The following is a 72089-nucleotide window of genomic DNA, read 5'->3' as shown; positions in this document are numbered from 1 at the left end:
ATGAATGAGGACTAATATTTAAATACCTCCATGAGGGATATTCTTAGAATGTTAGGATTTTAGAACCAGTAACTAATAAATGAGTTGAACCGACTTATTCCTTCGCTCAATCGAGTCTTGGCCAAGTTCGTAACCGGTCACGCTACACATTGATCTTTGAAAAAAGTTAAATGGTCAAGTGTAGGCCAAGTTACACATTTTAGAAGTTAAGTATTTTCTTGTTTTGGTTTTCAGTTGCCTTATTCAAACCAAAACTTCAAATGGCTATAACTTTGGGCTCAAATCACCATTGAGACTGAGCTAGGGTGCATTAGAAAGGTATTGAGGTTGGATAAATGTTTTGATTTTACAATAAGTTCAAGATAAGCCATAGGTCCATGCAATTCGTGATGGAAAATTATTGGTCTAGAAATGAATAGTATGCCTTATGGGCGACCTAGCATAAGTTGTAGGTCGAGCCATGAGTACTATTTGTTATCAATAGAAATCTAACTAAACAATCTTTCCAACGGTAGCTCACTTGTACGAAATAGTTGAGTGAGTCAAAATATATGAATTTATGAAGTCACACCTATCTTTAGTTCGCTCTAGGATTGAAGTTGATGTACTTGCATCATGTTGTCGGGCTGCATAGACCACTTTAGCCATCAAATAGAGACTCGGGATCAGTTCCATCCAAACGGGTTGTGTCTTAGATTTACAAATGAGAAATGATTGGGGGAGGAAATTTGGAAGAAGGAATTTTGAAGGAAATGACGTGGCGCAATCGGACTGGCCGAAAAAATAACAAAATTCCTCTTTCTTCTCTCTCTCCTCACCTTTTATCTTTTTTCCAACTAGTGATATAGTGACACATCATCCCTCCCCAATTCCCTCTCCCCAAATTCACTCCCCCTATCACTCCTCTTTCCAAACATATATAGAAATACAATTTTGAGGCATTATGACTCAAGTTATGAATTTCCAACCGTAAGCATGTCTAGTTTGATCATGTTCTGATCGTATTGTCTTGTATCGCCGATTTCTTGGGGTTAAGTGCTTAAAATCTAATTATAATTCAAACGGGTCTTATAGAAGACTCTTCAATCTTTCCAAAACATCTAAGATCATTGAAAACCATCGAGTATAACAATTTGAGTGAATTTTTGAAGTTGAAGATCCTTGTTGGTCTTCCTCTAGCCAATCAATGCCAAAATCAAGGCATTTGGGCATTTTTGAAATGAGGCATGCACATGACATCAACATGATGTCACTCGATCATTTGAAAAGTCTTGAATGCGTTGAAGCTCCTGTGTTAACTTTCGTTGATTTGGTCTTGACTCAACTAGTTTACTCGGTTTTGACTCTTTTGCCTTTTTGAAAGCCTTATGCACAAAATTACAAACAATAATATTATACTCAAAATTTATAATTTTTCAAACTAGTTAATTTGAACGTATCAAGTCTTTCAAACTCAAACTTTTTATGAAAAATGGCATTTATGGTGCAAAAAGGTCTACAAGTAGGTGTCCTATACATTTTGCCCCATAACAATATTATACTTAAAGTTCAAGATTTTCTAAATCGGTCTATCTGAAGGTGTTGAAACATCCGAAGTTTAAGTATTTTTGACAACAGGCGTTTGGACCACTCTTCAAGAGTCATTTTAAGCAATTTCTGAAAAGTGTTTCTGAGTTTTGTTCTCTCGGTTCAATAATCAAATATGATCATCATACTAGATTGGGTAGATTCATTTTAATTTTGAGTTGTAAAAATAAGGTGTCTACATGGGCTTTTGTAAAAAAAAAACGATTATTCTTAGGGAACATTTTTAATGAAAGAAAAGGGACATAACTTTTGAAATGCCCTTAGTATATAAAAAAGAAATGATTTCGAAAATCTTGATAATATTTGATTTAGTCAATATCCTTTATGGGAATTGGAATAAACCTTAATCCTTTTAACCAATCATAGTTTTTTGGATTAAAAACATTTTCAAAATTTTGTTTCGAATACTATATTCATGATATTTTTGGATTGTCTCATAAGGAAGCCATATTTTTTTCCTCAAATTTGTAGGATATCAATTATAAACTCGATCTCGTGTATGGAAGATTATCCAGAATTTTAACTCTTGAAGAGGTGGTCAAAGCATTAAGACATTGGCGATATTGACATGTTTTTGTTGTCTTGCTTCAAGCCATGTTTCTTAAAAGTTTACCATATCTATTTTTTTAAAGAGTGTTTAAGACCTCCGTGCTTTGATGAACCCTTCTTCTTTTTTTCCTTGTTTTTGGTTGACACTATGTATATCTGATAGAATCGGTACATTTACGCTATTGTCGTAGCAATCAACATTATAGTATAAATGAGCAAGAATTGATGATTTCAATATCTCAACCAACATGGAAGCATTTTTTTTCGTTTTGTTTTGTTTATTCATTTTCTTGTTTTTGTTATTTTTGTTTTATGATTTTTTTTAAGTTGAGTTTTTAAATCTCTCTTTTATTTTGCTTTGTAAGAAACATGGTATTCTTTCTCAAGTTGTGCTTTTAGCTTGGTTTTCTGGTTTATTTAATTTCTTTTTTCAATTTTTTTAGAGTTACTATTCTTTATAATTTGTGTAATACGAAAAGGGCTTATAATCGATATTCTTTTATCGGATTTTAATGAAATTGTTGAATTCCTTTTGAGACGATCACTTTTGTTAAAAATAATGATCTCAACTTGACTCTTACTTGTTTCCTAAAATCTTCATTACCAGTTTATAGAAGGAATTAATGTTTTATTTTTTTCTTAAAAGTTTTTATTGAAGAGAGGTTGGAATTTTTGAATTTTTTAAGACCTGACCTACAAAAATGTAGGCTACTTACGTATCTTCTTTTCATTTTATTTTTTTTAGAAAAATCAGGTCTTTCGTAGTTTAGGTAAGAACATGTAGATTAGTGATAATTCAAAGGATGTCTCCGAATCATGATTCAAATTTTGTTGAAATAAGCCTCTTTTAAGGTTTTGTTTAATTCCCTATTTGTTATTGGGTGATATTATACAAAATATTTATTGAGCGCGTCGAGGTTGCACGGGGCAACAATTTCCTCTCCTTCTATTGTTGCTATGCGGATAATTCTTCTAGAGAGAATTTTCTTGACCATAAAGGAGCTTTCCATTGTGGTTATAATTTGCCCCTTAAATCCAAGAGTTCACGGGTGTTTGAGGACTATGTCACTTTATTTGAAGTTTCTTGGTTTTACCTTTTGTTTAAGGTATTTGATATTCGTTTTAATTAGGCTTGGGTTTTATGCCCCTTAAATTTTTCATGCCAATCATTGTATGTGCTAGTCATCTTTTTTATGATTATAATCACATTTTTGTTTGTCGCTTATATTGCTCTGTTTGTTAATGCTTTGTATGGCGATGAGTTGTGATGTTTGATTTTGAATTCTTCGAGTACTTGTAATACTTCTCCTTTAAAGTGTCGTCCGTTGTTTGAAATCAAGATACCATATCTAGAAATGATATTGGCCCGGATGAATTTTACCACGTGAGATGGACTTTAGAATTTTATAGGAGGCTACTTTTACCCATTTTGTGAAGTATGCGATAACCACTAATATAAACTCATGTTTGTAAGAGGCATGGGGATAGATTTTCCTGATTACATCAATGTGCTAAGTCGAAAAGGGCCAGGGTGATGTCATGTTGTAGAACATTGATGCTAGTGTATAATTTAAGTTAGCATATATTTGACAATAATAATATTTCTTAATGTAATTTATACATTCTTGTTCTAGGTTCTGCAAGTAAAATCCGAGTCAAAATATTTTCTTACCTAGAGTCATTTCATTCATGTGTGGGACGCATACTCGTGTGTACTTAATGTATGATCTTTTTTGATATAATCATTTACACGTAGTATATCTGGTTGTCGAATGATCGTCTGTATAATTTATTGGCTATCCAAGCATAATTAGTGTAATATTTACGCAACGATCGTCAATTATTTATTCGAAAGTGTGGCAAATATTCCCCATATTCTATGTACTTTTAGAGTGTTTCATACTAGAGTTTAGTGGAGGTTTCACAAGAAGCTATCGTTTCCTTTTCATGTTGTTCGTCAAAGTCAATACATGTCATAGATCCATGCATTTCTTGATAGAACGTCATTAGTCTCAAATTAGACGAGTTTAATTATGGGTGTGCTAGCATGGGTTGTAGTTCGAGCCATGGGTGTTGCTTGATATGAATTAAAAGATAACTAGAAGACGTCTCCAACGATAGCTCACTTGCTCCGAATGGTTCAGTAGAACAAAAGTTATGAATTTGGATGTGGAACCTATTGTCAATTTTCTTTATGACATAAGCTAGTGCACTTGCATTGTCTTGTGAAGGCATAAAAGGTTCCTTACACATCGAATGCCGACATGAGATTAGTGCCATTTGACCAGGAAATTTCTCATCTTTCAACACGTGGGTAGAAAACCCTTTTTGAAACATTATGGCTCAAATTATGGATTTAATACCGAGGGTATATCAATTTCGATCCGATTTTGGATACTTTGCCTTGATTTGAAGCTGCATTGAGTTCAAGACCTTCAAGATAAAATTGGACTAAGAGGTTTTGTAGAGCACTCTTTTAGTTTTATAAAACATCTAAAATCATCCAAATTTATCAAGAATCGAGTTCTGTACAATTTTTAGAAGTTTGTTGTAATTGTTTGTCTTTTTCCAACCAAAAGTTACCAAATGAAGAACATCAAGCGATTTTCTTCATGTTTTAGCCTATGTAGACGAAATGATGACATCACTCTACTTCATTGACCATTCAAAGCGTTTTTGTTCGGCAAAGTTAAGAAATGTCGTAAATTCATACATTTCTTGATGGAACATTATTGGCCTCGAATTGGACAAGTTAGATTATGGGTGAGCTAGCATGGGATTTAGTTTGATCTATGAGTGTTGTTTGATATAAATCAAAAGATAACTAGAAGACTTATTCAACAGTAGCTCACTTGCTCTAAATGGTTGAGTAGAATAAAAGTTATGAATTTTTGATGTGGCACCTAACGTCAATTTTCTCTACGAGCTAAGCTAGTGCACTTGCATTCTCTTTTGAAGACATAGAAGTTCCCTTGCACATCGAATTCCGAAATGAGAACGATATCATTTGATTAGGCCATTTCTCATCTTTCCACACGTGGGTAGAAATCCCTTTTTGAAATATAATGGCTTAAGTTATGGATTCAAAACCGAGGGTATGTCAATTTCAATCCGATTTTGGATACTTTGCATTGCTTTGAAGTTGCGTCGAGTTCAAGAGCTTCAAGCCAAAATCGGACTAAGAGGTTTTGTAGAGCACTCTTTTAGTTTTTCGAAAACATCTAAAATCATCCAAATTCATCATGAATCGAGGTTTGGACAATTTTTAGAAGTTTGATGTAATTGTTGGTCTTCTTCCAACCAAAATTTACCAAATGAAGAACATTAATCGATTTTTTCCCATGTTTTAGCCTATGTAGACGAAATGATGACATCACTCTACTTCATTGACCAATCAAAGCGTTTTTGTTCGTCAAAGTTAAGAAATGTCGTAAATCCATACATTTCTTGATGGAACGTTATTGGTCTCGAATTGGACAAGTTAGATTATGGGTGAGCTAACATGGGATTTAGCTCGATCTATGAGTGTTGTTTGATATGAATCAAAAGATAATAAGAATACCTCTTCAACAGTAGTTCATTTGCTCAAAATGGTTGAGATGTGTCACCTAACGTCAATTTTCTCTATGAGCTAAGCTAGTGCACTTGCATTGTCTTGTGAAGGCGAAAAAAGGTCCTTTACACATCGAATGCTGAAATGAGATTGGTGTCATTCGATTAGGACATTTATAATCTTTCCATACGTGGGTAGAAATCCCTTTTTGAAACATTGTGGCTCAAGTTATGGATTTAAAACCGAGGGTATGTCAATTTTGATCCAATTTTGGACATTTTGCCTTGCTTTGAAGCTGCGTCGAGTTCAAGAGCTTCAAGCTAAAATCGAACTAAGTAGTTTTGTAGAGCTTCTAATTATGGGGTATAAATATATAGTGTCTACAACCTCCATACATGGGAAAGGATCAACTCAATTGTGAATTTTTCCTTATTTCCATAATGCATATGTCCTATTGGACGACTCATTGCCAAAGAGAATGATCGATCTCTTGTATTATAGGTCAAACCACTCGCATCATCACTCAGTTTATAACAAGTTGGTGTTCCTCATCAAAAAACTTTTCATTTAATTTAAAGAAGCATGGATTACATCTTATGATCTGTTTCGTATACTTCTAAAGATAATAGAGTTATGTTCCTTTTATACTTATCTTGGTCATTTATTAGGATGAAGCCAATGCATCATTTGAACGATATACCTTTCTGATGAGTCTAATATCGAAGATTAAAATGTGATAATATATTTTATTTGATAGCCAGGATTTTGTTTTTCACGTTAAACAATGTAAATTCTCCAATAGAGTTGTCAAAAGAGTTGTAATCACCCCGAAAAATGTGGCATTGACCCGTGGGGTCGGTTGTTATTTTAAAAATATTTTGGATAATTAATTATGAAAATAATCAATTTCATATTGGACATTAAAATTTATAAATTAGTTATTTATAAGTCATTTTCTATTTTTTTGGATTTTTTTAAAACAGTTTAGAGGTTCAAATATTGAAAAATATTAAAATCAAAAGGAATTAAGCTAACAAGCCTTAAAATGTGTTGGACCAGGTGCCAAGTGGACCGACGATTTGAGGAATGTGGTTTGGTAGCAGCCTCATTTAGTTTAGGAAAGTTTTGGACTGGGGTTAAAGAGGCCCAATGCATGTCGAGGCGCACGTGAGTTGAACAGGTGAGGCGCAAATTGACTCATGCACTAGAGGTTGGGTTTAGGTTGAGTCATGGGTCGTCTTCAACCTCTAGCAAGACCTTTGTGCAAGTTTTGGGATATTGATTAAAGGGATTTAACCGTGATTCTAAACATACGAAGAGCTTCGTCTTCCCGTTTATAACTCATCCACCATCCTCCTGACGTGTTATTCAATCGGGAAGGAGGTTGAAGGAGCTTCGAAAGAAGATGTGTTTTTAATGGGAAAATATCATTTCTTGATTCAAGTTCTTAGCTTGGATTTTGAGCTTACCAAAAGCTTTACTAGGTTTATTTGAATCGAAATAAACCTTTAAATCATTACTCAATATACATTATAACCATTTCAAAGATGAAAATAAAAGCTTTATTTGAAACTTTTGATTTTAGACAAATTTGTATCGTTTAAAATGTTTAAAATCTTTTGGGTCTAAAAATGTTTTTAACATCATTTAAAATGTATTATGAACCTTTTAAGGTTGTTGTTTTTGAGTTAAAGCTCAAGAAAAGAAAATCCGATTTAAAAAAAAAAGTCAAAGTTGGGTTTTGTATTTAGTTTGATTCGTTCAATTTTACTTCCACAAATAGTTTATAAATGATCTCAAGATAAATTCCAAATCAAGAAATCAAATAATTATACCATATTAAAGAAAACTCGAAACGAAATGTAAAAATTTCAAGTTTTTGTTCATAACATTAATTACTTCACGATTGTAAGCTTACAACGAGTTGGAGAACATTCTTAGACTCTTTTCAAAGCTTTTGGATAAAGCAGAATTCTTAAAAATTATATACAAGATTTTAAAAAAAATGATTAAAAGTTTTGTTAGATTCGACTTCAACAATAAAAGGGGGGTTGAATATTGTTGAGCTAATTTTAACTTGATAGGATCGGTTTTATCGATAGAGACGGGGTCTGACTATTGATGAAGGTTTATGAAAACGGGTTGAAAGAAATCTTGTTAAGGATTTAATTCGCTTTCTATTCTACGCAAACTTTTGTAAACACTTGAAACGGATTCAAGGCGGAATTGTTTACTTGGGTTTGAAGCTCAAGATGAAGAATGAAAAGATGACAGAAATGAAAGAACACGGTAGTTTGTTTATGGATGTTCGGAGAAACTCTCCTACGTCACCCCTTCTTTCAACCACCGGAAGAATTCACTATAATACAATTAGAATCAAATATAGTTTGCACACACTTAGCTCACTATTGAACAGAACACACTCTGTTCAATTTACAAGATGAAGAATATCACTCAGCTAAAGGTGTTTTTGATTCTAGCTCTCTCTTGATTCACACACAGTACAATCAGGAAAGCAACTTCACAATATGAGTATTCAAAAGCTTGATTTCTCAGAAGTTCTTATTAGATAGTATTTCTCTCAGTTGATCGAATAGCTGGTTGTTTGTCCGTTGTCCTTAGGATTTGATAAATACTGGGTAGAGACTAACGGTCGAATCTTTTATAATGATATGTGGCACTCTTTTATTGGAAAGCCTCCATTGTACACAATAGATTCTGAGCACAAGGATCGTGGTCGTACAACAACTGGTAGATAAAGAAAGGAGCCGATAGTTCCTCTATAGGTAGTGATGTCAACATTCTGGCAAGCTTCTTCCTTATCTAGCTTGCTTGATGAGTTCATGGGTGTTGAGGTCGCTGAAAAATTCTCCATACTAAACTTGTTGGGTCAAATTATTTTGACTAAGTGTTGAAATAGTTTGACTATTGGGATTTTGATGATGAAATGATTTATGCGTTTTGATGCAAGTGTATCGAAATCAGATTTCATAATACTTGGTTCTAATGAGGTTCATTAGACCAATTTGATATTAGATTAATGAAATTAGACGTGCAGTCTAACTCGTGGAGTTAGACGTGCAGTTTAATGAATTCGGAATTAGACGTGCAGTCTAACTCGTGGAGTTAGACGTGCAGTCTAACTCAGTGGAGTTAAACGTACAGTCTAATGTATTTGGAATTAGACGTGCAAGTCTAATGGATTGTGAAAGTTAGACGTGGAGTCTAACTCCTTCAGATTAGTCTGAAGTGGAACGGAATTAGACGTGCAGTCTAACTCGTGGAGTTAGACGTGTAGTCTAGCTCGTGGAGTTAGACGTGCAGTCTAATGGTTTGTGAAAGTTAGATGTGAAGTCTAATTGGTGAAAGTTAGGCGTGTAGTCTAACTCCTTCAGATTAGTCTAAAGTGATTGTAATTAGACGTAAGTCTAATCCCATTAGACCAGGTGGTCTAATGGATTCTGCTCTTAGACGGGGACGTTTGATTTAATTAGACGAGGTCGTCTAACTGAAATACGTCTAATGCTATGCTTAAGTAGTCTTCTTGAAGCTAGCACCCGCCTACCCATGTGTTATAGCTGTACGCTACTCCTGCTCCACTTTCTAGTGAAGATCAGTACGATAGCTAGACACAACCATTCAACGAATGCCACGTAAGAGAATATCCTTCACACTACTTGTTTTGCAAGTACATCCTTGAAGAATATTCGGCACACTATTAGTTGAGTATGGCCACGATCCTTGTACTCAGAACCTGTTGTGTACTATGGAGGCTTTCCAATGGAAGAGTGTCACGTATCATTCTGAAGATTCGACCGTTAGTCTCTGCCCAGTATTTATCAAATCTCAAGGACAACGAACGAACGACCAACCATTTTTTCGATCAACTAAGAAATACTATCTGAGAAGAACTATTGTGTAATCAATCCTTTGAATATTCAAGCCGTAAGCTGCTTTCCTAATTGTATTGTGTGTGAATCAAGAGAGAGCTAGAATCAAAAACACATTTAGCTGAGTGATATTATTCATCTTGTAAATTGAACAGAGTATGTTCTGTTCAATAGTGAGCTATGTGTGTGCAAACTGTATTTTGATTCAAATCATATTATAGTGAATCCTTCCGGTGGTTGAAAGAAAGGGTGACGTAGGAGAGTTTGCTCCGAACATTCATAAACAAACTACTGTGTCTTTTCATTTATGTCATCTTCACATTCTTTATCTTGAGCTTCAAACCTAAGTAAACAATTCCGCCTTGATTCTGTTTCAAGTGTTTGCAAGGGTTTGCGTAGAATAGAAAGCAAATTAAATCCCTAACAAGATTTCTTTCAAACCGTTTTTCATAAGCCTTCATCAATAGCCAGACCCCCGTCTCTATTGATAAAGCCGATCCTATCAAAATTTCTTCAGCAGTTCCTTGGTATACTTTGCTTGATTGATGAAGATGTTAGCTTCAAATTGACGAACTTGAAGACCAAGGAAGAACGTCAGCTCACCCATCATACTCATCTCAAACTTAACTTGCATTAGCTTGGAAAACTTCTCACATAATTTGGGGTTAGTTGATCCAAATATGATATCATCCACACAAATTTGAACAAGTAAATATGTGAATTTTTAACAAATCTGAAAAATGTGCCTATAATAAAATCATGCTCAAATAAGAATTTAGTCAAGGTGTCATACCATGCTCTAAGGGCTTTCTTAAGACCATATAAAACTTTATCTAGTTTAAAAACATGCTTAGGAAAAGAATGATTTTGAAAACTAGGCGGTTGTTCAACATAAACATTGTTAGGAACGAGATCGTCGAAGGAGACTGGGTCTCGCAACGTTGACCGCTTACACACACACCGTTCGATAATAACCCTATTAGATGTTGATTATCTTGTTTCTATTCTACACAAGCCATCACAAACTCTTGAACAAAGTTCAAGTGCGGAAGTGTTTGTTTTGACTTGAAGCAATAAATAAATGGTTGGAAGATTCAGAAAAAAATAACACAAGACACAAGAGTTGTTTATGGATGTCCGGAGTAAACTCTCATACGTCACCCCTTCTTCTCAACCTCTAGAAGGATATTCTTCTCATCCTTGGGAAGAATATTCACTAGAAGACTTTGGTTTGAATACAATGCTTATACAAACCTAGTCGGACAACCAGGACTTAGATATTGCCTGTTTCTGAACTCCTAGTACACAACACTTATTGAATAGATACTATCTATTCAACTTACAAATAATAACACAAATGTAAGGATTAGTACAATGCTTAGTAAGAAATGTCTCTCATAGAAAAATGATAAGGAAAAGGCTTGAATATATATATTTATAAAGAGTTTTTTTTAATTAGCAAGAGTGCCCAGATCTCCACACACCTTCTATTTTTCTTTGATCTTCTTATATCTCCAAAGCATAGCAACGGTTATATCTGCTTCACCAACAGACATGTTAACTTCAAATGACAATAGTCTTCTTTTGATTGGCTGAGATTCAGAATGGTACAGCAGAGAATATCTTCTTTGATCTTGTCTGTTCTTGATGAGAGAAAGACAAAATTCATTTAATGTAGCTTGTTGTACTAGTAACGTTCATTTAAGAGGATTCGAAAAATTTTGGTATATGACAGTCTTCTTTAAGACTATCTATACTGCTATGTCAGACTGCCCATCCCAAATTGGTAAAACTCTGCTTTGCTAGACTGCTCATAGTGAATGCTTAATATAGAGTTAAGATTGATTAGGTAGCAGAAATCATTTATTTAGATGCCACATTTGAGCAATTACCGGACGCCTCATTTAATATCAGACTTGCATTTAATGTCGAAGTCCTTTAATAACGGACAACTTTTAAATGACAAAATCTAGGAAGTCGATCGGTGGGAAACCGGACGCGCCCTTGCAAACTACTGATCTCGCCTACGTGGCAATTTCGGTTTTTGCTCAGCTTCCCTGAAATAATAAAACTTTAATAATTATTCACGCTTGGTGAGATTTGAACCTTGGTTACCCGAGTGACAAGTGGGAGTACTAACCACTATACTACAACACCTTGTTATTATCTATAAAATTATTAATATACTTGATATGACTTAACAATTATATATACTTTCACTTATATGTATAATTGAATTTAATTTTATTCATTTATTATCAAAATCATTTCATATCTAACAATTTCTTCCTTCTTAATTATTTAAACTAAATATTCAAAACTTGGTAATTTTATAATTATTGGCTAATTCTCCTAAGTTAATTAGCAAATTTAATCTTACAATTTCTCCATTTTTGATTATTTAAAATAAATATTCAAAACATGGTACTTTTATAATTGTTGGCTAATTATCTTAAGTTGATTAGCAAATTTAATCTATCAGTTTTTCTTCTTTGATTATTTAGAATAAATTATCAAAATATGTTGTCTATTTTTACCAATTTCTCCCTTTTTGATTTTTTATCTTAAAACTATCAAAACCAACCAAGTTTATAATTAAATCAATTTATGCATTATTGTAATCTAACAATACTAAAATATTTTTAAGGAAATAAAAACTTAGACCCGGGAAGTGGCTTCATGAGGATGTTAGTCACTTCATGCTTGTTGTCTTCATATGTTATGTTCGTCAGCAACCGGTTGTCCATATGTCATGCATAATCTTCCACGCTGCAGTCTTGCTTTATCTGCATTCATAGAAAAAAACAAATTCGGTACCCATTTTTTTTTGGATTTCTGATGGATTAGTCCCTTGGGAATCCATACTTTGATTATTTTGATGGATTTCCCGTTATGTGTGTATATTGTATTTAGCAGATTTCTCTATGTGTGCTGATGATTCTTTAGCTTCAAAGGATGATTTTTGGTAAACATTTCTTGACTTAATGTCAAGTTTTTCCTTACCATACCAACTGACTGTCCTTCTCTCAGGTTTCAGCGAGCTTTAGGTTGGTTTTATATGAATCATCTCATCTTTTGAAGTAAAATCATCACAACTTCAATTAGTTCCTTTATCAATTAAACTACACCTGAAAAAACTTATTGTCTTAAGTTTATCTTTTGTCGGGTTTAACTTCTTAGATGACTGGTCTAGGATAGAATTGTCAAATCTTAAACCGTATTTGCATTCGACAGGCCTCATCATACTTATTTGTTGTCTAACTGCATCTCCAGACTTCGTCCAGGAAGTGACCACATATGTCAAACGTTGGTTTTAAAAAACAGAGTTTGAACATTTTCCTTCCTTGAGCTTCTCATTCATAGATGAGAGCTCAACCATTTTGTTTTCAAAAACTTTTGGTTTAGAGAATTGTGATGAAGAAGAGTTGACAGTTTCATATTTTAATTTCATTTCATTGAAATAGTCTGACAACTTCTTATACTTAATGAATATGTTATTAAGTGCAATAGTTAAGTCGTCTCTTGTAGATTCTTAAGAGGAGAAATCAAATACCTCATATTCTTTCTCAGTCGTGAAGTAGGTATCAACTTTATCATCACGGTCGCTGGATGATGAGTTGTCTGAATCACTATTGGCCTATTTTCCCTTGGTTTCAGCAGCCATCAAAGCCTTCTTCTCTTTTTAGTTCTACTTTTTTGGCCGTTGCCCTCACACAGTTGGATTAGCTTTTCCCAAATTTCTTTAGCAGAGGAGCATGACTTGATCTTACTGAACATATTCTTGTCCAGCGACTTGAACATAATATTTTTGAAAACATTATCCAGGTTATTCATCTTCTTATCTTCAGTCGTCCATTTGCATCTTGGCTTCTCAATTTTTATCGGGCCATCGGTGATAACATATCACATGTCGTCGTCTTATGAGGCCAGATGCACCTCCATGCGAATCTTCCAATCAACATATTCTTCAATGCAGAACATGGGGGGCTCGTTGATGAAAGGCATGATGATATTCGAATTCTTGAGAATAGAAACAACTTGATTTGATACCACTTGTTAGGAACGGGATCGTTGAAGGAGACTGGGTCTCGCAACGTTGACCGCTTACACACACACCGTTCGATAATAACCCTGTTAGAGGTTGATTATATGGTTTCTATTCTACACAAGCCGTCACAAACTCTTGAACAAAGTTCAAGTGCGGAAGTGTTTGTTTTGATTTGAAGCAACAAATAAATGGTTGGAATATTTAGAAAGTAAAGAACACAAGACACAAGAGTTGTTTATGGATGTTCGGAGTAAACTCTCCTACATCACCCCTTCTTCTCGACCTCGAGAAGGATATTCTTCTCAACCTTGGGAAGAATATTCACTAGAAGACTTTGGTTTGAATACAATGCTTATACAAACCCAATCGGACAACTAGGACTTAGATATTGCATGTTTCCAAACTCCTAGTACACAACACTTATTGAATAGTTACTATCTATTCAACTTAAAAACAATCACACAGATGTAAGGATTAATACAATGCTTTGTATGAAATGTCTCTCATAGAAAAATGCTAAGGCAAAGGCTTGAATATATATTTGTAGAGAGTTTTATTTAATTAGCAAGAGTGCCCAGATCTCCACACACTCCTTCTGTTTTCCTTTGATCTTCTTATATCTCTAAAGCATAGCAACAGTCCTATATGCTTTACCAACAAATATGTTGACTTCAAATGATACTAGTCCTCTTTTGATTGGCTGAGCTTCAAAATGGTACAATAGAGAAGATCTTCTTTGATCTTGTCTGTTCTTGATGAGAGAAAACCAAAATATATATATATATAATGATGCTTAAATTTTAAAGTGTTCGGATTGTCGGGTCAAGAGCTGTAGTTAATTTGGATGTATATATGTGAGAGTAAATGGATATTTGGGTTGGATTGTGGGTTGACCCGCCCATAAACTTAAAATAGTTAAAAATAAAATTAAAAAAACTATAATTATGGATCAAACTTGCAACTTAACAAATCAAGTAAAACCCTTTAACCAACTAGGCTAATAACACTTTATATTTTAAATTAACAATAAATTTGATAAACGCTGAACATTTTAACAATATAAATTCAACTTTTTAACTAACTAATCTATATATATATAATGATGCTTAATTTTTAAAGTGTCTGGATTGTCGGGTCGAGAACTTTGGTTAATTTTGATATATATGTGAGAGTAAATGGATACTTGGGTCGGATTGTAGGTTGACCGCCCATAAACTTAAAACGGTTAAAAATAAAATTAAAAATATTATCACATTTTTACCGTAATATTTTTTCACGGTTTTTTATATCATTACTCGTGCAAATGCACGGAATACAGGCTAGTTCATTTAATGTAGCTTGTTGTACTAGAAACGTTCATTTAGAGGATTTGAATAATTTTGGTATATGACAGTCTTCTTTAGGACTGTCTCCGATGTTGTGTCAGATAGCCCATCCCAAATTGCGTTTCACTAAGATTGATTAGAAACCATACGCGCCCTTACAAACTACCTATCTTGCATAGTGGCAATTTCGGTATTTTCTCAGCTTCCCTAAAGGGTGACAGGCGGGAGTACTAACCACTATATTACAACACCTTGTTGTTATCTTTAAAATTATTAATATACTTGATATGACTTAAAAATTATATATAATTTCACTTATATATATAATTGAATTTAGTTTTTATTCATTCATTATCAAAACTATTTCATATTTAACAATTTCTCCCTTTTTGATTATTTAAACTAAATATTCAAAACTTGGTAATTTTATAATTATTGGCTAATTCTCCTAAGTTAATTAGCAAATTTAATCTTACAAACATCTTCATTAAGTATACCATTTAACTACACTTTTAACATTCATTTTATATACTTTAAATTTTTTGAAAGCAGCATAGGCTAGAAAAATTCTAATAGCTTCTAGTATAGCTACAGGGACGAATGACTCATCAAAGTCAATTTCTTCTTCATGTATATATCATTGAGCTACTAGTTTAGCTTTGTTTCTCATAACTAAATCATCTTCATTAAGTTTATTTCTAAAAACCCATTGAGTTCCAATAACAGATTGATCGCCTAGTCTTGAAATTAGATGGCAAACTTTGTTTCTTTCAAAATGATTTAATTCTTCTTGCATACCATTGATTCATTCTGGATTAAGCAATGCTTGATCAATTTTCTTAGGTTCAATTTGAGAAATAAAAGCAGAGTTTGCAAATTCATCCATTAGTTGATTTTTTTGTTCTAAGAGGTGCATTAAGATTACTTATTATTAGTTCAGGTGGGTAGTTTCTGTTCCATCTAAAGTTTGGTCCTAGAGGGTCAATTGTCTGATCAGTTGTCTCAGCAACATCCGAACTATCAGCAGCCTATTGACTTTCAGTCTGGCTCTCTGGTTGAATTTTAACTGGATTAGCTGGCTGATCAGACGTGTTGTTTCTGTTGACCTGAACTTCATCATCACTATCAGATTGGAGATTAGTAGCTTCCAACATGTAGCCACTTCGATGATTTTTTTTGAATTACTTTCAACAAATTAATCAAAAACATTATGGGTAGATTCTTCAATAGTTAGAGTTTGTTTATTACAGACTCTATAAAATTTGTTAATTGATGAATAACCTAACATTATGTCAGCATCTGGTTTGGCATCAAAATCAGTCAAATGAGTTTTTCCATTGTTATGAATAAAACATTTACAGCCAAAGATTCTAAAATATGAAATTTTAGAAACTTTTCCATAGAAAATATTGTAGGGTGTTTTATTAAAACGTTTATTAATCATTGATCTGTTTTGAGTATGCATATTGTGTTAATAACTTATGCCCATAGCTTTTGAGACACACCGGAATCAACTAGCATTGACCTAGTAGCTTTTTTCAGTTTATGTTCCTTCTTTCAGCAACATCATTCTGCTGTGGAGTTCTGGCACTAGACAACTCGTGTCTATTACCAGATTTCTCAAGAAAGCAAGATATATTTTGTTTGTAAATTATATTACTCTATCACTTCTAATCTTTATAACACTTAAAGATTTTTCATTTTGTAGTCTTTTAATGATCTTAATTAAATTTCCAACAGATTGATCCTTAGATGCTAAAAATATTACCCAAGTAAATCTAGAATAATCATCAATTATTACAAGGATATATTTCATTCCCTCTAAATTTGTTACTAGAATCGGACCAAAAAGATCCATGTGCAATAATTCCAAACACCTGTTGGATTGGATATTACCTTTGTTTTTAAAAGTTGAGCTGACCTGTTTTCCCATTTCATAAGCAGGGCAGACCTTATCTTTAAAAAAAACTTTAGTTTAGGTATTCCAGTTAAAAGATCTTTTGAAAATATGTTGTTAATTGTTTTAAAATTAAGATGATTTAGTCTTTTATGCCATAGCTGGTTTTTGATAATTTTTAGCTATCATGCATACAGGTTCAGACGTCTTATTTTTCCAGTTCATCTTATATGAGTTTCCTACTTTACTTCCTGTCAGTAGGATATTTCCTTGTTGATCTTTAACTTGACATGCATGCTTTTGAAAATCTACAGTGTAGCCATTATCACCCATTTGACTAATGTTAATGAAATTATAACACTGATTTTCTACTAACAACACGTTATTAATAGTAAGATTACAGTGGACAATCTTACCCTTACTCAAGGTTTTAACTTTGATGTTATCACCAAAAGTGATCTTTGGTCAAGTGCACTTTGTTATGTCAGTCAAAAGTCGGCTATTGCCTATCATGTGTCTGGAGCATTCGCTATCCAGATACCAAACAGACTCATCTAGACCGTTGTCTTGAGTTACCTACACATATACATATTTACAACTTTGGTACCCATCTTTACTTAGGTCCATGGTTGATTAGTCCCTTGGGATCCATATTTGCGTTATTTTATAGATCTTCCACTTTGGGTTGTTGATAATGCGTAAGATTTAGACTTGGAAGATGTTTTCCTGCCAGCTGATGATCCCTTAGCCTTAGAAGATGATTTTTTATGAGAACTTTTTGACATTCTGTCAAAGTTTTGTTTGCCAGACTAGTTGGCTGCCCACTTCTCAGGCTTGAGCCAGCTAGAAGTTGGTTTAATATATTTAATGTCATCTTTTAAAGTTAAGCCATCACACTTGTGATTAATTTCAAATTCAGTTAAATTAACCTTGACAAAGCTTATGGGTTTAAGTTTGCCTTTTATTGGGTTCAACTTTTTGTTGGACTCATCTGGAGAGTTATTATCAAATCCTAGATTGGATTTACATCCGGCAGGACTTTGCTCAATAATCAGATGTTTGACGACTTTTTCAGATTTTGTCCAAGATTTGATCACATAGTTTAATCTTTGGTTTTCAGCAAATAGAGTTTTGATTGTTTTTTTGAGCTTCTCATTCTCAGATGAGAGCTCATTTATTTCATTATTCAAAACTTCTGGTTTAGGGTTTTGAGATGAAAATCTTGTAATATCAGTTTTGTTTTTCAAATTTATTTCATTAAAAGAGTCTGACAATTTCTTGTACTTAATGACCATGTCATTAAGTGCATTGGTTAGGTCATCTCTTGTGAATTCGTTAAAAGAGAAGTCAAATACCTCAGTGTAGTCAGCCATGAAGCATTTGACGTCTTCACCTTCACTTTCGCTTGATGAGTTGTCATTTGAGTCACTATCAGCCCACTTGGTCTTCCTTTCCTCAACTAATAGAGCTTTTTGTTCTTTTATGTTTCTTCTATCAAACGGCTTCTTGTCATCCCTCTTGGGCTTTCTGCAGTCAGCCTTGGATTGACCTAGTTTATCACAATTAAAGAATTTAAAGTTAGCTTTGGATTCATCTTTATTATTAAATTTATTAGAATTAGAGTTAGAATGAGTTTTCTTCATGAATTTGTCAAACTTTTTGACGAAGAGTGACATTGCATCGCTGCTAATCTTCTTAGCAGACTTCGCATCTGTCGCGACATGTGGCTCTTCAGCAGTCACCAGCGCTTTTGTTGTGACAAGTGAGGATGGCTCTTCTTCATTCCTTGAGTTTATTTCAAACTCATAGGCTTTCATATCGGCGAACAAGTCGTGCCGCTCAAGCTTGTTGAGATCTTTAGATTCTCTCATCGCCATTGTCTTGATGTCTCATTCTCTAGGTAAGGCTCTCATCACTTTGATAGCAATCTCTATATTATTGTAAGTCTTTCCCAAAGTCGAGAGCTCAATGACTATGTTGTTGAATCGTTCATCAAATTTAGTCATTATCTCTCAAAGACGCGTCTTAATGCTATCAAACTTATGTGTGGCATATACCATTAGTTTGTTTTTTTTGGTTTGATCGTTGCCTTCACAGAGTTGAGTCAGCTTCTCTAAACTTTCTTTGGCAGTAGAGCATGACTTGATCTTGTTGAACATATTTTTGTCCAGCGTCTTATAGAGGATATCTTTGGCCGCATTGTCGAGGTTGATCTTCCTCTTTTCTTCAGCAGTCCACTCATATCTTGGCGTCTTCTTCATCTCAGGAGCACCAATAGTTGAGGTTGTGGTTGTGCTAATCGTCTGGATCTTCATCGGTCCAACGGTGATGACATACCACATATCATCATCTTGAGCTGCCAAATGAGCTTGCATATTGTTCTTCCAGTCATCATAGTCCTCCTTCGAGAACATTGGGATTTTGTTTAGAAGAGACATGATTCAGATATCTGTTTTGCTTTAGAATAGAAAACATGCTCTAATACCACTTTTTAGGATCGACTTTAATAATAGAAGGGGGTTGATATTATTGAGCTAATTTTAACTTTCAGTGCGATTTTAATCCTGTTAGAGATTAAAATTTGTTTATATTCTTCGACAAATCATCGCAATCTCTTGAACTGATTAAAGTGCGGAAATGCTTGATAGATTTGAAGCGACAGATTGCAGACTAAGAGATGCAGTAAGGAAATAACACCAGAGTTTTATGGATTTCGAAGATAAAACACATATGTCACCCCTTCTTATGTTTCCAAAAAGATTTCACTAGAAGGTTTTGGTTTTTATAGCGTCTACACAATTTAGGACTTAATAGTGGCCTGTTCTGAACTCCCAGCTATCACTCTATTGAACAGACAACGTTCTGTTCAACTTACAACACTGAGTTTACTCTTAGATAATACAATGAATTAACTTTCAGTTTAGCGTTACAGAATGCACTTGTGAAAGATGAGTGAGAGTAAATTGATTATGAGTTCAAAGGCTTGTTCTAAAAACTATTGTAACTAGTTTGAAGAAGATCAGTTCACCGCTGTACTTTGAAGCTCTTTTATATTGAAGCGTAGCAACGGTCGAGTCTAATATTTGGATACGTGAATTGACCGGGAGGATTCTCCGTACCGAGAATCCAAATATTCAGGAATCCACCGTTCAGAATCCAAGGATCCGCCGTTCAGAAATCTAGGGATTCGACGTTGTACTTTGATGTCCTTTTATATTAAAATGAAGCAACGGTCGAATCCCGTTCGTAGATACTGTCGACTTTCTAGTGGTTGTATGCCATGTGGCAGTCTACTTGTTATCATAACAATGATGTTGGCTTTTTAGGCTGCTGCTGAAGCAAGGTTGTTGTTAGTGCTTTTTCAGGCTGCTACTGAAATAAGGCGTATATTCACGCTTCTTCATACTGTTGTTGAAACAAGGCGTCTGCTCGTGCTTCTTCAAACTACTGTTGAAGCAAGGCGTCTGTTCGCGCTTCTTCAACTCTACTGTTTGAAGCAAGGCATCTGCTCGCGCTTCTTCAACTCTTTTGTTTACGCAAGCCTGCTGCTAATACTTTTTCAGCTCTTTTGTTGACGCAAGCCTGCTGCTAGCGCTTCTTCAACTCTGTTGTTGAAGTAAGGTGTCTGCTCTCGCTTCTTCAACTGTGTTGTTGGCAACAACCCTACTGTCAACGCGCCTTCAACTTTGCTTACGCCAGCTCTACTGCTCGCGCTACCTGCAAATAACACATTTGCATAACTTAGTTTTATTCAATTATCAGCGCATCATCAAAACTACATCGTATTGATTTTAATTATCCTAAATTATTTTAATCTATTAAATCATTTTTCTTAATTCAACTTAATTAATGAATTCCTATTTAACTTTTTTCTTTATTTAACTTAATCTAACAAGCTTGAAAATTTTAATGTCGAATTTGTAAAGAGCTTGATTGATGATGTGGGGTTGGATCCTTGTCCCTCTTCATGGTCAAGGGAATCTATTTATAGTCACCTTAGTCAGTTGGTTGTTCAAGTGGATTAAATTCAGGTCGTTTGGTGATTCGATGAGACGTGGAAGTGTCTGGTATGCTGGCGTATGTTGGATGATGGTCGATTATTCATCCAACAATCGTCTAACATGCTGCCGTTTTTTTCTAAGTTATATATCATATTCTACATTTCCCTTTTTAATTATTATTATTACTTTTAAATATGAAGCATTTTTATATTATTAATATCTATTAATAATTATAATTCATTTATACTCATTATCTTCTTAATCAATTATTCAAATGAGATTACTAATAATAATAAACTTATCAAAAAAAGGAAATTCTCTTATGCATAGAGATGGAATTAGGTTTTAGAGTTATCTTAAATAATATATATATATATATATATATTATTTCTTTATTAATCAATCGCATAATTTAATTATCGAGGTTAATAAATATAATATACCTTGTAATTTTAACCAAGTTATAAATGTTTCGTTTACATGATTTTGTTTGAAATTGTTACTTATACATTTATTTTTGTTTAAAATTATTTCTTAAACATCTATTTTGTTTAAAATTAATATGTTATATAAAGTGGTACAAAATGATGAGTATAGCTACAAATATGATTAATTCTTATTTTATGGTCAAAATTTGAACTCTTTTAATAACTAATTTAAAATGATTGACCGTCTAAGGTTTCAATTAAGTTGTGTTTCTCATATTTGGATTAGATTTTATTTTCGCTAATAAATTAATTTCGTTTTAAAATCAAATTACATTCGTTCTCACTAAGAAGATAACTATCTTTCGGTGTAAGTTATGTTTAGCTAGTCCATTCATGCATATTACAAATTTTGTATTATGATATCATATTTTATATTTCATAATATTTATTGTATTATTTATATTTTAACTATTAAACATATTTCTCTCATTCAAAACCAATATTATTTATTACTTAGATATAATTTTTGGAGCACAAAACAAACAAATAATATACGAATGAGTAACAATTTTAATTTGTCGTCGCCTCAGTCTGCAACATCGTTGTCTTGAAATAAAACCGAGTAGATGCGTCGTCGTTTGAAAATGAAGTTGAAAAAATAATCTTAAGAAGAAGGTGAAAGTTTTGCCCGCAATAACCTTTTTTTTTAGAACGTTGGGCTCCGATTCTCCTTTGGAGTGTGACTAATCCCCGTGGGTTAAGCAAATAGCTTGCAAACACACTTAACCGACATACTCAAATTCAGGACCGCGGGCTGGGATATTCACCTCCACTAGACTAGAAGACTAGAAGAGGGAATTAGGACTTAGAAAATTAAAAAAAAAAATTGAATGTCCCGTGTATAAGAGAAATTTGTGTCTATTTTCAACCAAAATTAACAGTTTTATAATATTTTAAATGATTTTATATATTTATAATGTAAATTCAAACAAAATTAAATGTATAAATAACCATTTCAAACTACAAGATCATGTATAAAAAAAATATTTTTAACTTAATTAAATGTATACAAAACATTATACAAATTCCTACCATTACTAACTAACATCTAAAATATTTTTTATTTTATTTTAAGATGATTTTTTATTATAAAAAAACTGACTCTTACACAATTTTATCCAACAAAATATATTTAAATTATATAATCCTTCTAACAGTAATCAATAATTTGAAATTTTATAGTTAAATAATATTAATTAGTAGAATGTCATAGCTTTTTAGGGCTGCGGTGCCAACACCTGTCCCCCAAGTGGGGGGAGTCCATTCAATAATAATTTTAGAATAATAATTTCTATTAACTTATAATAAAACTTGGATTTTGGTTCTGTAATAAGGACCACTAGGCGTGCCATCCAATCCTTTTCATTTGCCAATTTCGGGTCTAGGAATCCGACGGTCTCTATTCATCCTGGACCACTACCCTTTTATTATAAAAACAAAAATATTATTATATCCTATGAATTAAGATTTTAGAGTCAAATTCAAACATAACCTTCAAAAGAACCAAACCTTGCATCCTAAGTTTGAATAACATTGAATTTCACCAATAATATGTCCGAAACTGTTTTATTATTATTATTTTTTTATTTTTGAATTAAGAAGAACTATCATTACACTCAATGATTGTGACTCTCACTTCCATTTAAAGTGTTTTCAGTTGAAATTGAAATCGAAATCGAAATCGTGAGATTTTGATCTTTTAAGTCGACTCTTATCATTAAACTATTTTAATGAAATAAGATTGCTTCATTATTATAGATGAATTGAACAACATAGGACCCAACCTTAACTGCACTTAAAGTCCCCAATTGGGACACAGAGAATTAATGTTAGCAAGTCAAAATTGGCCATGTATTTTTTGAAAAGGAAATCAATGACTTATTACAATTGTCTTGTTGTCCAAACTCCTAAAGCATGATAAAACCAATTGATTCAATCTAAAAAAAGCTTCACAATCAGAACATTTTCTTTTGAAGGAAAAAACATAGCATCATAAAAAAAACAGATTTATAATTGATAAACAATATCTATTTAATTTAAGACCTTATTCTGCAATTAATAATAAATAAATATAGTCAAAGAAGTTCACCTTCTAACACCTCTAGTAGTTTCTTACAACACTGTTAGATTTCTATTAATCTTGATATTATAAGAGACTCAGATGAATCAAGAAACTAAACTTAAGCAATAGTTTTTAAATAAATTTCATTGAATTTGATCACATGCTTTTATTTATATTGTCTATTTTCGAAAATTAGATTGATCTCTTTTAATCTTTGTCATTTTCAAATGGGATCTATTGGGCTAGGCTATTTTGTTTTCTTTGCTGGGCCTTGTGAAATGGCTTTATATAACATTTAAAATTTAAAAAAAAAAAAATTAACATGACTCCCTATCCCAACAAACAGGGCCGGCCCGAAATCTGAGGCTTATGCCAAAAAAAACATTTGTTCTTATTTTTTATTTTATTTGGTTACATTGTTGTTGAAAACTTAAAACTTATAAATTTGTATTATATTAAAAATTAAATATTATAATAATTTTCATGAAATCTTAGGTTCAAACCTTGATATGTTTTTTTACTCATAATTTTTTAAGGACCCTAAAACTTGTAAGAGTGATGTAACGTTTACTCTAATTTAAAGTGTTATAAAGGAGAAAAAAATTGTTAATAATTTAAAATAAATTATAATTTTTTTATCAAATTTTATGAAAAAAGTGAGTATGATCAACAAATTAAGAGAATCTTAAGGATAATAGATTTTAATTTCTTAAACAACTCTCTATTTTATTGCAAAATATGAAAGGTTAACTTTTACAAAATTATAGCAATAAAATAGAAAGAGATTTTCAAATTTAAATGTAAGAAGTTTGTATAAAGAATTAACTTGGATAATAAATCTAAATCCAATTCATATATATCTAATCAACAAAATAAATAATATGAATACCCTATGAGTTGAAAGCAAAACATTAATTTATGTTGTATCAATGATTGCTAGAAGCATATAAGTTTTCATATTTGTGCGGGACAAAAATGTGTCGCTAAATTTATAAATTTGGGCTTTCGAATGTTTAGCATTTTGCATTCTACTCAATTATTTAAACTGTGAGGGAATTAATTTTACTGTTATCAAAAATTTAAGTAAAAAATGAGCTTTTAGATATCTTCATAACTTATTATCTCACATCGAATCTAGTAGAGATTGAGATTTTAATAAAAGTCATCATATTTTTTAAACGGGGAAAGGTTTTGACATATGAACGCCGATTAAAATATTCTTTTCGAATTCGACGTTTAATTACTTATGGAAATAAGTATTTTAAAAACAAGTTGTGTTCCACAACTCCCTGAGGGTTACTACTAATCAATCTGGGCCATTTTTTAAAATACTTACGCTTTAAACATTTTTTCTATCCTAACCTAGGATCAAATAAATCGCAAAGTTACATCATTTCAAAAATCAACAAAAATCCAAACATAAAATAAATAAAATCAAAATCCATGCATAAAATAAAAAAGGAAAAAAGACAACCCTTGTGCGACCAATGAAGATCAATCGCTTGAAGAATTCTCGGTCGTGGATTAAGTTATCGTTCGGTCACGGGCTTGGATTGACGTCTTTTCTCGGTCGTTGTCGAAGCGTGCTGGAATCCTCGGTCGCTAGCTTATTTTTGGTCGGGAAGAAACATTATCCAGTCATGTGCAATGTCCATCCTCGGTCGAACGTGCAACAACAACAACAAGTCCTTCAGCTTCTTGGTCACAACCACGGTCAGGTGTAACTTCATCAACAACATCGACTTCAATTCTTTGGTCGGGTGTAGAATCCTCGGTCGTAGCATCGGTCGGTAGCAGCGTCTTCATTCCTCGGTCGGGTGCATGATCTTTCCTCGGTCGGGCAGCATCAACAACAATACATTCTCGATCATAGCGGATGCCCTCCATTGCTCATCAATATCGGTCTGTAGCAGCATCTTCATTCCTCGGTCGGTGCAGCGTCTTTCTTTGGTCGGGTAGCAACAACGGACTTAAGTTTCTCAGTCACAGCGGATGTCCTCCCTCACTCACCAACAAAATAGCACCAACGACTTCAGTTATTTGGTCGCAGCCACGGTTAGATCCCATGCTATTTCTCGGTCGTGCGCACAGCAGCAACAAAGGGGTTGGCTCTCGGTCGAGTGGAGAAAACGTGGTCAAAAACTATGTCACCTCTCGATCGGACGCATAGTAGCTGCAACAACAACATGCCAGCAAGAAGCTCACAATCGGGTGCGTCAGGGACAAGCCAAATGGTCATGTTTCTCGGTCGGGTGGAAGTTAGTATCAGTGTCAATTCAATAAAATGCACCCTCAGTCACAAGCGTCGCCAAACCTAGTCAGGCGCAGAGTCTAGCTCTTTTCTTTGGTCGGGTGCGCGCGTAGTAGGAACGCGGAACAAGCATCAATAGAGTGTTGGGAAATCCTCGGTCGCCCATTTACATGTATGTTCGCTCTGTTGGTGCATTTTCTAGGTCGTAAGTGCCGCTGTAGAAGAATATACTTGTTGTTCTTTGTTTTTCGACATAGACCCTATTTTCCTAACTAACTGGTAGTCATAAATGACTCCAAATCCACATATTCTTGCACATAAGGGTTAGTTATACATAATATAACATAAAATCAATATCTTTACCGAATTAAAATCAATAAAACAAAAGAACAAGACATAATTATTTTATATTTTTTTGTTCTTGGGTCAATTGCTATTATTTCGTTATTAAATATAGATCATTTTAAGCTTAAATGTTCAAAACACTGAGAAAGATCCAAATTCAAACCGGAATTTGGTGCTTTAGACCGGTCATCATCAAATGGTCAATTCATTGATCGATTTTGCGTTTTTTAAAACAGTTTTCGGTCAAGTGACTTCAATTTTATTTAGTTTAATTATTTTTCATTATATTTACATAACATACCTATTTTACATTATTTACATGATTAAAAGAAGAAATTTTAAATCAAAGCAATAAGGTAATGATCATGCAAACAATTATGAATGGAAAAGATAAAGTATGCATTTATTAGATTGAAATAGACAATGCAACAAAGGGGTATCAAGAACTTACACGAAATTGAGATTTTTTATCCTTAAATAGTTGACCGAAATACCTTAAGCAAGAATTTTTATGAGGTTGGTGTTCTTGCTTAGGTGTAGAGAAGAGAATGCAAATGGGAAGACTAATGGCATGAGAATGCAAAATCAAGTCTTTGGGCAGTCTAGGGGCGTCAAGTTGTGAAAATTGAGTCGTCATGTAAAATTGCACTAAAGTTGGCTTTTATTGAGAAAATATAAGAGAAACCTTAAGGCTCAAGGCCCACTAAAACTAACTACACCAAGTCATGTGGGGGAACCAACTTTCCTAGTCTTGAGGGAATTAAAATGTCATGGGAATTTTGAATTTCAAAATCCCTCGAGTCCTTTTTGATGTAATGACCATGAGGTGGACACCTTCTCCTTTTAACATGTATTAAATGAAATGACATGTCAAGTTCCGGTTAATAGAATTAAAACACCTCATGGTTTTAATGTCAAGGTTTCATGATCTTAATTCACAGCTCATTAACTTAGTTTATACCTCATGAACTTAGATTTTGAATTTCAAAATTCAAGCTTCCCTTCCTTTTCTTCATGACTCACGGCTAGAAGGTTCTAGAAGATTCCACATGTTTCTTCATGGAACTTGGGTCGGTTGTTGGGTCAGCTATTGGGTCAGATCACCAGTTGGGCTCTTTCGATTGAGCTCACTCCTTGACTTGACTTGACTTGACTTGACTTGACTTTTACCTGATCTTAACCATGATCTTGAAATTGACATGGGGCCTTCATAATTTCGAAATTAATTAGGGCTTACCTTTGATAGATTTTGGCCTTATTTTGTGTTATTGACTCTTTTGTGTGGATTTTGGCCCATTCTTGGAGAATCTTCATGGACCCTAGCTTGTTCTTGATGGATCTAATTAAACAAAACATAATTAGTTAATATATAAAAAAATGTTTTTATGTTTTTTATTTTATTATCTAAGATGCTTAATTAATTAAACCCTTAAATATATTAAGTTTGATAAAAGTCTCAATTGTTACAAATTATCTCCTTAACTTATTAGAAATCCGAGATCAATTATTCTTGAAAAAAATTATTATTTCAAAATTAGTTGTTTATAACTATAAAAATTGGGGTGAAAAAATGAGCGTCTACAATATTACTTTTATTTTTAATGTGTTTCGACCAATTTAATGAAACTTTGATTTTCAACTTATTGGATTGTTCTTGATATATTGTCCATTTTGTTTCAAATTGATGGTTTTTTTATTCTATTAGATGCTTCAAAGCTTTCTGTAAAGCTTAATTGTTGTCATTTTTCTTAAATTAAACACGACCAAATTTTATAAGATTTTTGAATTTGGGGAAAACATGTTTTTTGACTCGTGTTTAAGGATCGACGTTCAAAACACTCCCAATATAATTTAGAATGTGTTCAAGATCTTTTCAAGTCTTTAAATCGAATTTTAAAAGTATTTTGAATTCTTCTAAAAAAAATCTTGAGCAAGGATTTTATTGATGGAATTCGTGATATTGGATAATGATTCTGAATTTAAGAAGTAGAAACAAGTTTTTATGTTTATGTGGATTGATTTCGAAGACTTGTTATCTAGTTTTCGTTGAAAAATCCAAATTTCATTATGTCACTTGTTTGGTCTTGTGTTATTCTTGGGCAAAACCATATTGGTTGGTGTATTGCCTGAGTGACTAGTCCATGAAGCTATGATCGAAGTGAGGAAGGTCACGATCGAGGCCCTTCGTGCGCGCTTGCCTACCTCCATGTCTACATCATCTAGAAGACCCTGTCACGGCCCATTAGGGTCACAACCCATTCTAGGCAATGTCAAAGCTTATTAAAGTCTTGGCCCCATAGTGCGCTAATCTCCCTAGTCCAAGGGGAGATCCAACCGCCTAAAGAGGACCAATGAATATTCTAATTAAGGAAGATATTATAAGAGATATTCTAATTAAGGAAGAGATTAGAAGAGATATTCTAATTTAGGAAGGGATATTCTAATTAAGGAAGAGATATCCTAAATTAATGTAATTAAATTGTAATTGGAAGACAATTCCTAATTTAATACGTCATTAGTCCTATATATACCTTAGAGGTATTACATTGTAATTACCAAGTATTCAATATACAATTCTTATTCTCAAGTTCTTTCTCTCTCTAAGTTCTTTTTGCATTGTGTAAAAGGGCTTACTAGCTAGAATCTGCGTCGATCTAGCCTAGTGCCACATGGATCTAATTTCATCCTGTGATAAGTGGTATTAGAGCTAAGTTGTGCTTCCATATTCAAGCTGCAAGAGATGGATTCAGGTACTATTGTCATTAAGGTTCCGACCAGCCAACATAAGGACAAGGGATCCAAGAGGGATAAGTCCGTCGATAGAGGTACTGCCATGGAAGCGCGTGTGACCCGACTTGAAGAAGGCATGAGAGAGCACCAAGAATCTCTCGAAGTATTTATCATGATGGCCGATAGAGTGACGATGTTGGATGAGAAAGGTGAAAAGATGGAGAATGAGGTTATGGGGATCAATAACAATTTGAATCGTAGCATTCGTGACGAAGTGCTGGGATCGGTTCGAGGGGAGATTAATGATATCCGATAGGAAATACTTGAGACAATCCGAGGAGAAACTCATGCGATGATTGACGCTCTCCGAAGGGAAACAATGAGGAGGCTTAATGCGATAAAAGGTCAGATTAGGTGGAATGGAGGAGAGCATAGAGGTGTGACACCTCATCGGATGGATGTTCCCAAGCCAACTCCATTCAAAGGCTCGAGAAGTACAAGGGAAGTGGAGGACTTCCTTTGGAATATGGAGAGGTACTTTCGGGCATCAAGCATATTCGATGATCGTACCAAGTTGGAAACAACACCATTCTTTATTATAGAGATGGAACTACTACGGTGGAGGAGGTGGGAAGCAGATATTGAACGAGGTACGCTGAAGATGGAAACTTGGGAAGATTTCAAGACCGAGTTCAAGCGCCAATTCTTCCCAGAGAACGTCGATTTTAAAGCTATGAAGCAGTTAAGTCAGCTTGTGCACAACAGGACCATTAAGGAGTATGTGAAGGAGTTCTATGAGTTGATACTCTAGTTACCTAGTTTAACAGAACAGGAGACTTTGTTCGCGTTTGTTCATGGCCTAAAGACTTGGGCACAGTTGGAGCTACAAAGAGCCAAGGTGCAGAACGTCTCCGAGGCAATTACAGTTGTAGAAAGACTTATCGAGCTTAAAACGTTTCTGGGAAGGCTAAAGGTCCTCAAGGATGATGAGGAGGAAGGTGGGGGAGACCACCCACATGATAAGGAGAAATGTGGGAGAGACCGCCCACCCAAGAAGTGGCAGCCAAACAACAACTCAGGGAGGCAAGCCGACGAATCAGGTAAGCCAAGAGTTTGTTATATTTGTGGTGCTCATAATCACATAATGTTTATGTGCTCGTTTAAGGGGGGAAAGGTTGCAACGGTTAAAGGAACTGAGTCCTCTAATGAGGAAAAGGGGACTAAAATAGGATCTTTAAGACTGCTCAATGTTTTGAAGGCTAGTGTTGTGGAACCAATCAAGGGAACAAATAGGGGCTCGATGTTCGTGGATGACTTGATCGGGAGAAGGCACATCAAAGAACTAGTGAATACTAGAGCTACCCACAACTTCATGCTTGAAGGAGTGGTTAAGGCGTTGGGTCTTTGCATCAACCCAACGAGAGGGATAGTCAATTTTGTGAATACAACAGCCAAGTCGGTGGTCGGGGAGGCTAAGGGAGTACACACCAGGATCGGAGATTGGAAGGGAACAGTCTTGTTTAAGTTAGTCCCTATGGATGACTACGATGTAGTATTGGGATTACAATTGTTCGATCAGGTACGTGCTTGTATAATGCTTTATTTTGATTCCTTAATCATTTTGGATCACAGGAAGACTAGTGTGATACCAACAAGAAGATAATCAGAGGGAATGGGCATGTTCTTGACAATGCGATTCAGTCGAGGTCGCAAACGTGGTAAAGAGACATTTGTCACTTTTGCCAAGATTGATGATGGGGACGGGTCCAAGGGAAAAGAAGAAGTACCCAAGGAAGTCAAGATAGCGTGTGTCGAAGCCTTCGAGAGGCTCAAGGCCAAAGACACTACACAACCATCAACTACACAAAGTTTGACCACAGGTTACGTTGGTCAAAGTCAGTCCACCTTCACTGTCGCAAAATCCATAGGAGAGAAAGCAGATCTTGCTCGGGCATCTTTGGATGAAGACACCAAGAAGATGAAGAAATTGACAGATTTGAAGGCATGCAATCGGGTTCAAGGAGGGGGCGAGGAATAGAGAATTTACTCATGAATCAATGTAAGTCTCTACAATCTTTGCTCAAGTGGCTTGTGCACATATACGAGGGACCGTTTAAAATCGAGCGGCGTGGGGGAAAGGTCTACCTGGTGTCGAGAATTGCTGGGAAAGAGATGATCTCTTGTGGAATTCAAGCAGAAGATTGAAGAGTACTGGTCCAAGGTTGAGCCGATGATGGCCATGACTTAGGTGGGGGAGAATGTCTCGGCCCATTAGGGTCATGACACATTCCAGGCGATGTCGAGGCTTATTAAAGTCTTGGCCTCACAGTGTGCTAATCTCCCTAGTCCAAGGGGAGACCCAACCGCCTAAATAGGCCCAATAAATATTCTAGTTAAGGAAGATATTAGAAGAGATATTATAATTAAGGAAGAGATTAGAAGAGATATTCTAATTTAGGAAGGGATATTCTTATTAAGGAAGAGATATCCTAAATTAATGTAATTAAATTGTAATTGGAAGACAATCCTAATTTAATATGTCATTAGTCATATAAATACCTTAGAGATATTACATTGTAATTACCAAGTATTCAATATACAATTCTTATTCTCAAGTTCTTTATCTCTCTAAGTTCTTCTTGCATTGTGTAAAAGGGCTTACTAGCTATAATCTGCGTCGATCTAGCCTAGTGCCACACTGGTCGAATTTTATCCCGTGACAACCCGCTCTAAAGCACTCTCTTAACCACTCACGCGCCCGCTCATGCACCCTGATCCACCCGCTCTTGAACTTGCATCCAAACCTTGTCCCCTAACCCAAAACATAACCCTATAGTCTAGTGCATTGTTTGCTTTCTTTTATTTATTTTATTTATTATTTTAATGCCTTGAATAATATTTTAAAAATATCTGAACAAATAATAAACAATTAAAAATATTTTTTTAACAAAAATAAAAAATAAAATCTATTGAAGTCTCTTTGGTTAATTTTTTTACATTTTACTCATCTTGTTTTAATTATAACTTTATTTTTAAAATCTTAAAAAATACGAAATCAATTTATTTATTCCCACAAAATTAATTTGTGATGAAAAAATGCCTTTCATGTTTTTGGAATTACTCTTCAAATTTACCTTCATTTCAATCAAATTGACCATGTGTGTCGACAACAAATTTGCTCTGACCTTGGGAATTGTATGACCTCATTATCTATAAGGTCTTGAATCACGCTCATAAGGGATGTGCAAAATTTGGCCACATGCCCTTTTAGTTTGTGGTAGTTATACTAAGCATTTAGGAACCTCCATCATGTAAGTTTTTCATGTCTTTTTGTCAACACTTTGATCAATTTTTTTTTGTTTCGAAACTTCTAAGACCTTTGTTAGCGTCATACATAAGTCGTCATACTTTTTAGGCGTTCATGGGATAAAAGGGCAACTATTTTTGCAGCGGTGCTTAAGTTGGCTACACGTTAGAGAATTGTCTTTGTGAACACTCTAACTCGATATTTATTACTTCCACGTCCCATGCATTGTGTCACGGCTCAGTCTTTTCACTGACGATCCGTGCGGCACTAGTTACGATCTTCGCAAGAACGAGTAACTAGTCAGCCTTACTCGACGCAACACTCGGCGTTTAATATAATTGACACAAGAATTCTAGAGAGAGAGTAACTCTTACAAAGAATAGTATATTACTCGAATACTTGGTGATTTACAATGTAATACTTCACAGGTATTTATCGGACTAATTCTAGCTGTTACATTGATTGTGCACTAATTTAGGGATTCCTTATAATTATCAATCAAGGACATTCCTAATTAAGGACATTCCTTTTATATGTCAATTATTGATGCACTAATCAAGGAACTTCCTTTCAGCTTCCTTCCAGTCTAGAATCTTCCTTGGGTTGGGCTTAAGAGGGCTCAAGCCTCCTCCTCTTCTTGGGCCAGGAGGATTGGGCCGTGACATTCTCTTTAAGCCTCCTCTTCCTGGGCCAGGAAGATTGGGCTGTGACAATTGTCGACGTAATTAACTTTAGTTTTTACCTTCTTGGGATTATAGAGGGGTTTGGTCTGATAGGGCTTTTTGACCTTATCGACTTTCTTTTTTAATGCATCATCATAGTGCATCCCGGTTTCGATCAATTATTCTAGGAGGAAATACTTGTTTACCGACAAATTTTTTTGTGTAGTGAACGTTCAGGTTCATGTATATCATATACACCCATGTCTACCCATTGGACAATTAGTCTATTTCAGCGGCAACATCATTCCACCTTCCCATATACGACTCGAATGTTTTATTCATGCACTATCAAATAGTTTTTAGCTTTAGTCTATTAATCTTCACGAACATAGCGAAATGACTTATGAATATTTTGGTAGTTCCTAACTATTTAGAATCGAGTAATATTTTGACAATAGTATCATTCTAGAGGCGTGTCTTCCAGATACTAGGAAACAATTGAAGCAATGTGGTCCCTAAATCCCAGTGTCAAAACGAAACAAGTAACATATTGAAATTTGATTTTTCAACTAAAACTCGAAAACAAATCTTCCAAATCAATCCACAAAAACATAAAAACATGTTGCTACTTCTAAAACTCAAAATCATCATCCAATATCACTAATCCATTAAGGAAATATGAAGGCTTACGATTTTTCTTAGGAATTCAATATACTTTTAAACTACAATTTAAAGGCTTGAAAAGATCTTGAACACATTCTAAAATTCCTATTGGGAATTTTCTTGAACGCCTGTCCTTGAACAAGAGCCAAAAACACTGTTTTCCCCAATTTAAAATTCTTATCCAACCTGGACAATTTTAATTTAAAAAATGACAATAATTAATCTTTACAGAGAATTTTAAGCATTTAATGAAATGATAAACAATCATCAATTTGAAACAAAACCAACAATATATCAAAACAAGCCAACAAGTTAAAAATCATAGTTTCATAAAATTGATTGAACACATGAAGAATGGAAGCAATATGAACAGCTTGCATGCAGTGCTTCTAATAATCCATGACACAAACTTTCAACCAAAAACCTAACACTCACTAAAGTAGAAAATCGCAAAAATGAAAAGATTTAAGATTAACAGTGATGAAAAGGAATAGAAAAGGTCTTCTTGTGGTATTTATAGACCAACACTATGTTGATAAAAAGAACCTAATGCGTAAAGGATTACTTTTAGTTTTAGTGTTTTGCTTATAAGTTATAAATATTCATTCAACCAAGTAGAAAAAAAGGTAAAGAGACACGAGCTTTAGCGTGGAAAACCCTTCAACAATAGTAAAAACCCACATGACCTTTAGGCCGCTTAAACCATCCACTATAATATTATTTACAATGAGTAATACAGAGTTCTTACCAAATAAGGTTTACAATCTGAAAAACTATCTAAACCTTTAAAAACTATCTAGAAAGGGAAGTGAAATTAGTTAAAGAAAAAGGAATTTTTCTTCTTAACGCATGTCTTCGTCTTTCTCTATCTGTCTTGTTTCCCTCAAACTTGTGTTTTGTGAATGAAAACTCTTGATATCTATTATATAGTATAGAATATATTATAAAATATAATAATATAGAATATATCATTAGATAATATGTCATTATGATGTATAATAATATACATTATTAGTTCAAGCAAAATGGGCCGAACACCCCAATAAACTCCCCCTCCAGCTCATATGGTGGGCTCCAACAGACTCGCTCTTTATCGACAAACCGGAGTTATGTGTCCTCCTCGAGGAGGGAGAGGCTTCAAGCTTTTCACTCGACAAAGTTTTCGTCAACATGTCCGATCCATTTTTATTGGTGTGCACTTTTTCCAAGTGCAATTGCTTTGTTTCAAGAATGTTTCGAATATAGTGGTATCGCATATCAATATGCTTCGATCAGGAATGAAATGACGAGTTCTTGAAGAGGTCGATAGCGCTCTGGCTATCGCTAAGCACAACAAATTTCTCTTTGTTACAACCTAACTCTTCGAGAAATTTCTTCATCCACAAAGCTTCTTTGCAAACCTCAGTGATCGCAATATACTCAACTTCTATGGTGGACAACGCAACACATTTTTGCAGCTTTGATTGCCATGAAACAGTTCCTTTTGCAAAAGTCATCAGAAATCCTGAAATAGACTTCCTAAAATCAACATCACCGTCCATATAGCCAACTAGCATAGGATCACTACTGCAAAAACACAAACACACTTTGGAAGTACCTTTCAGATATCTTAATATCCACTTCACAGTTTCCCATTGCTCTTTACCGAGATTTGAGATAAAGCGACTAACTACTCCAACAAAATAAGCAATATCAGGCCGAGTGCAAATCATGGTGTACATCAAACTATCGACATCAAACGAATAGGAACTCTACTAATTTCTTCTTCTTCCTTCTCACTCTTAGGACATTCCTCAGAAGTGAGTTTGAATGACCTGCAAGTGGAGAACAAATTGTCTTGGCCTTACTCATGTTGAATATTTCAACAACTTTCTCGATGTAGTCTTTTTATGATAACCAAAGCTTCCATTTTTTTCTATCACAAGAAATATTCATGTGGAGTATCTTCTTCGTTGGTCCCAAATCTTTCGTCGCAAAGATTTTCTCAACTCTCTATTCATCATATCAATCTTTGTAGCATAATGGTCGATGATTAACATGTCGTCAACATATAAAAAAAATAATGAAGTCATCTTTTGAGTACCTTTTGACAAACACGCAGTAATCTCACGATGTCTTATTGTACCCATGACTCATCATAAAAGAGTCAAACTTCTTGCACCATTTCCTTGGAGCTTGTTTGAGACCATACAAGCTCTTTAGTTTGCACATAAGATGTTATTTTCCCTTGACTTTGAATCTCTTTGACTGCTCCATATAAATTTTTTCTTTCAAATCACCATGAAGAAATGTAGTTTTCACATCAAGTTATTCAACCTCTAGGTTCAAGCATGTTGCTATACCAAGAGCAACTCTGATCGAGGACATCTTCACAACTGGAGAAAATATCTCTTCAAAATCAATACATTTCTTTTGACCAAACCCTTTAACAAACAATCGATCTTTGTATATTGGTTGTGAATTATTATTTTAGGTCTTAATCCTATAAATCCATTTATTCTTGAGAGTCTTCTTGCCTTGTGGCAACTTTACCAAGTCATAAGTGTGGCTCTCATGAAGTGATTACATCTCCTCTTCCATAGATTTCAACCACGACCTTTTCTCATCAACAAAAATTGTCTCTTGGTAGATTTTTGACTCCCTGCATTTGTGAGCATCACATACTCACCTAAAGGTACATCGTCAAGGGACGGCGCTCTCTAACAAATCTTCTCAAAGAAGGTTCAACTAGTTAACCTTGAACTTCTTCATTAACATTTTTAGTTGGATCACTGGTCGGCGGAATTTCATCATTAGTGATACCATCACTATCATTTGACACATCTCCCCCATGATTAGGATGCGTTGCATGTATAGGAACTAGATCTATCTCAATAGAATCATCGTTATTATTCTCAATTGTTTTTATTTTATCAATATCTGTAATGTTCTGATTTTTTATAAACACAACATCTCGACTTCTAATGAGTTTTTCCAAATTGGATCATAGAATCTGAAATCAAATTCATCCAACCCATAACCAGGTAATATACATTGTCTCGTCTTTACATCAAGCTTAGATTGTTCATCTTTTGGAATATGAACAAAAGCCTTGCACCTAAAAACAAGCATATGATCATAAGAAACTTTCTTTCACGACCATATCTTGTATGGCACCTCAAAATCCAAAGGAATGCATGGAGTGAGATTCAAAACATGTACCATTGTATTCAAAGCCTCACCCCAAAAGGATTTTGGAAGATGTGATTGCGAAAGCAAACATATCACTCTTTCAATTACTGTTCGGTTCATCGTATCAACTAAACCATTTAACTGAGGTATCTCCGGAGGTGTTTTTTTATGTCGAATTCCTTACTTCCTGCAATACTCATCAAAAGGACCACAATACTCACCATCATTATCCGTCTGAACACACTTAAGTTTTTGTCAGTATGCCTTTCCACAAAAGCATGAAACTGTTTGAAAACATCTAACACTTGATCTTTGGACTTTAAAGTATACACTCAATTCTTTCTTAAATGATCGTCAATAAAATTAACAAAATATAAGGCACCACTAAGTGTCTTTGTTTTATAGGATCATACACATCAGATACTAAATCAAGTATACCTGGTTTTCGCGAGTGAGGAACATTTTTTAAGGCAACTCTACTATGCTTCCCCGCAAAACAATGAGTACACATCTTCAAAAAACCATTCTTCACTCTAGAGAGAAGGCTTTTCTTATTCAATATCATCAAGAATTTTTCACTCATATGACTAAGTTTGTTGTGTCAAAGCTCAACATTTTCTTCATCATCCAATGCATTGAATGGAGAATCTGTAATCGTTGTTCACATCATATACAATGAAGAACACTTTTCTCCCTTTGTCAATATCAATGAGCCTTTAATAAGCTTTCATTTCCCGTCACGAAAAGTATTGCAAAAGACTTCATCATCGAGCTTTCCGGTGGAGATCAAAGTCATATGGATGTCGGGGATGTGCTTCACATTCTTCATAACCAACGTGTTGCCATTTTCAAGCTTTAGACACATGTTATCAAAACCAATAACTTTGACAATGTCATCGTTACTCATTCTAACACTTCTACAATTAGTAGAAGTGTAGGATGTGAAGAAATCTCTTCGTGATGTGACATGTATTAAAGCGTCGCTATCAATCACCCAACTAGTCTCCTAGAAAGCGATATTAACATCATCGGCATACAAACTAGAGAAATCATCGGTAGTAACATTGTCTTTCTCATGTTTGTCACCGTTAATGAATTTCCTTTCTTTATCATTTGTATTTGTGTTCTCTCTTAGGAACGTTTGGTAAAATTTCTTGTTGTACCCCTTTTTGCCATAATGTTAACACTCGTTATTAGAATTGTTACCAGATCTGCATTTGCTTCTACTTTTCTCATTCAGGCATCTACTCTTAGTCCTTTCTCTTCTTTCAGTAGGTAGGACATCAAAATGCGAAAAAAACCTTGTGATTTTCTTCTCATCTCTTCATCGAGGACGCTACTCTTCACCACCTCCATAGTACAAATATTATTTGTGGCTGAGTTAGATAGTGATGTTTTGAATGTCTCCCATGAGTCTAGTAGTGTACCAAGAATCCATAACCCTTGCACTTCATCATCGAACTTGATACCCATTCTAGATAAATGATTAATAATCCCCTGAAATATATTCAAATGATTGGACATGTTGTTTTCATCTTGGTACTTCAAGCCCATCATCTGTTTTATTAGAAACAATTTGTTGTTACTAGTCTTTCGAGCATATAACTTTTCAAGTTTTCTCCATAGACCCTTCGTGTGTATCTCTTCACTAACATGGTTGAGAACATTATTATCCACCCATTGTCTAATGTAGTCACACACCTGACGATGACTCAATGTCCATTGCTCATTAGTTTTATCTTCTAGCTTATTATCAGCAAACACAGGTAAATAATAATCTTTGATGTAAAGAATATCTTTCATCTTCCCTTTCCACAAATGATAGTTAGATCCATTTATTCTACTCGTATTGCTCTCCATTAATATAAACAGATCTACAACCCGCTCTAATACCTTGTTCATAAAAAGAACCTAATGTGAAGAGGATTCCTTTTAGTTTTAGTGTTTTGTTTATAAACTTTTAATATTCATTCAACCAAGTAGACAAAAAAGGAAAGAGACACAGCTTTAGCGTGGAAAACCCTTCAACAAGAATAAAAAACCACAAGACCCTTAGACTACTTAAATCATCCACTATAATATCGTTTATAATGTGTAATATTAAGTTTTACAAAATAATGCTTACAATCTAAAAGATTGTATAAAACTTTAAGAACTGTCTAAAAAGAAAAGTAAAAATAGTTGATAAAAGATTGTATAAAACTTTAAGAACTGTCTAAAAAGAAAAGTAAAAATAGTTGAAAAAATATAGTTTTTTTTAGTAACGAATGCTTTCATCTTGCTTTCCCCACCCTCAAACTTGTGTGTTGTGACTTTGACTAAAATTCAGACTATATTATAATATAAAATATATCATTATAATATAATATATAATTATAATATATATTATTATGGGTCAGACAATCCAACACACTATAAGGGTTTAACCTAATTTAATCCCTAGCCAAGTCAATTCTCAATTTCCTAGTTTCATTTCTTACTTCTAAAAAGTAGAACACCTCAAATATTAATATATATATATATATATGTATATGGGTGAATATAAAATTAAAAATATATTTTAATAATTTCGACATCATACATACAAACAAACATATAATAAATTTAAAAGAAACATGTGAAGAAATTGTGGTCTTATACAATTTAATAATCATCTCTTCATCAATGGAGGATTCAAGTGCTTACTCTTCTTCTTCTTGGTCCCCACTTACTCTCAATCCAGAACATCACGTCTAAGCTTAAATGCGTGTGGTGTGGTGTCCACACGACCTTCAATTTTATTTTTTAAAACAACAAAAGAACACAACTCTTCTGGAAATACCTAATATTGTTTATTAAACAAAACAAGACCGATCGATCCATTAAACCCAAACAAAGTTGTACAATTCAAAACAAAAACAAAAACATTCCCAAATAAACCAAAACCAAAACCAAATCAAAATCCAACTGATCTAAAACCATCAATCATTCAACCCTGCAACATGGTGAAGCAACCATCCAATTGTATAAGCCGCACTAGCCGCTACTACACCATTTAGCAACGTAACAAAGACCGAACCCACATAACCCCTGCCCGCAATCCAAGCTTTCGATGCACCCAATAAGGCTAGTGCCATAGCCGACATAATAGCAGCACCGATAAACTTCATAGACTCACTCTTCTCTTGATTAAACGGAAGAAGTACAATAAAAGAAAGAAGAGGTGCACTCCCAAACACAATAAAAGCACTAAAAGTAACCATCCCATTCTTCCATGGCTTCCTTGCCTTATCATCCGGTAATATCCATTTCATAGCACCCATTTTTTCTTCTATGAAAATATCCTTGTACTTTGAAAATATATTCACCACCTAATCAAAACAAGAACAAGAATTAATTAATAAACACAAAAACCCATCAATAATATAATAGATAGATAGATAGATAGAGTCTAGTTACGGTGTCGGCATCGGCTGCGTCCATGTCTCTAGAGATGTAAGAATGGAGGAGCTGATCTTTTTGAAGGGCGAAATTATAAGTAACATCCCATTCAGCCACTCTTCTTTCTTCCCTTTCCATATCCATTTCTGTGCTACTCGATACGAAATCTCCAAACCCCATTGATATTCCATCCGCCACCAGATTCGCCACCCCCAGCACCAGCACATCCACTATATATATATATACATACATAAGGTAAGGCAGAGTTAGGCGGCCGCAAAATCATAAACATCAACCAAATTTGATCCCTAATAACTATACGAGTCAACAAAACATTTAACCAACTAAACTACTACTTTTTAATTAAGAAGAAAAAAAAGGGAACTGAGTAAGAATCGATTACCGGAGGAGAGTTTGCCGGCGGTGATGGAAGAGATGAGAGCAAAGGTAGTGAGAATAGCATCAAGACCAGCATAAACAATGCTTTTAGCGAATGCACCATTCCATGGTTCCTTTGGTCTCTCTTCTTTTTGTATAATGATCTTTCCAGATTCTTCGTCTCCTTTTCGCCAAAGTAGTGAATCGCGGATGGTGTTTCCGGCGCCGGCGCCGGCGGTACCATTGGATTTGGTCATCACTTGAAAGGGAGAAAATGAAAGTTTGATTGTTTTAGCTAGCTAGTATTCCAATGGTGGAGGGATAAGGCGTGTGTCATGTTGACTTATAGTTGAATTTTTTTACTCTTGTCGGTAATTATCTTTCTAAGAAAAAAAAAATCTTCAAGTATTCTACTAGAAGATGATTTATAAACTTAAAACTAGTTTCTGTTTGAAACTTTTTTTCTTTTAAGAAATATAATATAAATTTGAATAGGTTTAAGTCTACCACCAAACACATTCAAAATAAAACAAAATTATAACTAATAAAAAAATTAAAATTAACTAATGTTAGAATGAAGAAAGTACTAATAGGTAAAATTTGAGTTCATTATAAAAAAGTAAAATATTTTTAATTAAGAAAAAAGAACAGGTGAATTGCCATTTTTATAAATTAATGAGAATAAAAAAAACTAAGTTAAGTAATTAAAATAAAAATAATGGGTTGGTTAGATTTAGGTTAATGTTAATATTAGTTTGATAGCATTTAACTTAATTCAAATAATTAATATTAGATGTGTTTGATAATTTGTTTTACCAAAAAAAAACAATTAATATTTTTTTATTATATAAGAATAAAAAATAAATAAAAAAAATTATCAAAACATATTTATAATGAAAAGAGGAGAGAGACTAACCAAAACAAAAGAGGAGATTTACGTGGCGCAATGCATGTAACTGGTGTAAGTATCCGTTGGATACGTGGCGCACATGCTTTATTTTCTCAAAATTTGGTAACGGCTTGTTTGATTGCGTTTAATTTTGAAATAGATTTGTATACTGAAAATAAATTGTTACATTCATATATATATATATATATATGATAAAATTTTATTAAATTGAATATTTTAAAATGTTAATAATAATAATAATAAAAAATTAAAAAATTAATTAATGAAAAATTGAATATTAAATTAATAACATCAAACAAAGATGAAATTTTGGTACACTTCCCAACATATCTTGATCATGACATGGCTGTTCGTGTATTAATTGTCACAAAATGCTTGTTTTGATAATATCCTATATTGATAAAAAAATAAAAAATAAAAACTAATATTTCTAGTCTCTTCTTGTTTTGAGGTCGTATTTAAATAAAAAAATATATAAAAATATGATAGTAGGTTAGTGTGGTTCTAGACATTTATATATATTTCATAAATAAATAAATTTAAGTTTGGGATTTTAATTTTTAATTGGTTATAAGACAATCCTTAAACTTATCTCTTAGATTTTTTATTTATGAATTTTCTGAAATATATATAAATATATATTACATATATATATTTTTTGTATTGTCATTTTCAGACCTCAGAGAACGGCGTGTGGATTTCACGTGACAAGTAAGTTTTATTAGCTTTATTATTTTTTCCAAAATTTTGGTTATTCATAAAAAACCCTAAACCAAATAATTGTAACCCAAATATAAGATGAAACACATGCCCTCTTAAATGGGCCTAGTAACTTATTTAAAAGTTTAAACCAAATTTATATCCATTTTTTTAAATATTTACTAGTTAGTTGAGTTTAATGGAGATTTACTATTTTTTTTTTTTAGAACACTGGGCTAAGTTCCGATTCTATATTTGAGTATGACTAATCTCACAGATTAAATGTATAAACCCGTAAATACAATTTAGCATTTAATTAGTTATAAAATTTGTTCCAGAACCTTAGAAACCTTAGAAAGACTTTATAAAAAAAAAAAATCATAATGTAAAAAAAAATTAAAGGAAAACAAAACTTCTCAAATCCAATACCAAGACTTAAAAAGAAAAGAAAAAGAAAAAGAAACAGCATATTTACAGCAAGTTTCCATCCAACTCCTGTACATTTACAGCACATTTTGTATGACTCATTATTACTTTTTTAAATGTTATATTTTTATTAATAAATTTACTTTGGATTCATTATTTAATTTATCATAGTTGCCCAGAAATATAAATATTTTTTTAAAATATATATATATATATATATAAATACTCTAGTATAAGGTTGGATTACAATTAACAACATATTAAGTTTAACTTTAACTCATTAATTATGAATTTGAGATCCGGTTATCTTACTCTATAATATGGTGTAAGTAGAATAAAAAAACTAATTAAAAACTCACTGAATTAATTATAAACTGAGGAAATAATTTCTGTATTGACTGTTGGTGGTTTAAATGATAAAAAAAATAACGGTTTAATCAATTGACTATATTACCTTTTGACATTATTTTATAAAAAAAAAAAATGAACAAATATTTTTAAGAATAGTAATCAACACAAACGATTGAGATGAATGATTTAGTAAAAAAACTATTATAGTCACTGTCTTAACTAATTCTGCCTATAGGAATTCCAAATATGTCCCACACACCAACTTTATTCTTATCTTATGGGGTATATCGTGAAGCATTGAATAAGATATTTGACAAAATTAAATAAAACAAAATCAACCCCCTTTTCACCAACTTCATTCTACATAGTACATAACAAATTGACAAGAAAACTTTCAAATAATTTAACATTTATACTATATATAGTTCAACATAAAACTTATGACAATGAAAAGATAACATATTTAATAAGACAATACAATAATGCATTCTTTATTTTCAAACTAAGGCCCTCTTCTCTTCATCTTCTTCCTCCTCCTCTCTTTCAACTTTGTTCTCAATTCTCGCCAATGGCCGTGCCGAAGGAGAAGCTCTTCTTGATGATGTCTTGTTTTCCGGTAAAAGCTTGAGTACTATCCCCATTGCTATAAGTATAAGCCCCGTTCCATGTTGCTCTGTTAATGGTTTCGTAAATATTATATACGAAAGTAGCAATGTAACCGCCTTCCTTGCAGTGGTCACCTACGCAAAGAAATAGAAATGATCAATTCTCAGTGGAAATCGAACTTGATAACCTTTTCACTCAACCTACTTTGGCGGGTTATCGTTTTTATATATGTATACATAGAAATTTACCAACGATTGAATACTGGAAAATAGAAACACACCATGGCAGTGGTTGCAGCGCCAAAAATCGCGATAAGTGAAAGGACGGAAACTTGACCAATAAACGTAGCCATTGCTTCAAACACCAACACCCCGTATACATAAGGATGCTGCACGAACAAATTAAAATTTTTAACAAATTTATTGACAGTTTCTCATTTGGTTCAGAAACTGTTATAGTAACCTGATAACATGAATTCCAAGCTTTAAATAATTCTCCCGTAAGAATCATGGGTGGGATCAAGAATGGCATTCCGACTATAGTCGAGCAAAAGAGCATCTCCATCTATGTAACAAGAAAAACCGAATAAAAACAAGACAAAAGCTCTTGAATAACCTTAAATCGCGTCAAAAGGAAATGAACCAACCTGTGTTGTTTCGGGGTTCATGGTAAAAATGGCTTCTTGAAAATTACCAAGGAAGGAATCCATAATTAGAGCACCAGAAACCATAACAACACCAATTATGCTAAAATTAGGCGAAGTTTGTGCATCAGCTAAAGTGAAAAGGATCAAACCGATAACCAAGAGTACAGCTGAGATGTATTCATGAGGCGGGTATTTCCTTCGTAAACCAGGAATGAATGCACCCATAATCATAACCGGTAGAACCTGAAACAAGACAATTTCAATAGATCAGTCCAACCACAACTAATACAAACAAAATTACACAAATTTTTGATCTGTTATTTTTCACCTTGGTAGATTTGAACATGAGTTGAGCAGGGTAATTCAGAAAAGCCAAAGATCCTTTAGTAAGACCATGTGAACCCATAAGAACAGCAGAAAGCTTCACATACATCTTCCATGGATTCACCATTTGCTTTGTAGTGAAGCCTTGTAGATAGATCAATACAACATAAACCCATCCTTGAACAAATGTGAAATACCATCCATAGCTTCAAGAACAAAGAAATGTTAATTCAATTCAAATCAAATCTGAAATTGAAAATAAACAGATAGATTAATTAGATTCGTTTACCTGAAATGTAACCTGTTGTATACATATTCCTGTATCAAAATTAAAGAAGAATATTACTTTTAAAGTCTTCACTCCATGTATGAACTCAAACTCAAAGCAGATTCAAGATTTATCAAACATGCAGATCAAAACTCAAGCAGTTCATGTTACTGATCATTGTTCATTACAGAAATTGAAAATTTTCAGAAACCCATTTGGGTAAATAAACGAAATTCAAGAACAAAACAGAGAAAAATTGATGAAAACAAGAAAACCCATTCATCTTCTCTCGAGAAAGAAACGATCTGTAAAATAGATACCTCGCAGACGCCATTAACAAGATAACCAAAGAAGAATCCAGAAGAACAGATGAGAAATTGCTTCCAAACGGGTTTATCAGTGAGAGAGATTCCAAAGAGGGATCGAGCTTGTTCTTCGTTCTTCATCTTGTATCAGTAAATGAACATTAATGGCTACAGAAATTTATTATTTGGGAATGTTGAACATCTGCATGTTGACCATAGAGGCTGGGGTTTGTGAATTGAACTTAATGGGAAAGGAACGATAGATGCCGGGGAGATCACGTTAGTAAGATATATAATAAACCCATGAATATTTATCTTTCACCGTCATCGAGGAAGATGAAATAAGGAAGATTTCCACTTTTTTTAAAGAGAGATAATGAAAATTGTTGATTGTGGAAGGTTGAAGAAAGGTTCTTGCTCTTTTCAGATTCTACTGGAAGCAGCAGTTGCGACAAAATTATACGATTCCCGGAGAAGATTTTCCGGTGGCCGGAGATGGAGGAGAGAGAGAGAGAGAAAGACAGACAGAGGCCGCCGTTTGTGGGGGTGTAGAAGAATTTTAGCTAGGGCCTTTAATCTATAATCAATTTAGAAACAGGTTTATTTTATTTTATTTTATTTTTAATATTATATTAGTTATAATAAATCAACTCTCTTATGTTTTAAATTTAGTAATTATAGGTTTCTTAAAATGAGAGAGTATTTATTTGAATTTTGAAACACATTAACATTTAAATTTAATACAAATAATATATATTAGACAAAATATACAATTTCGTATAATTTATTTTTTTATTTTATATATTTTTTTTTATAGAGGATTCATGTATATTAAAAATAAAAATCTTTTAAACCGAACCAAAAAAATAACATTATTGAAAAAATAAAAAATGATACTTAATAAATTATTAAGCTCGTAAATACTTGAGAAAAACGATTAATTACCGACTGACTACATTATCAATTCTGAACGAATCTAAAAAAATGTTATAATAATTGTATTATAAATTATACAAATCAAAATACTACCATCATTCAAATTTTAAAATTTCGACGATTTTTCTACAGCAATATAATATACCAAAAAAATATCTCAAATGATATTTCATTATTAACAAGGAAAATCTATTATTAATTGATTATTAGTTTTCATATTAAATTATTTAATAATATAATTTAATACATTAATATAATTTATTTATTTATTTCCCAAATCAATCCTAAGAAGTGGAGTTAGGACAACATTTAGGTTAATAATAGTAAAAGTTTTATACATTATGTTATGTGACAGATATTTTGTATTGATTAGTCTTAATGGGAGAAAATAATAAATATTTAATTTCCCATTTTCAATATTTTTAGTTAAAAATAGTTATTTTATAAATAAAATATTATTTATAAAATGAACATTTCTCCAATCTAACATGATAATTGTGTGAATAGTAGTAAAAATAAAAATCATTGCTATTTTATTAATAATTTGATTGATGAAATTAGAGCAATAAGATAAATAATTAAATTTAAAAAGAAATTGTCTTAATAACATACTTATCCTGATTAAGTAACATGATTTCATTTAATTATTATCTAGATGAATCTTGATTCATAAAATGGATTTGAAATTAAATATTATTGTCTTATATTATTTTAACTTTAATTTTGAAAAGTTTCACAAATAAAATTATAAAAATCTTTAGAAACAAATAGCTAGTCTAACTTTAAGTAATTATAATTATGAATAAAAAGGTTGAAAATGTATTTTTTATAACCATAATAATGTTTTGTAAATTGAAGTTTAGGTTAATAAAAGTTGATAGTCTGTCTAATTATGATATACAAATTAAGTTTAATCTTATTTTGCCTGAATTTACTGCGGATTTTGTGAATAAATCTGAAGTGATTACGTACGTTACCTTCCATGTGAGAGTCAGCAATAGAAAAGTTTTAAGTATATTTGACTTAGATTAGCTGTTATTTGAATAAAACCTAAAAAAGTAGATTTATTATTATTATATATAAAAAATGATAATAAAAAAATATTATAAGTTTATAATATTTTAATATTTTAGATAGATAATTAAGTGATGTAAAAAGTAAGTTTATTATTATTATTTTTATATTAAAATGCTTATAAAAAAATATTATAAGTTTATGATATTTTAATATTTTAGATAGATAATTAAATGATATAAAAATATTATAGAATAATGTCTTAGATTGATTCAAATTAAACTGTTTGGTAAATATATATATGGCTGCCTGGATAAAAGCAACTTTAATACGTCCATTTTTTTATATTTAATAATATTATATTATTAATATTATTTTTTCTTCTTTAATATTAATTATTTATAATTTATTTTATTAATTAAAATTATTATTTTTTATTATTTTAGGGCCCCAAAAATTTAAATTTGCATAGGACCGACCCTATATATATATATATTAAAATACGACCGTTTTTTTTCAAAGAAAACAGAGGATCCGTAACATTTATTTATAAATGTTAAAATTTTTATTTAAAAATTATAAATTTATTTATCATTAAAATAACTTAAATTGAAATAAAAGTAATATATATATATATATATATATATATATATATATATATATATATATATATATATATATATATATATATATGATATAAATTTAAGTTGATTAACCTTGGTTAGTGCTTACTTGATTTATTGAATAAATTAAAATGTGTCTATAATATGCCTATTTATAATAATAATTTTAAATATATTTTCTATTAAATATAGACCTTAAAATAAGTCTATATTTATTATTAATTAATAAATAGTAATTATTTGAAATACATAAAAATAAGTTAATACTGAAAATGTTAAATATTATAAATGTTATTTAAAATAAAAATAAACAAAATTCATCACAATATTAATATACATTTTAATTGCAATTAATTTTGAGTACAAATTACAAGAACTCCTTCAAATATGATTGAGTTATTTAAATAATTAAATAGAGGGAAAAAAATGATTGTTGATGTTTGTAAAGAAATGATGATTATTTTTAGTAAAAAAAAATATTAATGTATATAAATAAAATAAAAAATAAAAATTTAAAATAAATATTATTTTAATATTTTTATTAATTAATTGAGGGATTTGATAGACAGAAAAGAATTGAATAATGTTTGAATTATTAGAAGAAGACAGTAAAAATAACTAATTGTTTCTTTTATATATTTATATATTCAACTATGTTACATGTATTATATCAACACCTTATACTTTCACATTTTGATAGTCTAATTAGACTAGTTTGAAATGTTGGTTTGCTTTCATCCTTATAAGGAACCATTTTTCATGTTAATTTTAATAATCAAACTAGGCTTAGTGCCCACATTACTTTAGCCATTGCATGGAAGTGCTTTACCAAATTATTAATAGTCAACTGTAATTATTGTAAAATGACTAATTACACATATATTCACAAACCATATTATAACTTTTTATTTGTACTTTATAATGATATTCATCATTGAAATCTAATTGATTATCTATATTAACAGTTAAAATGAGAACATTCTTATTAAAATTATTTGAAATTAAAGTGACATTTATTACCGTAATATGATGATAGTCTTAGTTCTTCAAATTTAAAAAGAACCATGATTGTAAGATGAAGCTACATGCTTAGGTCTACAATTTATTTTTAACATATTTGGATTAAAATTGATGTTATATTTCAATTGAGATATATAAATAAGTAACTCTCAAGTCTCAACTATTTCTCATTTTATATAATATTTAAATTTTTATTTATACAACTAAATTTGATCTTTTATTAAATTCTTCTCTTAAATTTTTATATCTTTCAAATCATTAAGCTTAAGATTTTAGAAGCTTTGAATATTACATAACTTACAAATTTTGTGTTCAAGAATTCAGTGATAGAGAGAAATCTCAAAATTAGAGTTATAGTGAAATTAAAAGAGAAAAAAAGAAAAGAGAAAATGATAAATAATAATAAAAAATAACATTAAGTATTTATTTTTAGGAATCAGAGGAATTTTTTTTAAAAAAATATAAAGAATCACGTCAACTTCCAACATTAAATAAAAATATAAAAAAATGGTTAAATGTATCACACTTTTTATAAATTCAATTAAGTTTTAAATATCTTTATATACATTATCTTATTTTAAATTAATTCTCGTACATTTATTTTTATTAAAATTGATCATTGTGCATTTATTTTTATTTAAAATTACTCTTTATTACATTTATTTTTGTTTGAAGTAGTTTGAATTTTTAAATAATACAAAATGAAGAACATAACTCAGAATATATAACAACTTTTTATTTTATAGTCGAAATTTGAACACACTTGATAACTAATTCCAAACCATCGATCGTCAAAGATTCCAACTAAGTTGTGTTTCTTAAATTTAGATCCGAACTTATTTTATCTAATGAACTGAATTCGTCTTCAAATAAAATTATATTAATTCTCACTCCCAATTCATTCTCACTAAGAGGATAGTCACAATTTTGGTATAAGTCATTTATAGCTAGCCGATTCAACAATATTACGGATTTTGTATTACGATATTATCATATTTTAGATATCGTAATGTTTATCATAATATTACATTTTAACTATATAACTACCGTAAATCTTTCTCTCTTTCAATATCAATATTTTTATCGTTTAGATGATTTTAGGGACACAACACAAACACACAATATTTAAATATTGATGAGACGAATGAGTAAAAACTCTGTCGTCGCCTTATTCTGTAACATCGCTGCCTGAAAATGAAACATAATAGGTGCGTCGTCATTTGAGAATTGAGTTGTAGAAATAATCTCAAGACGAAAATGAATATTTGCCATCAATTGAATTTAGAAAAATAAAATAGATATACCACTCATAAGAGGAATTTGTGCCTATTTTAAACACAAATTATCATATTTATAATATTTTAAATGATTTTAGATATTTATGGTGTAAATTCAAACAAAAATAAATGTAATAAAAAATAATTTCAAACAACATAAGTGTATATAAGTATTAATTTAAAACAAAATAATATATAAAAATATATTTAAAACTTAATTATATAAGTAAGATAATACTTAAAACCACATTACCATATAAGTTTGATGATTTTTAACATATTAAAAAACAATTACCTTATTTATTAATTACCTATTTCAATTCTTCAAATTCATGACCTTGACTTATAAATTTTAATTTTCATAATAAAGAAACAATACTTTCCATATCAACATATATTTCAAAATCAATTGAAAATGGAATGATATAATACATATATTGAGAAGGGGAGTTGTTTTAAATGAGAAATTAATTTGACTTGTTGTAATTTTATGTTTAGTGACAATCATCATGATAATTATTTTCAAAATTATTAAAATAATAAATGAAAGTATTTTATTTATATTGGATATAAAAAATGTGATTGAATCACATGAATTTTCATAAATAAAAAAGTAAATGAAAAAAGAGTATTTAACCAATTTATAGATGATTTTTTTGAAAAAAAATTGATAGTTAGTTTTTTTTATATAAAATGTATATATTTGAAAAAAAAAATTATATTAAAAAGGAAGTAAAAGTTTATGTCAATTTAATAAAATAATGTATTTTCACTTTTTTATTATAAAGTGAAAAAAGTACTAATGACAGTTTGATTAAATTACTTTATTTTAAATTTTAGTAAGTAATTATTATTATTATTATAGTTTTTTAAGATAAGTGCTTACATAATATGCAAATGGTTTTAAAGACCAAATTATAATGGTGGGGTTGGCTAGTTTTCAACATTTAAAAAATTGATTGTGATATTTATAAAAACGCTTTCGTACAAATTAAAATAAAGAAGATAAACCTAACCAATTAAATATTTATTAATTTTAATAATAGAACTATTATTATTTTTAATAAAAGACCCATTATTATTATTATTATAATTTGATTTTATTAAAAAAATGATATTAATATCTATATAGTTAAAATAAACTAACAGAAATCACAATCATTGATAAGATATGTTTAACGAGGATGATTCAAAATTGAGAAATCAAATATTTTAGTTAGAATTATTTTCGCTTAAACTAGATTGAAGATATATGTATGTTATGGATATTAAAGTATGGAGATAATTGAGTCACTCAAAGTTTTTTCCTTTAAATATATATTTTGTAAGACACTCAAAGGGGCATGCTGTTACGCATTTATACACATGTTATTACATGTTTTGCATTACTTTATATTATATATATATATATATATATATATATATATATATTTAATAAACTTTCTGACATATCATTTACTCCAATCTTTTGCATATATACTCCATATATAGAGTCTTTACATTTTTTAAGTGGGAACATAATTAGTATTATTTAAATTCTATAACTGTTCCTTGTAACTTCTTATAAAGTTGTTTACAATTTCTTATGTTATTCTTTTTTTAAATAATTGAAAAAAAAAAAAACGTACGTACGTGTCACATTTAAACGAGTCGGTATTATATGTCATTCAACTTGTGATTAATAATAGTTGAAGATTTTAAATACAATGTAATCAAAACATAGCTAGTAGTTGACAATCAGTTATAATAGAAGAGTTGGCATGCCTACAAAAAATAATAAATGTTAGTCTTCCTTAATATTATATTATATGTTAGGAAGATGTCATTATAACGAGACATGGTTTATGATATTTTGTTATAAATAATTTTAAATAATACTTAAAATGAAAGTGATTTTATTAACTTTTATTATAAAATATGTAATTAATCACCTCTTCTAGCTTAACGACAACAAAAAGTTTAGAAGTTTATGTCAGGCGACAAATTCAAATTCTGTGTCTGATTAAATGGTTAAATGTGTTTGCGGATTATATGTTTAACTCATTTTTCCATTTAAAAAAATGTAACTAATTAATCTTTTCTTCTAGTATAGCGGGAAAAAGATGCGGATAACCCTAACCGCATAGAGGTTTTAGTTTCGAGTCCATCAAACATCAATTCCCAATACGAAAGAGAAATAAAACCCAACGTTTTAAAAAATGTAACTAAAAAGAGATATATAAAAAATGTGAAAATATAGTGTTCATTTTTTTAGATTATAATTATTTTGCCAAACAATATTTTATTTTTTGCAATTTTGAAAAATTTAGATACCAAACTAAATAACTTATAAAATTATTTCTTTTGAAAATATATAATAAAAATATATAGTTATATTCTTATAAATTATAAACAAAAATAAATTAACATTTTAAAGACAATTTTGGACTACAATCCGTAATCAATATAGATGGATATATTTAATACGTTGTAAGTTGTATTGAGAAAATCATTTATAAGTCCTTAAACTATGTCTTCAAATATTTTAAGTAGTTTATGTCTTCAATTACTTTATGATCAGGATGATTTATTTGAATTACTTGATGATCAGGATGATTTATTTGTGTCCCTATAGAATCTAAATTTTGATTATTTTAAGTAATCATACAATTTAAAATAAAAAATCGATTAAACATAACCTAAAAAAACATAATTCAAAACAAAATTAAAAAATAAACAAAAAAATAAATTTAATTGGCTCGAATGTCTTCTAAAAAATGATGAGATGAAATAAATTAATTGTTTTTTCGAATTTAACCTCAAACATCGTCATGATAATGTCATTGTGAATAATTTTAATGATATATTTTGATGGTTAAATATTCTATGATTTCTTTCTAACTAAATAGTACACAAAAAATTATTAGAAATCCATCTTGTAAGTCTTATCCTTTTAGCCACCTCGATTCATACCTCCAAATAGTCAATGATGATCTCGGCATAACTAATTGAATTATGATCAAATTTTTCAAAAGACTTCAAATATTTGTCAAACCGTGATAATGTAAAAGAAAATAGAAAATGGAGAGTTATACACGCCTCCTTTTAACGAATAATATTATATTTTATGCCAAATAATATTATATTTTATGTTAGGAAGATGTCATTGTAACGAGACTGGTTTATGATATTTTGTTACAAATATTTTTAATAATACTTAAAATGAAAGTGATTTTATTTACTTTTATTATAAAATATATAATTAATTTCCTCTTCTAGTTTAATGATAACAAAATGTGGATATTCTCAGCCTCCCTGAGGTCTTGGGTTTGAACTCGTCAGATGACAAATTATACGTAGTTAATTGTGTTTGTGAATTATGTGTTTAACCCGTTTTTCCATTTTTTTTAAAAATATGTAACTAATCTCTTCTTCTAGTCTAGCGGGAAAAAGATGTGGATAACCCTAACCTCATAGAGGTTTTATATTCGAATCTGTCGGACGAAAATTTCCATTCGCCTGATTAATTGGTTAAGTGTGTTAATTTGCAAGCTATGCGATTAACCTGCAGGGATTAGTCGCAATACGAAGAGAAAACGAAACTCAGCGTTCTAAAAAAAAATATAACTATATATAAAAAATGTGAGAATATAGTGTGCATTCTTATAGATTGATATATATAACACTTAATTTTATTGAGAAAATCATTTATAAGTCCTTAAACTATTTCTCAATTATGATATAAGTCCTCAATTTTTTTAATTTGGTTTATGTCTTCAATTACTATTACCAGACGAATGAGATGATTTATTTGAAAATGAGGAACGATAAAGGAGAGAATGATGTGTCACTGTAGAATCTAGATTTTGATTTTTTTAAAATAATCATACAATTTAAAATAAAAAATTGTTTAACATAACATAAAAAAAAACATAATTCAAAATAAAAATAAACAAAAATAAATTTAATTGGCTCAAATCTCTTCTAAAAAATGACGAGATAAAATAAGTTAACTGTTTTTTCGGATTTAACCTTCAACATCGTCATTATAATGTCATTATGAATAATCTTTAACAATATATTTTGATGGCTAGATGTTCTATGGTTTCTTTCTAACCAAATAGTCCACCAAAAATTATTAGAGATCCATCTTGTAAGGCTTGTTCTTTTAACCACCTCGATTCATACCTCCAAATAGTCACTGACGGTCTCTGACATAACTAATTGAATTATGGTCAAAATTTTCAAAATTTTTTAAATATTTATCATTACGTGATAATGTAAAAGAAGATGAAAAGTTATTCCCGTCTCCTTTTAACACATTCGACTCACACTGACCCAAATTTTCCCAATATATAAACTAATAAGATGAAAATTTGGAAAAACAAGTAAAAAAAGGAAAGTATAAATGAAGCGGATGATCAATGTTAACTTTGTTTTGGAAAATAGAGATAAGCTATTTAATTATATGGAAATAATGAGGAAATTAGGATTATGCTAATTTTCTATATATTAAAAAAAAATACCGGTTTAAACTCAACTCAGACCTCAATTAAATTCGTCTATAACAAAATCTCACTTTCATATGCTTAAAAAAACATTATACCCGAATGTGAACATAACTTAAGTCAAATTATAAATATAAATCTAAATCATGATTTATGCCTTAGTCTAAACAAGAAAATATCAAAGTAAATTATAAATATGCCTAACTAAACATCTCATTTAAATCATTGTCCTTATGAAATATTTAATGAAAAAAATGTACTTACAAATAAATTTCTTGATATTCTCTTGAAATTTTTTAACTCGAATCTCATCGAACATAAATGTTAGTTTCGAATTTTTTTTAGTAAAATTTATTTAGAGTTTATACGCAATTATTCGTTAAATGCTCGAACACATTTGATCAACTCATTCCCTTCAATTTTGTGATTAAGTAATTAATTTATGGTAAAAAAAATTAAAACTTTGTAATTGGGTTAATATTTTGGGCTTTATATGAAGTAAAAATTGTGGGGGCCCAGTAAACAAACATGAAAATATAAAATATTAATTATGGAAATCATACAAAAGGCTTTATTTATCAAGTTTCTCAAAAATTTCTCGGGGTTACAATGGAAGATGAATGATGATATCTATCTCGATCGAATGAACTGCTAAGAAGAAAGACGATCCAAAACGGTGAAATAAGTAATGGGAGTTGGAGGTAATTTCTGGGATTTGCTCAAACCCTACGCCAGGAACGAAGGTTTCGATTTCATAAGAGACAAACGGGTTGCTGTTGATCTCTCTTTCTGGGTTGTACAAAACGAAACCGCCATTGGAGCTAACGCCCGAAATCCCCATCTCAGACTCATCTTCTTCCGCACTGTAAACCTCTTCGCCAAGGTATTCATTCATGAATCATGATTCATGATTCACAGCCCTCTTTTCTTTTTAACCGAATAATGCAAGACTGTAAAAAGTTTCCATTTTGTAGTTTGGGGCGTACCCAGTTTTTATCGTTGACGGTACACCGTCATTGCTCAAGTCTCAGGCGAGAATTCAGCGATACTATCGATCATCTGGGATTGATGTTTCGGCTATTTCGTTACCGGAAGATGCTTCTCCGGTGGAGAGGAATAGGAACTTTTCTAAATGCATTGCTGAATCTGTGGTATGTATGATGAACATTTTTTATGCATTTTAAGTCTGAAATACTCTAGATGCTTGGTTTATGAACAAAATTTGAGTTGGGATTCTATTATTCTTTATCTCTACTGTTTATGTTGATCTCGGTAGTTAGTGTTGCATTAATCTGAAACTTTACAGGATTTTGGCATCACAGAGTTATTCATCTTCTTTGTTAAATTAACATCACAGACTTTATAGGATGCATGGTTTATGACAAAGTAATCCATTGGTACTGTCACTCTTTCAGGAGATACTATCAATTATTCGTTATTTTCTTCAGTTTATGATGATCTTGGTAGTGTGGAATTGATCTGAAACATTTTAGGATTTTGTTCAATGCAAATTTTCTTTGATCCAACCGAATCCCAGATTGCTTCATTGTTGGTTATTGTTCTTACACAATTTAGTACTTAGTAGAAATGTTCTTGTTATCTTTTGTTATATAAATATTGTAACAATTACATTAGATGCAAAGCTCAAGTGGAAAGAGACTTGTCACTATGAATGCCTTGAAGTGTAGGGTAACTGTGGGGGCCTGGATTAAAAAAAGAAAATTTGAGATATTTTTTGAAAAAAAAAGTTGTATTTCATATTGTTGAGATTACTACATTGTCTTCTTTATATGACGAAGAAACGGCTATTAACAAATTAATTGTCACTCTTTCTGAAGATGAATAACTGTTATGCTTCTATAAGATAATGTCATAGTTTTTGATTTCCTACTGTTTACGATGATCTTGGTAGTGTGGCATTTATCTGAAACTTTATAGGGTTTCGTTCATTGCAAATTTGATTTGATCCAACAAAATCCCAAATTGCTTAATTGTTGGTTCTTATTCTTACATAATTTGGCAACATTAACAGTTATTCATCTACTAAAAGAAACAATTAGTTTGTTGGCTAACTGTTAGAGCTTGTTTGATCTTGTTTTTTTTTTTTTTAAATATTGTTTGATAAAAAAGTAGGTTATTTGGGATTTTTGTAGGATGAATTACTAAAATGTTATTTTATATTTAAAATTTAATAAAAGTAAAGTAAGAGTATTTTGGTATTTTAATTATCGATGAATTAATTGATTTGATGGGTATAATGGTAGTGATGATGTGATAGAAATAGTTTGAAAAAAAACCTATAAAACCCAAGATCAAACGAGCTCTTAGAGTTACTAGCAATTTTGGAACAATTAGGAACACAATATTCTTTTCATTCATCTAAATCTTTGTCAACACTGAGGTTGTGTTTGATATAACTGAAAAATTAAGTGCAGAATATTGAATTTTAGGTGCTGAATGATGTGTCTGAAAATTGTCCCATTTTTTTTTGATGTGTCTGAAAAATGAAGCTTAATAACCAAATGAAAATATATAATTTGTAAGTAAGTTGAATTTGATAAAACGTGGAACTAATATCGAAAACGACTATTTTACCCCTTTTAAGGGATTAAAGTTGATTTTTTAAACTTAATTTGAATTGAATCTAAATAATTAAGTAATTTTAAATAGCAAACATAAGTGAAAAGCTGTGTTATCAAACACAAATACAGCCTGAATGATTCCTAGGAAAACTCTTCAATTTTGTGCAAACAACGTATGAATTTTGTTCAAACAATGTTAGGAACTGCTCAAGCTTCTCGGAGTTCCTGTGTTGAAGGCACGAGGTGAGGCAGAAGCGCTCTGTGCTCAGCTAAACTTTGAAGGGCTAGTAGACGCTTGTATTACAGCCGACAGTGATGCGTTCATGTTCGGAGCTCAATGTGTTATAAAACGCCTTAATCCCAATAACAAAGTATGGTTTATGGGCTCTTCTAAACTTTTATTTTTTATTTTTTTTTTGTTTTCGCTTTAGCATGCTATTTTTGTGTATGCAGGAACCGTTTGAATGCTACAACATGTCAGATATTGAAGCTGGTCTCGGTTTGAAACGAAACCATTTGATAGCAATCTCCATTTTAGTTGGAAATGATCACAATTTAGGTGGTGTTCAAGGAATTGGAGTCGATACGGCTCTTCGTTTTGTCAAATCTTTTGGTGAAGATGAAGTTCTTAATAGGTCTGGTTTTCCTTTCGCGTTTATGCACTCGCTTTCTCTTTCTTTAATGATTGATAATTGTTTTTAAAATCAATGTAGGTTAAGAGACATAGGAAAAGGAGACGACACTTCTCGAATTCAAGTAGTTTCTAGTTTCGAGACCAATACACGAACGATGAAGAAGTCTCCTCATTGTTCCTTTTGCGGTCACCCGGGCAGTAAGAGGGCACATCTAAAATCTCCGTGTGAATACTGCAGCTCGAACAATAACGATGGTTGTGTGGAAAAAATCGTCGGGTTTGAATGTCGTTGTTCCTCGTGTGATTTGGTAAGTCTTCTCATCTCTTTGAACTTTCAATGTGAAATTATATTAGGCCTTGTTAGTTATTTGGTTATTTAGATAACTACCCTAGTTTTCAAAATAAAAGAAAAATGTAAGTAATTTCAAAACAGCCTTGTCGGGGCATATATGGTAATGATGTGATTTACGAGGAGATTGATGATCGAATAATGAGTTATTTGATATTAAATTCAAATAACCTAGATTGAACAAGGGATAAGAATTTGTGATTTCCCTTCATTGCAGAATAGGAAAGGTAAGGAAAAGAAGAAGGATGAAGATTGGCATTTTAGAGTCTGCCAGAAAATCGAAACCGATGGAAATTTCCGTAGCGATGAGATAATTGAATTATACTCGAGTGATAATAATTATCAGGATAAATCGGGTGTGAGATTTCAGTTAAGATGGGAAAACCCGAAAGTGGACATGTTGGTGGATTACTTGTGTTTTTATTTGAATTGGGAGCCATCTTATATTCGACAAAGAATCCTTCCTATGCTATGCACCATTTTCTTGAGGCACAAGGCTCTAAAATCTACAAACGATTTGTTGAACAAACAATATGAGTTTGATTCGATTCAGCGTGTGAAGGTAAAGTTTGGGCATCAGTTTTACGTCGTTAATTGGAAGAAAAACACTCCTGCCCTTGCTGTAAAGACCTGCACTGTCTCTGATCTTGATCGAGATGACTCAGTCGAGTTAACTCAGCATGATGACGATGATCCTGGCCCTCCTGAGATTTACATTCGAGATGGGTGTCATTTTTTGTCAACCGACGAAAATATGTCACTCGTTCAAGCTGCTTTCCCGGAAAAGGTCCAGCTTTTTTGGGAAGAAAAGGTACATTCCTCTTTTATTCTTCTATTTTCAGTTATGTCAAGTTCAGTTTCACTTAAAATATTTCCGAGAAAATAAACTCTCGTACTTCAGGAGAGGAGAGAAAGTGGAAAACGGAAGAAGCAAAGTCCAACAATGGAATCTCCTTCGAAAAGAGGAGGCATGCAACTAAATATTACGGAGTTTTATCGTTCCTCGAAGAAGTTAAACAAACCGAAGACCAAAGGGGAGAGTTCCGAAGAAGATCAGGAGAGAAGTGGTTACGGTTCTTCTAAAGTCAAGAGGAATGTTGACTCGAGTTCGAACCTTCCCAAGTCGGTTAGGCGTCGTCTTTTGTTTGGGTAGTGTGGGTTAGATAATTTTATGTTTTGTTTTTATACGTTAGGTAGTTTTAAAGATATTTTGATGTCTTACGTTTTAGAAGGTTTTGAAAAGAACATAGTTTCTTTTATGCGGGAGTATCAATGGCAATTAAATAAATAAATGATACAAATTAACAAATTTAAATACAACCAAGTGTAAAATTTAAAGTATTAAATAAATTTTGGTATAAGGTTTTGTAATTCAATTAACTTTATTTTTAAATTTGTAAGGAATGAACAAAGTAACTTTGTTTCATCTTGGATTATTTCAAATAAACAATGTTTGATATTTGATGTAAAAAGATCAAATAATTTAAGTTAATTTATCATTTTATCTTTATGTTAAATTTATAATAAATAAAGTTTCAAAATAAATAAATTTATTTTAAACATTTTCTTTCAAGAATTTATTCTATAAGATAGTTAATGTTTTCTAATATAGATTAATTATATATATATATATATATATATATAATAATAATAATATATATTTACTTAAAATAGAGCATCACCTCAACTCTAATTATTTCAAAAAAGAAAAATCCATGTTTGATTTGAATTTTTTTCAAAAATATTTCCTTGGTATTAAATTATTATCAGGATGTTCTTTTATTAATGACTTATATACCAAAATACATATATAATTAAAATGTATATTTATATTTGTACGTTTTTCTAAAATGACCTTTTCGATAAAGAAAAAAATGCGATCTCGAAAGTCAAAAGCTTTGTAACTAAGGATGACAATGGGGCGGTTCGGGACGGGAATGCATTTACCATCCCCGCCCTGTTTTTATTTCGAGGATTTTTTATTACCATCCCCGTCTCATTCGGTTTCGGGAAATCCCTGCGAAACACTGTTTATACCATATTCTCAAAAATAAATAAATTTTTTATATAATCAAATTATATAAACAAATTTTTAATATAATATATATTTTAATATATTAAAAAAATATATTATTATAAAAAATAAACTTAAAACTCTTATAAAATATAATGAATAAATAAATATATTGATGATATTATATATATTTAATTGCGTTTTTCGTATTTGGGACATAGAATGAAATCGGGACGGTTCAGGGCAGAGACACAAATACTATCTCCGCCACATCCCTGGTCAACTGCCGGTCAAACTAGGGAAAAACTGCCCCAAACGGGGCAATTTGGTTCGGTTACTGCGGGGTAGTTTCAAATTGCAATTCTTACTCGTAACTTATATTCCTCTTAAATCTCGAGTGAGACGAGTAAGTAAAATAGTATGATTATCTAGAGTTCATTTTTAATTTTCTAGATTAGACTAACTTTAATTTTGAGAGTATCCACATAATTTGTTCTTTAAAAATTAGGAAAGAAAAATTTTTAGATTATATTTTATGATTCAGTGTTTGATTACACTTGAATAAGGGCATCGATACCTCACATGCCCACCAAATGAGTGTGGTCTCTGATTTAAAAATGATTTTTACACTTTTTAATTATGATTTTTTTCAAGTCATATCCATGTTTCTAAAACTCTAACATAATTCACATCTATTCCTAAAGAGGTAACTTGGTTAATAATTATATGATAATAGGAAAAGATTAAATTCTGAGATTAATGTAAATGTACCTATGGAATAGTTCCATAGGATAAACTCCGTCGAAAAGTCACACTATATTTTAGAAACCCAAAAGAACTCAAATTTATAATTTTTGGAATTTTGAAAGGTGACTTATATGTACAAATAAAATGATGAAATAAAGATGTCAAATCAAATGATTCTAAGAAAAGTATATCTATGTGTTTTTTTTAGAAAATATTATTTTTAATTGTTGTATATTTTTTGAAACTTCTAGGAAATTAAATGAAGCATTTAAAACAAGAAAAATAAAATAATCACAGAAACATCAAACTGGCCTAAAGGCAGTGAGACGGGTTTCAAATCGCATTGTCGCGGGCATGGACACTGGCATCGGTCGCCAGGGGCGCTGGTCTTCAGTCGGATGCAGATCCCTCGGTTGCGCAAGAGTAGAGATGACAATGGAGCGAACAAAATGGTTAGGACTATGAGGACAATCTAAAAAGATTTCGAGACCTAAAAAACGTCTCTGTAAATCTAGATTGATAAAGGGTTCGGGGAAGTCAAAGCATAGAGTTCTTTGTCCCTCACAGATGAACTATCCATTTAAGGTTGGTGGAATAGTTATGCGTTGTTTGGATATCCTTTCTTTACGGATTTCTTCGAATCCTATAGGGATGTATCCTAAACCGTGGCAATCCATGTTCAACATGGTCACGGGAATGACGATATGCCATTGACATTTGGGCCTAAGCCCATGGTAGGGAAATATCTCATATTATGCATCATTATTATGGAGGGGAGGATAAACGTGCTAAATTCAGGGTGTTTGGATGAGTCTATACCTTTTGAGAGGATTTGACATATCTCGAACACGCTTATTTCAACCTTAAGGTTGTCGATATGGGTAAACTCAATGACTGTTGTGGTGGCAGTTGTGCCGTTAACTGTGATAACTTGGTCGTTGGCAATGAACCTAAGTTTTTGATGCAGGGTAGAGGCTAAAGCCTTGGCTTGATGTAGCCATGGTCTTCCTAAAATCAAGTTATAGGAATGTTGCATGTTAATGACACAAAAGTCAACTTAGAAGGGTATGTCGGCGACTTGGACAATGCACTTGAGGCAACCCATTATCTCACAGCGAGAGCTGTCGAAACCTCTGACACACATGTCAGACAGTATGCTCTTGTCTCGGGATACACCTATCCTTTAGAGTCCGCCAAGGACACATGTTGAGAGCGGATTCGTTGTCTATTAAGACCATTGGAACGGTCTTTCCTTCTATTTACACACAAATGTAGAGGGATTTATCATGGTTTGATTCGGCTGATGGAATATCCTTGTCTTCAAAGTCGATCATGTTATGTTGTGAACTAGTGGAAATGATCCCTACTAATTCTTCAGAGGTGGTGTTGGTAGGGACATTGACCTTCCTTAACTCATTGAGGACTGCCTTCCTATGCTCGATAGAGTACATCAGGATTTCTAGATGGAAATATGAACAATTGTCCTTTTTAGTTGACTCAGGAGACTGTCTCATAAGTTAAGAGATCTATGCTCATTTTCCCTTATAGTTCTTATAGGAAGGTAGGACGTGGATGGCACACTGGCTGGTGTGGTCTTCATCACTTGACTTAAAGGCATTCTTAGGTCGTCAAACACTCTTGGAGGTTTAAGTGCCTTTGGAGGTGTAGTTTTGGTAGGAGTGGTTGTACCTACCTTAGGCTGTGGAGGCTTACTTGGGCTCATCTTTTGAGGCACTCGCTCCTTCTAGGAAATAATTACTTACTGGACTTCTATCTTTTCCTTTCTTGGGAAACGACTTGGAGGTGGGGTAGCTTTGATTACTTTTCCTCTCTCCCTTCTTTCTCGATGGCGTCATCGAGGTTATTGCCAATTTTCAACAATTTCTTCATATTTTGGAAGGTTTTGATGACGAATCCAACATAATATCACCCGTTAACATTCTCCAAGATCATATTAATTTGACGTTATTCGCTCGGGAGGGAATCGATTTCTTCGACGATAGTTTTCCATCTTTCGATAAACACGAATAATTTCTTATTTCTCCTTGTTTGATGTTCTTCAACCTCTTTTCCAGTCATTCCAAGTTGAGATGGATTGAGAAACGTTCTATGAACGATGTAGCCAATTCCAATATGATCTATAGATAAATTATCTTTTACTGGTGATACTAGCGTAGAGTAGCGTCATCGAGGTACTAGGGGAATATGTGGAGAATAATTGGTTCTCCAAGTTGCAATGAGTCATTGTGGAAGTGTACATTTTGAAAAATACTCATGGGTCACTTTTCTGATGTACTTGGATAGATCTGGAAGCTTGACACCTAATGGAATAAGTGCTCATTCAACAACTTTCATATAGTGCTCTTTTTTGCTTTTACCCTTAACTATCTTGTTTAGATGGGCTTGCATTTCTTCCTATATGGCTCGAACTTGAGCCATCTAGCGTTCATATTTCATTAGCGGTTGTTAGTCAGTCCCTGGAATTGGTTTTTCCTGTGATCCTAGGGGAATGATTACCTCCTCATGTTGTACCCATGTGGTTAGGTTGATATCCTCTTCGGAGTCTTCATAGAGAGAGACTTCATATTGAGCTTGTTGACTAGTAGGACGGGGGTTAATGAGGGTGAACATAACTGTGATAGCTTAGTTAGGAAATTGAGAAGAAGAAGGTATGTTTTGGGATGTAGACGGAATTAACTAATTAGCTAAAGAAGTTGTGATCAACGCAAGTTGCTCTATGACATGTTGCAAATATGCCTTTATTTCTCTAAATTTGGTCATAGAGACCATTTCAGGTACTAGGAGTTCTTCAGCCATCTGGTGGCATATAAAATGTCCAGTTTTTGGGTCACTCTTTCTGGGGTCGTATCGGCTTGTCGCAGTTGTGGATTGTTGTTAAGAGAAAGAGGTGAGAGTTTGTAGTTGTAACAAAGTACAAATGCTATGAATATGCATATAAAATGAATCCTAGAGAGTGATCATCTTTTTTGTGATTCAATAAGAAAACATATAGTTGTTATATAAACATACTCGTTAAGTTTATTAAATACATAGCTCTCTTGTTGATATTTTATAGATAGAGTTTAAAAGGGAAAAACTTATGGAGCATAGGCTTGTAGTCCAATTGTAGCTTGTTCTCACACTGGAAGCTTCCTCCTCTTCATTCCTCTTTACCATATTTTATTCTTCAAGAATGAAGGTGAGGTAATTCTTTCGCTCTTTTGGAACACCCATCTTAGAGGCGTTGTGCCATTTCTTGAGGTATCTCACATATGCATTATGATCTATTGACCTGTCTATAGCGATGAAATTTCTCGTGTAAGGGGGCATGAAGTCACGACCAAACTATTTGTAGAGTTCGTGAGTGTACTAAGAGGTAAACCATTCTAAGCCCATCATGTATGCCATTTTCTTGATGGGATACCATATGAGCAAATCCCCGACTTCATCGTCATTTTCTACAAGGGGTCCAAGCGAAGCCTTCCTCATTCTCCTATATTGAAGAGAATGTGACAAGATGTCTATGGGACACATTGGAGACATGAGTCCAAGCTTGCCAATCATCCAGATGTAGAGGACCAGAAGTGAGCCTCTTTTACACACAATAGAAGTTAAAAATGAGTCATTCAAACCCATCAGTGTTTCAGCTAAGATGATACTTGAGGGGTCTTGGTTTCCCCTAGGCATGTGGTATGCTACCTCCAAAATTTTGGAGGATGACTTGTCATCCGCTGAAGCCATAAAGAAATGGAGCAGCATGATTGTCATCATCATTAGGGAGGATCCCATAGTTAGGGGAACTTGTCCATTTCTGATTTTCATCTTTTTCCATTTCTGGAAGTCGATGACATTCTTTTTGAGGATTGTTTCAGATGTTGTTTTTGTATATTTGTATTCCTCTTATAAGAGCTTCCTGAAGGAAATTGATTTTACAAATGGTTTCAAATACAGAATATTCTTATTGTCCATCATGAGGATAACTCGAAATTCTTCTATGGTTGGGAACATAGACCTTTCTCCCATATAATAAACCTGTCATGTATGGCTCCACCTCCTTTGCATTTGCATCATGAATGTGAGGTTTATTTTAAAGTTTATGAACCTCATGATGGGGTTAGTCCGTAAATCATATGGTTCCACTCGTTTTCGTGGAAACTTTTAATCCATGGGATTAACTCGACATTAATCAGCATGGACATTGTCTGAAATTGAAAATTCAAAGCATTTACAAACGTGCATTTATTTTGGAAAAAAGGAACATGTTTGAGATGCTCACTTAGACTATACATGCATACACATAATACATATATAATAGTCACATAAGGATTGTAGTGACTGAGTTTTGGTTGTTTGGGCACGACAAACAACCAACTTAGTGATAGTAACCATATTTTTTTGTTCTAAGGAGAATCATAAGAGAGTATCATTCACCGATTGTGGAGGGGGTAAAACCGTCGCCATAAACTGGGGAATGTCTACTCAATTGGGAATTTCCCCCCACTTCCACAATGCCTACGTCCCATTGGACGGCTCATCGCCAAAGGGTGTGGTCAATCCCATGCATTCTAGTTTGTCCTCTCACAACATCACTCGGTTTGTAACAAGTTGTCATTCTTCATGGACAATCTTCGCACATAGATGTAAAAGTACCGATCCCAATCGTGTACTTCTTTGCAAGTAAGAAGATGGTGATGTACCATTTACACATAAAAACTTTTAAATAAGGTAAAACCTATGCGTTTTTTAGGTGTGGTACCTTTCAAGACAAACTTATTAAGTTGAAAACATGATACAAACGTTTCAAAAGCAAGTTTCTATTTTCGAGTTAAACATTTAATCCCCAACAGAGTCGCCAAAAAGTTGTAACCCCCGAAAAATCCTTTGGTTAGGTTTAAGTTTTGTGGAAAAGCTGGAGGTTTGAGAATTCCAACCTCAGTTTGCGTGTCAGAAATTTTATTTTAAAATAAAAAATTATTTTTAAAAGATAATGATTCCTAACCGCTTTTGAATTAAATTAAAAACAATTAATTTCGGAGTTAATTCTAAATAATCCGAGAATGTACGGTAATCAAATCACAATTTGAATTTTTAGAAATATTTTAGTTTAAATTAATTAAACATAGTTAATTTAAAAGATTATTTATTTTAAAACAGAGTCGCTAATTGATTTTTGAAAATCAACAAAAGTTGGCATACGTGTACAAACATATTGGCCAAAGTTTCTTTTATTTCGTAGTTTGATGATACCCGGGAAAAGACTTTTGCGCCTCATCCTTCGTACCCGTTTTAAAAACGGTCTCTACTTATAAAGTTGGTTTTTGAAAATCGGTAGTATCACATTTTTATTTTTATCGATTATTCTTTTGTTCTAAACATGCATTAGGTTTGTGCGTTATTTAAAATATTTTAACAATAATATTTAAATGTTGATACCTGTTGTTGATGACGTTGAATTAAGGAGAAAATACCTGAAGAACACCAGTCATTTTTAAGGGTGTTAGGGTTTAAAAATAAATACCAAAAAGGCCTTGGTACAAAAAAAATTGCGAAAATATCCTAAAAATATTTTGAAACCATTTTCTATTTTTTGAGATTTTTAGAAAATAGTTTGGGGTTTCAAAATTTAAAAAATAATTTTGGGTTTTGAAAAGAGGAACCAAACATGCCTTATTACCGAAGACCTAAGCCTTGGGTTTATTTTATCGGTTAGTGTCTAAAAACCCTTTGTCTAGGTCGAGGAGCCTCTCGGGTGAGGCTCGGGATATTCGATCGGAGTGCCGAAGTCCCTCGGTCTAGGTGCTAATTAAGGACTCTCGGTCATTTGCTGAGATCATCGATCAGGGTGTACAAACCCACCAGCCCTAGGTTAGTTCAAGGCTAAGTTCAATGGTCTTAGGTTATGGAATCCTCAGTCAAGGTCAAGATTCATAGGTCCTAGATTTAGACCTATCGGTCCTAGTTTAGACCTTTCGGTCCTGGATATACAAATCCTCAGTTAGACCTCTCGGTCATAACTCTAGAACATCGATCGGACCTCTTGGTCATAAGTTCGAATTTATCGTTCCTAAGTCTTGGTCTGGACCGATGATTGTCGGTCGGACCTCTCGGTCCTCAAAAACACAAAGGTTGCAATTTTTTTAATTTTGATTTAAGCATGAATTATTTGATCCAAGGGTTTGGGTAGCTTCACAAAACTCCCATGAACATGTTGATCATCATCTCAAGGTATCAATCAACCTAAATGATGATCAAATCGTTCAAAACAGTTTGTGATCAAAAACTGGATTTTTTATTTTAAAGTTGTTTTGAGGAGAAATGAGATATCCAATAACTTTATTATATCTAATATACTTGATTGGTACAAAAACAAGAACACCGACTCTTCGTTTTGACCAAATCTAGAACTCAAAATTTTTAATTATTTTAAAATTTTTGATTTAAATCAAACATGATTATGATTGATCAAACATGATCCATACAGTTTCCCAACATGATTACAATCATGTTGGGATGCTTTCTGGACTGTGATTCAAGAGAATTAGCCCAAGAATAACAAATACGTATTTTATTTTAAAAATTAAAATTTAGGTTTTTCTTATTTTAGGTTGATTGATTGTTTATAATTTATCCAAAAAGTTCATAAATGATCCTAGGATCGATTTCTAACCATAAAATACCATAAACAGCAAGCATACAAGCTTATGCAATTTGAAATATAAAATTTCAAATTCAAACTGTAAATATGAACTAGAGGTTGATTGGAACCTTATCAAAGATTGAAAAATATTCCTAGATCCTTAGGGAAGCTTTTGGGATGCTCAGATCCAAGATTTAAGTCTTTAAACAAAATTCGAAATTTCCAGAAGCTTAAGCTTTAATGACAGATTTTTGTAAATTTTCAATTTGAAGCTGGAGAGTTTCTCTTGGCTTCGGATTAATTTAGGGGACTATTTATAGCTAACCGAGGTCGGTTGTGAGCTTCAAGTGGATTGAATTGGCCACAATCCATTTATGGTATTTTGACTATTCTTCCTGAACTTGGTCGGAATAGGGATATATCATCCCTATTTAGATATGACAAATGATCATCGTGGTAGGGTGATCATTTCACATTTCGAATCAGTCGAAAAGATTGACTATGGAGGAAGTTACACTTTTGAAAAATCAAAAGTGGATATGTTCTTACCCTTCCGGTGATTGCGTGAAGAAGACGATTGGGCGCAAAACGACGTTGTTTTGTGCGCGTGTTAGCGTTCCGTCAACGGTCTGTTGGAGATCAGGCGTCCCGTCAACATTTTGGCTAATAGAGCTAACACTCGGTTAGTCGATTAGGTGAGACGTGGGCGTTCCTAAAGCGTCGGATAGAGATACGATGCTCATCCAATGACTTTGGTCGCAACTGTAACTTTATCCTCAGATTTTGGCTACAACCAATTATGATTTTTTTTTTGGAAATATGATTTTTTTATTTTTATTTTAAAACATTAAGGGTATGTTTGAAATTGATTTTCCTTTCACCTTTTTTCTTTAATTTTGATCTTTTTAAATACACCAAATATTAAAATGAATATGGAAAATATTTTACTAATTTATTTTATTTATTATTTTTGCATATTTTAGAATTAAATAAATAATTTTTGGGATAAAATGGGTACCTCATTTCATCCTAAATTATTTATTTTAATCTTTTGATTTATTTTTAAATTATTTTAAGATAAATGAGTGTAACATTTGTTTCAAATATATATATTTTTTTATTTTGATCATTTTCCTTAATTATTTAGGTTTTAATTATCACAATAATTAGTTTAATTAATTGTTTTAATTGAGTTTTGGTTATGAGGTTAATTATCTTGATTTTATTTATTTAAAAATAAATTAAAATAATTATTTTAATTTTATAAATTGGTGGATAGATTTCTAATACTTGTGAAACCCATATAAGAATTAAAAAAAATTATTGACTCGGGATTTTTTTTTTTTTTAAATTATAAATTGGAATAAAAAATAAGTGTATAATATTAAAGTAAAACCCTACAAATAGTAAGATACATAGGCATGACAAAATTTAGGTTCTCGGGTCACAATTGACTCGAACTTGCTCCGAAAAGTTGGGGATCTATGTGATCCGAAATTATCGATTCCAAACTTACCGTACTCAATTGAGACATATTAATAACACTTAACCAATTTTTTAGGCCTTAGTTTTAAAAAAAAATTTATAAATTTGAACTGAAGTTTTAAAAAAATTATTTTATAAATTAATATTTATTTTAAATAATGTATTTTCTTCAAAATTTTATTTTTTTTAAATGAGATTATAAATATTAACTAAATAAATAATACTTATACTATTATCTATGCTCACTAATTTATTTTACTTCCATTTGAGATTTTTTTTTTCTAAAAAATAAAATAATAATATTAAAATATTTATTTATTTTAAGTTATAAAAATAAAATATTAAAGTTTCATCTAAAATATATAATAATTCATGTTTTTTTTTCCGATTTTGAGTACTGATCCAATTGACCCAAAACTTTTGGTTTTTATTTACCCGACTTGATCTGGGCGATCGTGTATCCGACCAATTATACCCTAATTAAGCCAATACATGAGTTCTATGTAAACATAGTACAAACTCAAACAAACTAACTTAGGCTTTTCCAACAATCTTCATTTTACGTACATGTCAACGGTACCTGTGGGGTCGGTACCCGGCCTCCTCATCCGATTAGGGTCGTTATTAGTACTCAAAATCAGACAAATATGAATCAACTTCTTTTTTAGTTTATAGAACAAAAGCTTTAATATTATTTTCTTATAACATTTAAAAAAATTCTTTTTAATATCATCATTTTTTTTTTAAATTTTACTTTTCTTCAACGGATAAATGAGTAAGTCAACATATTAGTATGAACATAATATTTATTTGATTAATATTTATAAACTCATTTAAAAAAAATAACTTAATTTATAAAACAAAATATTTCTTTAATATATATATAATTTTTATTTCTATTAAGGAGAATTAGCACGACACCCTACCGTCATGGACTTCCGCTTTCATTCAAAACGCTTCTAGTAGGAATTGAAACTCGTAACATTTTGATCTTTTAGGTCGATTTTCCCATTATGCCACTTATTTACAAAAACAAACGAATTTATGACATTTTGATTCAAATTTATAAAAAAAATGTAAAATAAACGAATTCTCAAAAAAAAATCATCCATAATTAATCGGGTCTGAATTGGATCAGTACCCATTGTTTCGAAATCTATAATTTCAGGTCACTTATATACCCAATTTTTGGAGAAAATTGGGGTGGGATTTCGATTCGAGTCACCCAAGACACAAAAGTTTGTCGTGACTATTTGCAAGTTTAATGTGTTATGTGTTGTTTGCATTCCCAAACCATTACTATCAACCTATGTCACTATAGTCTATACCTTTCACTCCAATTTGGACAAAGTACCTTGTTAGTGTTAGTTTGTTAGATGTTATCAATTTGGTCCTATCATCTATTTTTCAACCATAAGAAGTTCACACAGTAAATAGAAATGAAAATTATGCTTGTCCAGGGTTAAGAAACTTTTGGTTCTTGATTTACCTGACTCGATCGGGTCGGGCGATTGGGTATCCGACCCGATGGGTACAGTTACCAAGTCAATACATGAGTTCTATGTTTACATAATACAAATTCAACAAACTAACTTCTTAGCTTTCCCAACCATCTCTTTTTTGTTTTTAAGAAGTATATTATGTTAAGTAGTACTATGGAAGTCAATATTAAAATTACATTTTATGTGTTTGCAAGTAGGCATAGCAATGTGTGGGGAATTTGACGAAATAACCCTCATAATAGGATTATTTTCAAATTTAGCACACGTCATATAATTTTTTCAAATCTAACCTTTCACCTATGAAAAAAATACCTTTTTGCCCTCAAATTAAAAAAAATAAAAAAAATGAGTCTCTTTCAGTAGGACTTTCAGTTTATTGTCTCCCATTTTCCCTCCCTCTCCCCCAACCTCTTCGTTTCAGTTTTCCCTTTTCTCCACCAACGATCCTTCATCATCAGCGAACCAACAATCCTTCAGCAGCGAACCAACAAACCAACAACACGAAGGAAACCAGGAAGCCAAGGCAATGTCGGAACGTCTTCAACATTTCAGGTTAGTTTTCCGTGTTTCTGTCGTTTCATGCTGAAATGGAAGAATGTTTTAGGGTTTTAGCAAGATGTCTTCCTAAGTCAAAACCATGCAGAAGAAGTACCCCAGGAACCAAGCAAGATGTCTTCCCAAGTCAAAACCATGCAGAAGAAGTACCCCGGGAATCAAGCACTTCCCATGCTAGGAAAACATTAATCCATACTAAGGGAACCAATCACTACTTCTCATATGAACCACTCGAGATCAAAACACCTGCTCCATTAATTAAAAACGGATTGGAAGTGGGTACGTTTTTTATAACAAAAAAGAAATACAATTGAGGTTGCATAGACATGCGATGTCTAATCATTTTATCCTTAAAGTGGTGAAGTCAACAAAAAATCTTTAGTTTGTAAAATGTATGGCTGAGAACTGCAAGTGGAAATTGCGTGCTAAGAAAGGAAAATTCTCGGAGATGTTTAAGATCAAAAAATTTGTAAACGAACACACATGCTCAATTTTGACGAGACAAGACAATGTGAGGCAAGCACCATCATGGATAATTGCGGAGTGCATCAAACGTAAATACATGGACCATCACCATGACCACATGCCTAAGAAAATAATGGAAGACATGCATACAAGATATAAGTTAACTCTGACATATAATAAGACTTGGAGGTCCAGGGAAAATACCTTAATGGCGGTGCGAGGAACTGTGGAGGATTCCTTTGGTAAATTGCCATCATACCTGTTCATGTTGCAGAAGAAGAACCCAGGTACCATAACTAACATCCAGATGGATGAGAAAGGTCACTTCATGTATATGTTCATGTCCTTAGGGGTCTCAATTAGGGGTTTCATAGGCTGTTGCCGTCCTGTATTGTGCGTCGATGCCAGCTTCCTTAAACACAAGGTTGGAGGTCAACTACTGGTTGTGATAACATTGGATGCGAATAAGCAACTATATCCCGTTACCTTTGGTGTCGTTGATTCGGAGAATAATAAATCTTGGACATATTTCATGCAACAACTAAGGTTGACAATTGGATTAGTCCCGGATCTCGTCTTCGTATCCGATAGACACCCAAGTATTGTCAACGCCTTGTCCGTGGTTTTTCAAGAAGCACATCACGGTGCATGCACATACCACATCAAAATGAATATTATGACCAAATTTAAAACTGATAATTGCCATGTTGAGTTTGATTTGGCTTCTCGTGCATACACCGAGTCCATGTTTTAGAAGCATTTTGACAGGATCAAAACTAAGAGTGGAGAGATGGAGTCGTGCTTTTTTCCCTAATTCACGATACAATCAAATGATAAACAATTACGCGAAAAGTTTTAATAGTCAGATCAGGGAAGCTAGGAAATATCCCATAACAACAT

At 32.2% G+C, this 72089-nt stretch overlaps 3 protein-coding genes across 3 annotated transcripts; 1 reads left to right on the top strand and 2 right to left on the bottom strand.

The window, feature by feature from the left end:
• Positions 1-39469: 39469 nt before the first annotated feature.
• LOC124922488 lies at positions 39470-40609 on the bottom strand. Its single transcript, XM_047463219.1, has 3 exons — positions 40353-40609; positions 39968-40179; positions 39470-39879 (listed from the first exon to the last, which is right to left on the bottom strand). The coding sequence occupies exons 1-3, from the start codon at positions 40582-40584 to the stop codon at positions 39490-39492; spliced, it is 834 nt and encodes a 277-aa protein (XP_047319175.1). The 5' UTR covers positions 40585-40609; the 3' UTR covers positions 39470-39489.
• A 2428-nt stretch (positions 40610-43037) lies between these two features.
• Positions 43038-45314, bottom strand: LOC124921570 (UDP-galactose/UDP-glucose transporter 2-like). The gene is made up of 7 exons (XM_047462245.1): positions 44878-45314; positions 44579-44607; positions 44294-44495; positions 43966-44208; positions 43782-43883; positions 43600-43707; positions 43038-43453 (listed from the first exon to the last, which is right to left on the bottom strand). The coding sequence occupies exons 1-7, from the start codon at positions 45001-45003 to the stop codon at positions 43211-43213; spliced, it is 1053 nt and encodes a 350-aa protein (XP_047318201.1). The 5' UTR covers positions 45004-45314; the 3' UTR covers positions 43038-43210.
• A 9519-nt stretch (positions 45315-54833) lies between these two features.
• LOC124921569 (flap endonuclease GEN-like 1) lies at positions 54834-59095 on the top strand. Its single transcript, XM_047462244.1, has 7 exons — positions 54834-55102; positions 55194-55370; positions 57002-57172; positions 57255-57436; positions 57515-57743; positions 58002-58595; positions 58686-59095. The coding sequence occupies exons 1-7, from the start codon at positions 54908-54910 to the stop codon at positions 58935-58937; spliced, it is 1800 nt and encodes a 599-aa protein (XP_047318200.1). The 5' UTR covers positions 54834-54907; the 3' UTR covers positions 58938-59095.
• The last annotated feature ends 12994 nt before the right edge of the window (positions 59096-72089 follow it).

Source organism: Impatiens glandulifera, chromosome 1 (genome assembly GCF_907164915.1).
Source record: "Impatiens glandulifera chromosome 1, dImpGla2.1, whole genome shotgun sequence".
Lineage (NCBI taxonomy): Eukaryota > Viridiplantae > Streptophyta > Magnoliopsida > Ericales > Balsaminaceae > Impatiens > Impatiens glandulifera.
Note: the sequence above shows the minus strand (reverse complement) of the source record. Positions and strands in the feature narration are given on the sequence as shown.

What these genes read in the sequence shown, in the direction of transcription:
- LOC124922488 (XM_047463219.1), bottom strand. Translation starts at nt 40,584, where the DNA reads ATGACCAAATCCAATGGTACCGCCGGCGCCGGCGCCGGAAACACCATC. An exon ending in CGCCGGCAAACTCTCCTCCG is followed by an intron (nt 40,180 to 40,352) that starts GTAATCGATTCT and finishes ATATATATATAG; the next exon opens with TGGATGTGCTGGTGCTGGGG. An exon ending in ACGCAGCCGATGCCGACACC is followed by an intron (nt 39,880 to 39,967) that starts GTAACTAGACTC and finishes TGTTTTGATTAG; the next exon opens with GTGGTGAATATATTTTCAAA.
- LOC124921569 (XM_047462244.1), top strand. Translation starts at nt 54,908, where the DNA reads ATGGGAGTTGGAGGTAATTTCTGGGATTTGCTCAAACCCTACGCCAGG. An exon ending in CTGTAAACCTCTTCGCCAAG is followed by an intron (nt 55,103 to 55,193) that starts GTATTCATTCAT and finishes TCCATTTTGTAG; the next exon opens with TTTGGGGCGTACCCAGTTTT. An exon ending in GAAGATGAAGTTCTTAATAG is followed by an intron (nt 57,437 to 57,514) that starts GTCTGGTTTTCC and finishes AAATCAATGTAG; the next exon opens with GTTAAGAGACATAGGAAAAG.
- LOC124921570 (XM_047462245.1), bottom strand. Translation starts at nt 45,003, where the DNA reads ATGAAGAACGAAGAACAAGCTCGATCCCTCTTTGGAATCTCTCTCACT. An exon ending in TTGTTAATGGCGTCTGCGAG is followed by an intron (nt 44,608 to 44,877) that starts GTATCTATTTTA and finishes ATTTTGATACAG; the next exon opens with GAATATGTATACAACAGGTT. An exon ending in CTTGGAATTCATGTTATCAG is followed by an intron (nt 43,708 to 43,781) that starts GTTACTATAACA and finishes TTGTTCGTGCAG; the next exon opens with CATCCTTATGTATACGGGGT.